Genomic DNA, 72089 nt, shown 5'->3' with positions numbered 1-72089 from the left:
AGTTTTTCTTTTCAGTGTTGTCGGTATTTCTTTCTAATAATTCCTGTACTTAGTTTTTGTAATAACTTTGTGAATTATTAGTGATTGCCCAACGAAAGCACTTAACAAATGCGGGTCTTGGAGTAGGAGTCAACCAAGGCTCTGAACCAAGTAAAATGGTTCGTGTTAGCATTGTGTTTTCTTATTTTCGCTGCGTACTCGCTTAAACATTTTTGATCGATGTTCACCACCCCCTCTATCAACTTTCATGATCCAACAATATCTTCGGCTTCATCCAAACTTTTATTCATAAGTGCCCCTCCAGCAGCAGAATCTAAGAACACCTTAGTATGATAATTGATACCATTATAAAATGTATGCAACACCAGTCATTTCTCCAATCCATGATGTGGGCATTGCCTGAGCATATTATTGTATCTATCCCATGCTTCAAATAAAGATTCTGAGTTTGACTATCTGAAACTTGCAATAAGATTTCTCATATGAGCAGTCTTGCTTGGAGGATAGAATTTATCAAGGAATTGTTGCTCACATTGTTCGCAAGTGGTAATGCTATTTGCTGGTAGTGAATTTAGCCATTGCTTATCTTTATCTCTTAAAGAAAACCCAAACAATAATAATCTCACGACTTCAGATGGAACACCATTCATCTTCATAGTTCCGCAGATTTCATAAAAAACTTCTAAGTGTTGATTAGGATCTTCATGTGGTCCACCCCCAAATTAATTTTGTTGGACCATACTGATTATCGCAGGCTTGATTTCAAAATTATTAGCTTCAATAGAGGGTCTTGTGATGCTAGAATGAAATCCTCTACCATAAGGTGTTGTGTAATCTTTAAGCGGTTTGTTTACCATATTTGAATGTACTTGTTCTTCTGAATGTCTTTGTGAGGTTTTCCTTTTATGAAAAGTTCTATCAATTTCAGGATCAAAAGGTAATAGATCACCTACAAAGTTAGACCTTCGCATACAAGAACAAGATTACAGAATTTGATTCACAAATAAAAAGAATAAAGAATGCAAAGAAAAATTACAGAATAGAATTACAAAACTAGTTACAAGTTAGATGTGAGAAAAACAAAGAAAAGTTTAGTCTAACTCAAATGATAATCTCTAATATTATAGACGCAGTCCTCAACAACGACGCCAAAAATTTGTTACATCACCGCAAGTGCACGGTTACGTCATCAGTAATATAAAAGATACTGTATCCATAGGGACTGGTTATAACCACTAAAGATATCTCAAAATGAATTAGTTAAACAATCAACTAGGAATTACATGTACTAAGAAGCAACTAGAAAATGGAAATAGAAAAGTAATGCAGAAACTAGGTTTTATGAAAGTTCTAGGAGATTTGGTTTCTTTGTGATACTTATCAATGTAATATGATTTTACCAATTATATCATCAATTGTCATACATTTGTAAGAAGTCATCGGTTATCTCCTGCAGAAAACACCGATAAGGGACTTATATCTACACCTTAAGCAACTAAACAATCATGATCCCTATGAAGTCCGTTGGCGGGGCAGCCCTGTCACGACTCCCCTCGGTCATACAACATAGAAACACATCACTAATCAATTCACATCAAGATATAGGGATCATCTCATCTATCTATCCCACTTCTTTATAGATTCTTGCTTCACCCTTCAAGGTGATCCCCAAGATGTCCGTTAACGGGATAGCCCTGTTACGACACCCCTCGGTCATACAATCTAGAGAATTCCTCTACAAGATCCACAAGTAATACAAACATCTAATCAAGAATGGTAATTAAATCCAAACACAACAATCCATACAAGATTGAATAGATACAAAATATAACAACATCATTGAAACAAGAAGTTGGCAAATCAATGAAATCTTACAAATTAATTTTTCTGTTGCGTTATGTGTTATTTTCTGCATAAGATCCCTACAAACCCAACCCATGTAAATTAATTGTATCACAAATCCATCACAGAATGTAATTGCTCCTTAATTAACCTAACATAGAGCACATCTTACCCAATTTGATCTACAACCGCTTGGTGAAGAACTCGGATGTAGCTGTGAGGAAATGGAACTCTCCTCTTCAAATTTGAAGAGGAGATGGCATCACTGAAGGTTGTCTTGGTCAATGAGGATGACTACTGAGTTGCTGGCAGTACCCCTCATCACTATGGTCGTAAGGGCTTAGAGCTGCATCGCAGGTTGGTGTCGATGATGAAGAGGTAGGCATTGAGAAGGTATCTCTTGCATTTGAGTCCAAGGCAGGTAGTTAGCCGGTTGTGGTGGCACGATATGGGGTGGGCGGTGGCTCAACCCTCACAACAACTGCAGAATCTTACAAATTAATTTTTCTACTACGTTATGTGTTATTTTTTGCATAAGATCCCTACAAACACAACCCATGTAAATTAATTGGATCACAAATCCATCATAGAATGTAATTGATCCTTAATTAACCTAACATAGAGCAAATCTTACCCAATTTGATCTACAGCTGCTTGGTGAAGAACTCGGATGTAGCTGTGAGGAAATGGAACTCTCCTCTTCAAATTTGAAGAGGAGATGGCATCACTGAGGGTTGTCTTGGTCAATAAGGATGACTACTGAGTTGCTGGCAGTACCCCTGATCACTATGGTCGTAAGGGCTTAGAGCTGCATCGCAGGTTGGTGTCGATGATGAAGAGGTAGGCATTGAGAAGGTATCTCTTTCATTTGAGTCCAAGGCAAGTAGTTAGCCTGTTGTGGTGGCACGGTATGGGGTGGGCGGTGGCTCAACCCTCACAACAACTGCGGAATCTTACAAATTAATTTTTCTACTGCGTTATGTGTTATTTTTTACATAAGATCCCTACAAACCCAACCCATGTAAATTAATTGGATCACAAATCCATCACAGGATTTAATTGATCCTTAATTAACCTAACATAGAGCACATCTTACCCAATTTGATCTACAACCAGTTGGTGAAGAACTCGGATGTAGCTGTGAGGAAATGGAACTCTCCTCTTCAAATTTGAAGAGGAGATGGCATCACTGAGGGTTGTCTTGGTCAATGAGGATGACTACTGAGTTGTTGGCAGTACTCCTGATCACTATGGTCGTAAGGGCTTAGAGCTGCATCGCAGGTTGGTGTCGATGATGAAGAGGTAGGCATTGAGAAGGTATCTCTTGTATTTGAGTCCAAGGCAGGTAGTTAGCCGGTTGTGGTGGCACGGTATGGGGTGGGCGGTGGCTCAACCCTCACAACAACTGCGGAATGGCCTTAGCGATGCTGTGTGGATGATGACGGTGAACCAATCGGTCGGGATCAACATAGCCGAAGGGGGCAAATGATGCTGTTAGTTAGAGCCCTAGAGCCAATCATTTGATGATTGTATGGACTCATGTATATCATATTCTTAATAAAGGCATTGGTTTTTGGTTATTATGCTTATTTGTATTAGTGTCAGATAAAATAAGTATAGTAACGTCCTTGAGTAGAACGTTCATACCTATATCAATCGATTAGTTGAATCGATAGTGAGATGATATAGGGAACACTACTCTAAATCATTCCTAGTTGAGTATTAACATTCAGGGACAATGTTAATACAATAAGACTAGCATGTAGGTCAGCTCGATGACTTGATCTCACAAGTCATGGATATAGAGATATCAAGCTGACACATGGGTATGCATTAGAGAATGTATACTGAATGACCCGCCATGAGAAAGTATCATGGATCGTTATATGAGTGTCATATACTTTCTCATGTGGCTATTAGTATGACTATTAGTCCTTAGACCTGAAGTCACCATGGATCCCTACATAAGGAGTTATGTACTTTAGTTTCGTCAAACGTCACCCGTAACTGGGTGGACTATAAAGGCGATTACTGGTTATGTAACGAATTATGCAGAGGGATGTGAGTGATGTAGATGGGATCTATCCCTCCCATATGACGGGAGCGACATCGCTATTCTTGATAGAGTGAGACCACTAAGCGCATGGCCATGCCTAAATGAGTCAACATTAGATGTTGAGCTCATTTGTTCGAGTGAGTCTACTTGGAGTTCAAGATTTAGATTGATTGGAGGATGACACGGTCTATGCCTCACATTGATCAATCTAGATGTCTAGGATAGAAGGACAATGTCACATATTGTGAGGAGTCACAATTAGTAGTCACAAGGTGATGTCGGATCTCGACATTCTTGTAACTTGGGTAGTAATGATGTGTTGCTAGATACCGCTCATTACTTATGCTCCTAAATGGGTTTAGGGGCATTGCCAACGTTACAAGAACCTATAGGGTCACACACTAAGGGTAAATAGATGGAGACTAGGTTCATTTGATGAACCTAAATGATTAGGTTCATATGATGAACCAAATTGGATTAAGAGTAATCCAAAGTAGGATAATTGAGATGAACTCAAGTTGGTTCATGTGTTAAGTGAGTCTAATTTGAACTTAGACTCATTTAATTAATTTAATTCAATGAATAGAGATTCATTAAATTAAAATTGGCTTGAACCAATGGTTAGATTAGATCAACCAAGGGATAGAAGTGGTCAAGTTTGACTTGACTTAAGTAGGAAGATGAAGAGTCATGTTTTTGACTTGACTTTGACTTGACCAAATGCCACCTCATGGGAGTTACCAAGAGTTGTGACTCTTGATATTCCATGGGGGTTACAAGGTTTAATGTGGCCGGCCACTTTGAGTGTAAAATGAATGTTTTATTTTTCATTCAAGGCTAATTGATTTCATCTTCTTCCTCTTGCTCACAATTCTTCTCTCCCTCTTCTCCTTCTTGCCGAGACCTTGCTTGAGTGCTAGCACACTCTAAGGTTTCTTCTCCATCTCTTGCTTGTGTGGATACAAATAGAGAAGTGTCTACTTTGACACTTTTGAGATCCGGCGAACCACGGACAAGCGGGATTGCGAAGGGCTTCGCTACAAAGGTATAAATGGTTTATCCTTATGTAGATCTACTGTAGATTAAAGTTTTCAAACTCGTACTCGTATTTTCGTTCGGTTTTACCTTGCACGAGATCCGTGGCTTGGGCGATTCGGGGTTTTCGCGGCCCGAAAAACCCAACAGTGGTATCAGAGCCACGTGCAAGGCTTGTACGAGTTTGTTTTTATTTTTATGAAAAATAAAACCTTCTGTGATTTTCTGTAAAAATTAGTTTTTTATGATTTTATGGGTAATTTTTCCGTAGAAGCGAAGCACAAGTGTCTCGGCACTTGTAGGCTTCGGCTACCGGAAAGATCTTTCAAAACCGGCTTCGTTTTGCCCCAAATCCATTTGGGACAGCGGGCTTGGGTGCCATTAGATCACAAAGGAGCAACTCACGATGGTTAGATCGTGGGTAGGGGTACTGCCCCTAACCCCGCAAGGGGATTTGCTCCGCGATCGAAATCGCTAAAAACGAACCCGCCGGGAAGATTTTTCCGAAACGGCAATGTCTCGACCCAAATTGTTTTGGGACAGCAGGTTTAGGCGCTGTTGGATCGCAAAGGAACCCTCGCGATGGTTAGATCGCGGGTAGGGGCGATGCCCCTGGGCCCCGCAAGGGGATCCGTTCCGCGATTGCGCCCGAAACCGCTAAACGGGACCGCCGGGAAATTTTATTCGTAAAAATTGTAAAAATTAATTTTAAAATTATAGAAAATTATGAAAAATATATAATTTTGAATTATATATTAATTTGTGATAGTCATGGCCCAAAGCCCAATATGATTGGTTGTGTTGTAATTCTTAATACGGCCTGCGTGCCGTTATGTGTTTGCGAGTGTTGTATTATATTCGCGACCTGCGCGTCGTGCCTTCTCTTATTTTCTTGTTGTAAATTAGATTTAGACTCGAATGTAACTCGAGTTTCAAATTGTAATGTACAAATTGGAGCGGTGGAGGGTCCACACGAGACGGAGTTCCGAGGCGGGCACGAGCAACACAAGGTGGTCAAAGGGAGGAGCTTGGAGAAGCTGTTGACCCTAGGTTGACCAATCGATCTTCTCATTGTCTTGAGAAGATCGTAGTAGGGCCATGACTAAATCACAAATAGATTAATTAATTGCTTGTGTATGTGATGCATATTTAATAAGTAGTTAATTAATTAGTGCCTTACGATTAGATTAGATCTAAGTCGTGCACATGATGCACCCTTGCGATTAGATTAGATCTAAGTCGTGCACAAGATGCATCCCTTCTCGATTAGATTAGATCTCAATCGACTCAACTCTAATGCCTAACCGTGCCGTGATACCTATCACTACCTCGATCACATGTATTGTTGAATCTGCCAAAACAGAGCAATACATATTATCTTGGTAGGGTACGGAGGGACAATCTTGGTCCCGTCTATCAACGCATGGGTGAATACAAACTCAATTAGATTGAGTATTCATAGTTACTCGGTTGGATCGAGTCAACTATAGGCATTCTTCCAATAGTTGGAAAGATAGGTCAATATCACATCTATATTAACTCTCGGGTGTATTAGCCAAAGCTAACTCGAGTTCTAATATAAATGCGGATATTGATTCTATAAACAAGAGTTGCATAGAGATGTAATTGGTAATCGTTACCTACCGATCATACTAAGCCTTGGGCGTATTAGCCAAAGCTAACTCAAGGGTTAGTATGATGTGGATCTTGTCCCACAAGAATTATAGAATTCAGTGGGAGCATCATTTAATTAAAGGCCTAATTAAAGGATTTTTAAAAGAATATGATATTTATTTCTGCAATTTTTGTTGTAGATAACCATGACGTCGACAGAATTCCTTCTCCTGCGATCATCCTTGAGAAGGACAAGCTCAACGAAGCGAATTTCTGGTATACAGAACTTGAGAATAGTTCTCACCCGGGAGCGTAATGTACGTTCTAGAGCAACACATTCGGAGGCTCCTCCCGCCAATGCCCCTGAGCCGACAAAGATGCTTACAAGAAGCATCAAGATGGCGCATTAGATGTGTCCTCTAATGCTCGCGACCATGAACTCGAGCTTGAAGCAACATGAGTTGATGGGTGCTTTTGATATGGTTGAGCATCTTAGCCAACTATATCAGGGACAAGCGAGCATGAGAGATTTGAGATCTCGAAGGCACTGTTTCATGCAAGATGTCGACGGGTCTCCTGTAGGTCCTTATGTACTCAAGATGATTGGGTACATAGAGAACCTACAAAGGCTGGGTTCCCACTTGGCCAAGAGCTGGCCACTTGATCTTGCAGTCCTTGCCGGATAGCTATAGTCAATTCGTTCTCAACTATAACATGAGCGAGATTGACAAGCCGAGCTACTTAGTATGTTACGAATTGCTGAGATTAACCTTAAGAAGGTTAAGCCCATTCGATGGTCCGGAAGAACAAGGGCAAGGGCAAGCCCAAAGGTAAGGAAAGTCTCAAACCAAGGGCAAAGGCAAGGCCTTTGAAGCCTAAAGGAGGGTCGCCAAGGATGCTACACCTTCCCTGCGGTTAGGCAAGCACTGGAAGAGGAACTGCAATATATACTTGGAGGATCTGAAGAAGAAGCAGTGAGACTTCCACTTCAGGTATATATGTTATAGAAGTCAATCTATCTATTTCTACATCATGGGTATTAGATCTTGGATGTGCTTCTCACATTTGTGTGCAGGCGCTGAGAAATAGCAGAGCATTGGCAAAGGGCGAGGTGGACCTACGAGTAGGCAATGGAGCACGGGTTGCTGCTGTTGCTGTAGGAACTTATCAGCTATCTCTGCCCTCTAGGCTTGTACTAGATTTAGATGATTGTTGTTATGTGCCTGCTCTTACTAAGAACATAGTTTCAGTTTCTTGTTTAGACAAGAAAGGATACTCTTTTATAATAAAAGACAAATGTTGTTTTGTTTATTTAAAAGATATGTTCTATTGTAGTGCACCACTAATAAACGGACTCTATATTCTAGACCTTGAGAGCCCTATCTATAACATTAGTACCAAGAAGTTCAAGTCAAATGACATGAACCAAACATACCTCTGGCACTGTCGCTTAGGTCATATAAATGATAAGCGCTTATCCCAGCTCCATAAGGATGGTTTGCTGGACTCATTTGATTTAGAATCATATGAGATATGCGAGTCATGCCTACGAGGCAAGATGACCAAGACGCCCTTTAGTGGGCATAGCGAGAGAGCAACTGATTTGTTAGGACTCATACATAGTGATGTATGTGGCCCTTTCAATGTTGCTGCTAGAGGCGGTTATAGGTACTTCATCACATTTACTGATGATTTCAGTAGATACGGTTATGTGTACTTGATGACACATAAGTCTGAATCCTTTGAAAAGTTCAAAGAATTCAAGAATGAAGTACAGAACCAGCTTGGCAAGAGTATTAAGGTACTTCGATCAGATCGAGGTGGTGAATACTTAAGCCATGAGTTTCGTGACTACTTAGCTGAGTGTGGGATTTTATCTCAACTCACTCCTCCTGGAACACCACAGTGGAATGGTGTATCCGAAAGGAGGAATCGTACCTTATTAGATATGGTACGATCTATGATGAGTCACACAGATCTTCCGACATATCTATGGGGATATGCTCTAGACACGGCAGCTTTCATACTCAACCGAGTTCCATCAAAGGCCGTGATAAAGACACCATATAGGATATGGATTGGGAGAGATGCCCAGGTGTCTTTCATGAGGATTTCGGGTTGTGAGGCTTACGTACGACGTCAAGTCTCAGAAAAATTAGGACCCAAATCCGACAAGTGCTATTTCATCGGATATCCCAAGGAAACTAAGGGATATTACTTCTACATTCCCAGTCAGCACAAGGTAGTTGTGGCAAAGACTGGGGTCTTTCTAGAAAGGGACTTTGTTTCTAGAAAGACTAGTGGGAGCGCGTTCGATCTTAAAGAAATTCAAGATGCGAACAATAGCACTAATGCCACGATGGAAATTGAACTTGAACCACAAAGTGTTGTGGATGATGTTATTCCACAAGGAGTTGAGGAACAACAACCGGTTCATGTAGACATACCTCTTCGCAGGTCTGATAGGGTACGTCGTCAGCCTGAGAGATACTCATTTCTCTTGTCTGACCATGATGACATTGTGCTCATAGAGGATGAGCCTACCACCTATCAAGAAGCTGTGATGAGACCAGATTATGAGCTAGAAGCCATGAGATCCGAGATAGAATCCATGTACACCAACCAAGTATGGACTTTGGTTGATCCACCTGAAGGGGTAAAACCCATTGGGTGCAAGTGGGTCTTTAAGAGAAAGACTGACATGGATGGACTTATCTATAAGGGTCACTTGGTAGCTAAAGGTTTCAAGCAGATTCATGGTATTGACTATGATGAAACCTTTTCTCCAGTGGCGATGTTTAAGTCCATTCGGATCATGCTTGCTATTGCAGCCTACCATGACTATGAGATATGGCAGATGGATGTCAAAACCGCGTTTCTGAATGGAAACCTACTCGAGGATGTGTACATGACACAACCTGAGGGTTTTGTAGATCCACAGCATACTAGTAGAGTATGCAAGCTGCATAGGTCCATATATGGACTAAAGCAAGCTTCTCGGAGTTGGAATCTTCGATTCGATGATGCGATCAAACAGTTTGGTTTCATCAAGAACGAAGATGAGCCTTGTGTCTACAAGAAGGTTGTAGGGGACATAGTTGTTTTCCTCATATTGTATGTGGATGACATACTACTCATTGGGAAGGACATCCCTATGCTTCAGTCTGTCAAGACCTGGCTAGGGAGTTGCTTCTCAATGAAGGACTTAGGTGAGACATCCCGCATTCTAGGGATACAGATCTATAGAGATAGATCTAAGAGATTGCTTGGCCTAAGTTAGAGTACATACATTGACAAGGTACTCCTTCGGTTTGCCATGCAGAATTCCAAGAAGGGATTTCTGCCGATGTCACATGGCGTGAGTCTTTCGAAGACTCAAGGTCCCTCTTCTAGAGAGGAGAGAGATCGCATGGATCAGATCCCTTATGCCTCAGCCATAGGATCGATCATGTACGCCATGCTATGTACTCGACCTGATGTCTCGTATGCTTTGAGCATGACGAGCAGATACCAGTCAGATCCAGGTGAAAGTCACTGGATAGCGGTCAAGAATATTCTTAAGTACTTACGAAGGACTAAAGAATATTTCTTGATATATGGAGGCAATGATGAGCTAACTGTAAAGGGTTACAGTGATGCTAGCTTCCAGACCGACCAGGATGACTATAGATCGCAGTCGGGGTTCGTATTTTGCATTAATGGTGGCGCTGTCAGCTGGAAGAGTTCGAAGCAGGATACAGTAGCTGATTCTACAACAGAAGTCGAATCAGAGGCAGCAAAGGAGGCAGTTTGGATCCGCAAGTTCATCACTGAACTTGGGGTGGTTCCCAGCATTGCTGACCCCATTGAGCTCTATTGTGACAACAATGGAGCTATAGCACAAGCGAAGGAACCTCGCTCACACCAGCGGACCAAGCATATACTACGGCGCTTCCATCTCATTAGAGAGATTATCGATAGAGGAGATGTGAAGATTTGCAGAGTACCTACAGAGGCTAACATCGCAGATCCCTTGACCAAAGCTTTGGCACAGAGGAAGTATGATGGTCACACTAGGTCTTTAGGCCTTAGAGCCTATACTAATTGGCACTAGTGCTAGTGGGAGATTGTTAGTTAGAGTCCTAGAGCCAATCATTTGATGATTGTATGGACTCATGTATATCATATTCTTAATAAAGGCATTGGTTTTTGGTTATTATGCTTATTTGTATTAGTGTCAGATAAAATAAGTATAGTAACGTCCTTGAGTAGAACGTTCATACCTATATCAATCGATTAGTTGAATCGATAGTGAGATGATATAGGGAACACTACTCTAAATCATTCCTAGTCGAGTATTAACATTCAGGGACAATGTTAATACAATAAGACTAGCATGTAGGTCAGCTCGATGACTTGATCTCACAAGTCATGGATATAGAGATATCAAGTTGACACATGGGTATGCATTAGAGAATGTATACTGAATGACCCGCCATGAGAAAGTATCATGGATCGTTATATGAGTGTCATATACTTTCTCATGTGGCTATTAGTATGACTATTCATCCTTAGACCTGAAGTCACCATGGATCCCTACATAAGGAGTTATGTACTTTAGTTTCGTCAAACGTCACCCGTAACTGGGTGGACTATAAAGGCGATTACTGGGTATGTAACGAATTATGCAGAGGGATGTGAGTGATGTAGATGGGATCTATCCCTCCCATATGACGGGAGCGACATCGCTATTCTTGATAGAGTGAGACCACTAAGCGCATGACCATGCCTAAATGAGTCAACATTAGATGTTGAGCTCATTTGTTCGAGTGAGTCTACTTAGAGTTCAAGATTTAGATTGATTGGAGGATGACACGGTCTATGCCTCACATTGATCAATCTAGATGTCTAGGATAGAAGGACAATGTCACATATTGTGAGGAGTCACAATTAGTAGTCACAAGGTGATGTCGGATCTCGACATTCTTGTAACTTGGGTAGTAATGATGTGTTGCTAGATACCGCTCATTACTTATGCTCCTAAATGGGTTTAGGGGCATTGCCAACGTTATAAGAACCTATAGGGTCACACACTAAGGGTAAATAGATGGAGACTAGGTTCATTTGATGAACCTAAATGATTAGGTTCATATGATGAACCAAATTGGATTAAGAGTAATCCAAAGTAGGATAATTGAGTTGAACTCAAGTTGGTTCATGTGTTAAGTGTGTCTAATTTGAACTTAGACTCATTTAATTAATTTAATTCAATGAATAGAGATTCATTAAATTAAAATTGGCTTGAACCAATGGTTAGATTAGATCAACCAAGGGATAGAAGTGGTCAAGTTTGACTTGACTTAAGTAGGAAGATGAAGAGTCATGTTTTTGACTTGACTTTGACTTGACCAAATGCCACCTCATGGGAGTTACCAAGAGTTGTGACTCTTGATATTCCATGGGGGTTACAAGGTTTAATGTGGCCGGCCACTTTGAGTGTAAAATGAATGTTTTATTTTTCATTCAAGGCTAATTGATTTCATCTTCTTCCTCTTGCTCACAATTCTTCTCTCCCTCTTCTCCTTCTTGCCGAGACCTTGCTTGAGTGCTAGCACACTCTAAGGTTTCTTCTCCATCTCTTGCTTGTGTGGATACAAATAGAGAAGTGTCTACTTTGACACTTTTGAGATCCGGCGAACCAAGGACAAGGGGGATTGCGAAGGGCTTCGCTACAAAGGTATAAATGGTTTATCCTTATGTAGATCTACTGTAGATTAAAGTTTTCAAACTCGTACTCGTATTTTCGTTCGGTTTTACCTTGCACGAGATCCGTGGCTTGGGCGATTCGGGGTTTCCGCGACGCGAAAAGCGGTTTTCGCGGCCCGAAATAACCAACAGATGCACCAAGAGATTGACGCTATCGCTCGTGGCTGGAGAAGGGACAACGATGACGATGGGGTGGTGACAATTGCAGCATCGTCGATCTAGCTCTCGCGAATAGGGCGGCAAAGGATGAGTATGGCTTGGGAGGAATAAATGGGAATGAAGAGTGAAACCTTGCTTTATATACCAACTTAGGTCAATTAATCCTAATCTTAAGTTAATTAAATCAATCAACTCCTAGCATAATTAATATTCCAAAGAGGTTTTCTCTAAGCCTAATATATTTATCCCCTTAAATATGTCAAAAAGACTCCATTTAAATCCTAAAAATTCTCAAAAAATTTTAGAAGGTTATTTCTTCAATAACACTTATTATTTATTTGTCATATCTTATACAACAATTCACATATCTTTTAAAAAAACCTTAATTTTTTGTTAATGGGGCACTCTTATATATCACCTAATTTATTAAAAAATGATATTAAAAATTTATAAATTTAAAAATAAGAAATACAACAGTAAATATAAATTATTACAAATAATTTATAAAAAATAACCTTTTACTGATCGCACTCGTAGCGTGTCCAAATATGTACAACCAAGTTGGTTGGAAGCTGATGATATACTTGATTATCACGTAGCTCATAGTTTCTTTAAAGGTATTTTCCAAACTCTTAGGTAGAGCCCTAAAATATCTATGTCGGATGATCTTCTTTATCATTAGACCAATTGCTTATTGCACCCCCCTCATCCTCAATAATCATTTTGTGCAATATAATACACGTATATATGATATCTTTCAGTTATTCTTATACCAAAATCGTCTGGACCTCTGATCATTGCCCAGTTGGTGCACTCCAAATGCTCTCTCGATGTCTTTTCTCGTAGCTTCTTGTCTTTATTTTAAAATTTTCTCTTGGAATCTTGGGGGCACAAAAAGCTCTTAACGAAAGTAGCTCATTCTAGATAAATCTCATCAGTTAAATAGTACCATTTTATATAATATATGTCATTTATTGTAAAATTAATCTCTAGTGCATTTACTTATAGAACTTTATTGAATAAAGGTGATTCGTTAAGCACATTGATATCATTACATGATCCTATGATTCTAAAAAAAGTGTCATATCCATAAGTTTGTAGATGCAACCATTTCAAGTACAATTGTTGGAACCCCATGATCGCCTCGAGTAAATTGACCTTTCCAAGCAATGGGCCAACTTCTCCATTCCAAATGCATATAATTAAGGCTACCCAACATATTAGGGAAGTCATGTCTCTATTCATGCATTTTAAGCAAATATTCGATGTTGAAAATATTAAGCCTTCTTAAGTATTGTGGCCCAAATACTTCAATCATACACTAACAAAAGTTGACCAAGAAATCTAGATCAGTTGTTTCACCCATGCATAGGTATTCATCACAAATGTTGGCAGGAGATCCATACACCAATTGACAGATAGTGGTTGTGCATTTTTGATGGGGTAACAAACCACGTATTCTCACTACATCAACCCTCCATTTAAAATATTCTGAATGATGTCGCAAGACATTGACTATGCTAAGGAATAACTCTCTTTGCATACAAAATCACCGTCGAAATACCTTTTTAGGATATTTTGGTTGATCAGAGAAGTAATCATTGAAGAGGCAATCATGTCCGTCTTCACGATCTTGATTTAAATACCTTCTATGCCAGAAGAACTTTGAGCTGTTAGAACTTTCATTTCTTCATGCTCTAGTAGCATCAGCATCATTTGATCCAAGTCATCATCTGAATCTGCCAAAAATTTCTCGGAGAATAGAATGCTTAGAGCGATTGAGATCGTGAGACATTTGAAATAAATGAATACTATCAATGTGCTTTGAGAAGACAATATTAGTATAATGGAAAATTCTAGTTTCTATATTTCTATACATGAATATATAGAGGCATTTGTAACAACTAATTTTATAATGGCTAGTTTGTAAGGATTACTTTTATATCGACTAATTTGTAATGACTATTTTTAAACCAACTAGTTTTATAATGACTAATTTTATAACGGTCTCATTTCAATACAAATACATTAATATAGATAAAAATGAATTACATGGATAAAATAAAAATTAACAAATTTTATAAAGATAATCATTAAAACATTAACTTCATACCATATTTCTTTTTAATATTTTCATAAAATTTAGAATGTAACTTAAGCTGATCTTCAGTCATTCCACTAGTATCTTTCATAAAGATTTCATACTCCTTCATTCTTATCTTGTACTTTTGCATCTCAATTCGCTCTCTTTGTAATTCTTCCATTTTTGTCATTTATTGAATTTCATGTCATAAATGTCTCTAGTTTTGAATTTGCCCTTCCTTTTCGCTACGTTTTGCCCCATTGGACGAGTATAAACTTCACAATCATCTACGTAAATTGGAGAATCTGGATTGGATGAGGATGTGTGCTCTCTTGATTCTGAGGTTTTAGATTGTTTATTAGCACGATGACCAACTCTCTGTGGAACATATTTTCTCATAATCTTTGATAACTCGTCAAACTTGTTCATAGTTGAAGGACTTGTTGCAATGATTTTCCTACCACATTTTTTGTGCTCTTATGAGCACATCCTCATTGCTCCGTCCGTTTTCACGATATGTATAAAAGTTGTTGTATATTATTGTAAATTCATTCACCATTGGATGTAGCCTATAGAAATATGATTTTACCTTCACCCAAGGTCTCTTCACAAATCCATCAGGGCGATACTTGTTGTAGAAATTCACAATTCATTTCTAGAAAGTGTATTTCTTTTAATCATTACCGATGATTAGATCAGTGCTAATATTGATTCATGTCTTTGCAAGGTGTATCTCTTCATCCATTGACCACTTGCCTCGTTTGGTGTTACACACACCCAAACTCCCTTCATTGCTCAACTATGGAACCTCGTATGGTGTTACTGATTCTTTGTCGATCCCGGATATATCTATGCTAGTCCTTCTTGATTTGTTTGAGAGCATGAATGAGGGTTGTGGAGAAGAAATTCTATAAGAAGAGGGTGACATTATGAATTGGCATACTATAGACTGTCAATATTCGGGAAGATACATATAAAATGGAGGTTGAGGAGCATTATTTGTAAGAGCCAAAAAGTTTTGAGAACCTTAAAAATTTGGAGGAAATTATGGAATATATGAAACATTTTGAAACTTTTGATGATAGTGAGTGAAAGTAGAAAATTGATAATATTAAATATCAGGATGATTGCATGAACTCTGTGAAGTTGTATTTCAGAATTGAAAAAAATTCTAAAACCTCCATTATAATTTGGATATATTTCAAAAGAATAAAGGATAAAATGGATTATAAAAATTAAGAATGGAATGACTTTTAGTTGTAGGATGAATGAGAAAATTTTAAAAGAAATGATAGATATATATAATTTAAAATGGGTGACTTTTAGAAAAAAATTATTAAAAAATTGATAGAAAAAATAAAATTTGAAAACATGATTTGAAATGACATAAAGCACAGTTAAAAAAAATAAAAAAAACAACGTTTGAAACAAAACAGTGTTTGTAAAAAACAACCATTAGAAAATCAACATTGGCAAAAAAAAACAGTTGTAAAATTAATTAAATCATATTAAAAATTATTAATTATTTTTTACTATGATCCACTAATTCTTAAAATCCTGGGTTCGATTTATCGAACAAGATAAAAGTTTACAAAATAAAAAATCTAGCCATAATGATGATCAGATTTTTGACACGACTTCAAAAAAACAGCTCTAACAAAGTATGACAATTTACCATAAGGTGTACATGGTATATTATATTTACTAAAAGGTGCATCATCGTTTGGTATTTACCAAATGCGCAGGTAAGTAATGTGTAATACTGAATATAACCCTCCCGCCAATCTCCTCTATTCAGTCGTCATTTCCCAGGCATCCAAACCACATTTTTGAATAACTTTGATTTTTAAAAAATATATTTGATCATTAGTGTACCTCCCTTCTTCGTGACATGCAAGTGCAGCTCCCTCTTGTGAAACCCTAGTTTAGTGACCTCGAGTGTTTCTCAAGCGGCATCAAGCATTTCAGTTCAATTAAAAACCAGGACTGTTGACGAGCCACCAGTGAAGGTTTCTAGGGTTTACGTCAATCATCTAGTATTATAATGGCGCAAAGACGTTGATCGGGTGTATCATCATCCTCTCCACATCAATTAGCTGTAAAGGTTATCATTTTACAAACTCTGTGATCTTGAGAAGCAGAACTAGTATGATTTAATTTTTTTTTTTTATAAAGTATAGGGTTCAGTTGATGTTGGACAGAAACTGCATTGGAATAGTGTCCCCGGTCACTTTAAAAGTTTTTTCAACCATCCACGAAAAAGAAACGCATGAAGGGTCTGTTATTTAACATGACTGACACATAGTGCTGATCAAACAGTCACCCTTTCGTATTTTTTTGGACATAGAAGATATGCAACACATCTATGGAATTTTGATAAATATATTTCAAAACTGGGATTCAAGTAGTCAAACCTTTAGATTCACAGGTACAATTTATAATTTCGTATTTTAATCACAAAGTAGGTGTATGGTAAAATTTAATCTTTTGCTAATCCTTGGCCTGATACGGCATCGTATCAGGCCCAACATGTTAGGAAGTATACTAAAAGCCTAGCTTTTGGTATAAGCATTTATCTAGAAATAAGAATCATATTGGTAAAATATCTACATTTATGATAAATATAGTTGTTCAATTAATTTATATTGTAGATAACATGGTGTGTGATGTCACACACAGAAGATCATGTTATCGGTTCTTTATAAATTATAAACAGTTGCTCACGACTAAGATGGAAAGGAACAAACCATTGGAATAGTCGTAGTGTAATTAGGTATTAGTTTATCTTGACTAATAAATTACACTAGTACACTCTAAGTGTATTGAGTAGGATCATTTTAGGTAAGTTCTTTTTATACTGACTTGATAAAAGAACTAGACCTTAGTTATTATAGAAGTGTGTGCTCTTAATCCTAATATAATAACAAGCACATATATTTGATATTTATTTCTTTAATTTATTAATGGGTGAGATTTAGTTCGATAAATCAATAAGCCCGATAAGTTGGGAAATGATATCACTTATAGTGTGTGTTGTTGATTATAGAAGGAAACTGTGTCCTAGTGATCTAGGTTGATAATGTCCCCAAGAGGAGCTGTAACGACCCGCCTCCTACTGACTAGGCTGTGAGGCCGATCGTTACATTATGATGTGCTAAATTACTATTGCGGAAATCTGGATTGATTAAAATTTTACTAAACTGATTACTGTAAAATTTTAACTTAATATTCTAGGTGTACCTAGGAGTTGTACACATGCTAGGGAAGGTAATCTATGCCTCTCGGATGTCCTGCTAGTTGTAATCAGGCATTTCAATCGATCCATGAATCGATTGGGCTGTCGGATCGATCTAGTGATCGATCCAGCTTGATACTGGCACGGAGAAAGACCCTGGATCGGTCGGCTGACCGATCCACAAGCTTCATCGCTTCTGTATGTGGCTGGATCGGTCTACCGACCGATCCAGGAGTACACTGATCGGTCGGTAGACCGATCCAGTGGCTCACTGATCGGTCAGCTGACCGATCAGTGAGCTTTGTACTTCTCTGTTCGCATCTGGATCGGTCGGCTGACCGATCCATAAACCCTCTGTTCGCGATAGGATCGATTGGGACCCCCCAATCGATCAACCGATCGATCGGAGTTTCTGATTTGCAGAAACTCTGATTTCAGCACTGTTTCGTGCCTCAATCCTATTATCAGTTCTAAAATGACTAGGAATCACTCTACCACTAACAAATAACATTCTAACATCATAATAGAAGTGTTCTAAGCATAATCAAGTGCATGGTTAACTAATTCATGGCAATTAACTTACTAAAGTGCAAAATACTAAAACACTGAAAAGTTCTAATGTTTAAACAACTTGCTAGAGTTTCCTAAGATCTTCTTTCCAAGTTCCTGCCCACACACATCTTCGTAGCAATGACCTCCAGCTTCCTCTGCTAGTCCATCTTCCCTTTACCTTTATCTGCAGTATAAGGGAAAGTAGTATCTGCAAGCTTTAAACTTAGTAAGAAACCATCTAACTCACAAAACATGCATACGATGCAAATTATGTTTTTAAAACATGCTAATGGAAATACATACTGAATATGCTAAGCATGGCATGGCATACAACACATAGAAGTAAACTGATCATGACAATAAAACTAATGATAAACTATCATTTGTATCAACAGAAAACTAAACTGATCTGAACATAAACTGAGCTAGACTGGAGCTGAATTCAAACTCAACTAACATAACTAATCTTTGTGAGTTTTGAAAAACTAATAATGTAATAGATTAAAGTACATAATCATACTGCTAGTGGGCCCAGCAACTGTACATGCTATGCGCGCATCCTTAACTAGACCCGGGGTTACAAATCCCGAATTTAGTAAGGTTTACTAGGTTATCTAAACCTAGGGACCGACTATGGGAGCCCAGCCCAGTGGATATCTAATCCTGTACAGTGCCACTGAAAATAAAATACTGAACATAACTACTAATTGCTTATTTTGTTGTTTCTAGGTTATCTGAACCTAGAGCTAGGTTATCTAAACCTAGAGGCGACTGTGGGAGCCCACCCATTGGACCGTAGTCCCATGTAAGCTGTAGTAAGGCTAACTAAGCTATTTTAAATGCTTCTATTGCATTTACTGAGCTATTAAAAATACCTAAGTTGCATTTTACTGAGCTAATCATTTAATCGAACATCTAGTGTGCTTAAACTCTCCCCTCTATTAGGGAGACTACCTCTAGGCACCCGACAACATCTAAAACCTCCAACTGAAGGGGGAAAGACGTGTCCAGCCCATCCAAAGGTACTCACTAAATCCCTAAACCTGCGAGGAGGGTTAAATACACCCTATGTGTCCGAAAAATCTGCATATAACTAAACTAATGCATGGAAAACCAAACGGAAGCTACTTATACTGCAGGTGAGGGGTTTCTTACCTCGTACGCTAATTTCCTTACAATTCTATTCGCTAGAATTCCGGTGGAGACGACCCCTTCGACAATCTTCTCGCGTCTATGCGTTCCTCTCGCGAAGAAGAGCGTCCTCGTGCCGGAGTTGTCGCCGGAAGATGACCTTGGGGCCCTAGGGAAGGAACCCTAGGTTTCTTCTTGTGGTTGGCGCCGAGAGAAGGAGAGGGAAGGGGGCGGCGTGGCTAGGGTGAGGGGAAGGAAAAGTCACGTTAAAAAAAATAACTCTTCACCTATTAAATTCCCTATTTATATTAAGTGGGTAATTTCAGCCCAATTCTAATAAAAATTTAATTGCCTCCCTTTCCTTTCAGCACGGCCCTGTTGGGTTCAACTGGTTATTAGAATTATCTGTAAACCATAGGTTTCGGGTTTAATTCCCGCCTAAGCTATTTTGCGGTTCTAATTATTTTTGCTACTTCTGCTATTCTAAAAATTCCGGAAAAATATCTAAAAATTCCAGAAAAATCATAGAATATTTCTAAAATAAGTTTGAGAATTTTCGGGCGTTACAATCCCCCATACCTTATAACAAGTTCATCCTCGAACTTAGAATAACTCTGGGTACTTCTATCTCATGCTGGCCTCTGTCTCCCAAGTTGCCTCTTCTGCTGTGTGACTGTGCCAAATAACCTTGACTAATGGTACTTCCTTGTTCCGCAATTTCTTTACTGCTCGGTCTATTATCTGAATAGGCCGACTGTCATAGCTGAGGTCTTCGCGGATCTGTACCGACTGGGTGGCATCTGGGGTATGCTTCTTCAGCATAGAGACATGAAATACATTGTGGACAGCTGACATTTCCTGGGGTAGCTCTAACTCATATGCTACCTTGCCCACTCTTCTGCTGATAAGGTATGGTCCCACATATCTGGGACTTAGATTGCCCTTCTTCCCAAAACGCATTACTCCCTTCATGGGAGCTACTCTGAGGAACACTGAATCCCCAACTGAAAACTCTGAGGGTCTGCGCCGTGTATCAGCATAGCTTTTCTGGCGGCTCTGAGCTATCTCGTCTGAAGTTCTAGCTCTTTCTTTTCACCACTCTCATACCAGCAGATTGGAGATCTACACCTCCGCCCATAGAGAGCCTCATAAGGTGCCATACTGATAGTGGCTGTTGTTGTATGCAAATTCCGCTAAACTCAGATATTTGCACCAACTTCCCTTGAAATCTAGGGCACATGGTCGGAGCATATCCTCGAGTACCTGATTTACTTGTGCTAAACTTTAACTTCGTGCCCAAAGCTGTCTGTACACACTCCCAGAAGTGTGACGTGAACCTGCTGTCTCTGTCTGAAATAATGGTTCGGGGGACTCCATGTAATCTAACGATCTCCTTGAGATACAACTGAGCTAGCTGTTCCATGGGGTAGGATATCCTGATAGCTAAGAAGTGGGCTGATTTAGTCAATCTGTCGACTATTACCCAGATGGTATCAAAACCATTCGTGGTTCTGGGTAATCCCACTATAAAATCCATAGAAATGTCTTCCCACTTCCATTCTGGTATCTATATGGGCTGCAAAACTCCCCCTGGTCTCTGATGTTCTGCCTTAACCCTCTGACAGGTTAGGCAGGTGCTGACATATCGAGCGATGTCTCTCTTAATCCCGGGCCACCAAAAATGCTTCCTAAGTCATGGTATATTTTGGTGGAGCCTGGATGCATCGCATAGGGAGTCTTATGAGCCTCATCTAAAATCTTCCTTCTGAGTTCCTCCTGATCTGGAACGCACAATCTGTCGCCAAAATACAACACCCCGCTATCTGATATTCTGAACTCTCCACCTTCTGTTTCTGCTAAACCTTGCTTGATTCTCTGAATTTCAAGATCCTTCTCCTGAGCTGTCTGGATGTCACCGAGCAAGGTAGACTCTAATGTCATAGCAGAGAGCTGTCCGACTATGAGCTCGAGACCGAAGTCTGAGATCTCCTTCTGTAGGGGCGGTGACATGGCTGCTAGAGATAATAGGGTAGCGCTGGACTTCCTGCTGAGGGCGTCTACTATCCTATTCACTTTTCCTGGATGGTAGAGGATATCTATGTCGTAGTCTTTGACCAGTTACTCACAGCTTCTATCTTACTGGGGTCTACCATGATACCATCCTTTGAGATGATGTGACCCAGGAAGGACACCTGATCTAACCAAAATTCACATTTTGTGAACTTGGCATATAACTGGTTCTGCTGAAGGGTCTGCAATACTGTTCTCAGGTGCTCTGCGTGTTCTTCCTGAGTTCCTGAATAGATAAGGATGTCATCGATGAACACGATAACGAACCTATCTAAATATTCTCTGAATACCTTGTTTGGTGCTAGGCCTGGTAACTCTTCAGGGAAGGCTGTTGGGTAGTCACATACGACTCGGACCTCTGCTAGCCGTTGGTCCTTGTCCTGACTGGTGCTGACTACGTGTGCTAAGAACCCCGTACATCTTGAATCCATTAACCTCTGTGCCTTCATAGCTGAGAGAAACTTCTTGGCCTTTCTCTTGGGTTCTCCGATGAACTCGAACCGTGCTTCTGCTTCGGGTTGGAATATGACTTTCTGTTTAACACCGTATTTGATCAAGAAGTCCATCCCGAGATGACGTCGTAGTCGGTCATATTAATCACTATCGGATCGCAAAGAGCTCTCATGCGCTATAGTGACCAAAGACCGCTCGAGCGGTGCATAGGCCATGATTTCTCGAGGGTAGCGTCGTAAGGCGGCTCTTGAGTACCTCGGAGGTCTTGCTAACTTATCGAAATGCCATGGATATGTATGAATGGGTTGCCCAGTAGACAGTTGTACTTTGCTGTAAAATACTAATCTGACCTGTAACAACTGTCGAGGCATTTGTTGCGTCCTCTCTGGTGAGTGAGTAGATCCTTGCATTGGTTGTAGCTGGAGGGGCTTCTAATCTGCCCTGGCTGATATGTGGACCATCTAAAGCGACCTGCATCTGATGTAACTGAGCTGGCTGGCCTCCATACTGAATCGGCTGTGGCTGAGGAAGACTGGTCTTGTTTGGACATTGCTTGGCCATATGTCCTTCCTGTCCGCATTCATAGCATCCTCGTGTGCCCTTACGACAAACTCCAGGATGGAATTTCCCACAAGTAGCACACTTTGGATAACTGGGTTGCTTGCTGGCTGGACCTCCTTTTGGGTAACTCCCTGGTTTGCGCTTGTTGCTGGAGTTCCCTTTCCAGTTAGAGCCATGGGAGCTGTGGCCCTGCTGTTTCTGAGTGCCTGATCCTCCTTGACCTTTAGCTTCTGAGAGGACTTGCTTCTGCTGCTTGATGCTATTCTGGTAATGCTTAGTGATTAGAGCACTGCTCACTAATTCTTCTGTAGTTTGTGGCCTATGAACGCCACCAGCCACGTTCATTGCTATTTCCGGCCTCAGCATCTTGAGCATCAACCGGATTCGTTCCCTTTCTATGCTGACTAATTCAGGGCATAGACGAGCCAACCTGTTGAATTTCTTCACGGCTTCCTCAACTGATAGGTTGCCCTGACGAAACTCAGTGAACTCGTCGTAGTGACGGTTGGTGACCCACACGTGAAAGAACTCCTCAAAGAATTCCTTCTCGAAGTCTGCCCATGTCATCTGGTTCACTTGGCGCTTCGCTCTGATTCTCTCCCACCACATACGTGCATCTCCTGTCAGACAGAAGGAGACGCACTTCACCTTCTCATGTTCGGTCCGTAAGCTCCATCGTGCTTTCGGTGTTTTGAACCATGCAGGCATCCCATGGTTCACCTTCCAGTTCTCCGCTTAACTCTCGCCACCTGGATCGGATACTCTCTCTGTGCCGTCGTGGAACCTCTAAGACCCTTGGTGTCGCTAAGTTAGGCTCCGGGGTGACGGTGTTCTGTCGACTAGCCTTTAAGGTGGCTATTTCTGTCGGCTAGTAATCGAGCCACTAGTGTTGTGTGGGGAGGCACCGCCTCATCTTTGGGGCTCGAGTGGTGCCCTTCTAGTGGGCGTCTCGTGCCATTTCTAAAGACATAGAGGATAGGAAATGCATAACTAATACAATCATAATTGTATAACTATTGCTATCATGTTATATACTATCACATACTAACATGCATCAGTTATCTATAAACATGAGCTATAACAAGAAAGCAAGAAACATAAATAAAGTAGAGGTATTCTTACTTGGAAGGCGGCAATCTGATGTGTGTGTAGGAAGTATGGAACCGCTCCGATACCACTCTGTAACGACCGCCTCCTACGCCGATCGTTACATTATCATGTGCTAAATTACTATTGCGAAAATCTAGATTGATTAAAATTTTACTAAACCGATTCGTAAAATTTTAACTTAATATTCTAGGTGTACCTAGGAGTTGTACACATGCTAGGGAAGGTAATTTATGCCTCTCGGATGTCCTGCTAGCAGTAATCAGGCATTTCAATCGATCCATGAATCGATTGGCTGGATCGATCCGTGATCGATCCAAAGCTTCCCCGAGAAAGACCTGGATCGGTCGGTGACCGATCCGAGCTTCATCGCATGTATGTTGGATCGGTCTGCAACCCGATCGAGTACCGATCGGTCGGTAGATCGATAACTCAGCGATCGGTCGGCTAAGCGATCGGTGAGCTTTGTACTTTGCATTCGGATCGGGGCCGACCGATCCATAAACCTCCGGTTGGATCGGTCGGTGCCGATCGTTGGCAACTCAACTCTGATCGATCCGTAGATCGATCGGAGTTTCTGATTTCGCACTGAAACTCTGATTTCAGCACTGTTTCGTGCCTCAATCCTATTATCAGTTCTAAAATGACTAGGAATCACTCTACCACTAACAAATAACATTCTAACATCATAATAGAAGTGTTCTAAGCATAATCAAGTGCATGGTTAACTAATTCATGGCAATTAACTTACTAAAGTGCAAAATACTAAAACACTAAAAAGTTTTAATGTTTAAACAACTTGCTAGAGTTTCCTAAGATCTTCTTTCAATGTTCCTGCCCACACACATCTTCGTAGCATTGACCTCCAGCTTCCTCTGCTAGTCCATCTTCCCTTTACCTTTATCTGCAGTATAAGGGAAAGTAGTATCTGTAAGCTTTAAGCTTAGTAAGAAACCATCTAACTCACAAACATGCATATGATGCAAATTATGTTTTTAAAACATGCTAATGGAAATACATACTGAATATGCTAAGCATGGCATGACATATAACACATAGAAGTAAACTGATCATGACAATAAAACTAATGATAAACTATCATTTGTATCAACAGAAAACTAAACTGATCTGAACATAAACTGAGCTAGACTGGAGCTGAATTCAAACTCAACTAACATAACTAATCTTTGTGAGTTTTGAAAAACTAATAATGTAATAGATTAAAGTACATAATCATACTACTAGTGGGCCCGGCAACTGTACATGCTATGCGCGCATCCTTAACTAGACCCGGGGTTACAAATCCCGAATTTAGTAAGGTTTACTAGGTTATCTAAACCTAGGGACCGACTATGGGAGCACAGCCCAGTGGATATCTAATCCTGTACAGTGCCACTGAAAATAAAATACTGAACATAACTACTAATTGCTTATTTTGCTGTTTCTAGGTTATCTGAACCTAGAGCTAGGTTATCTAAACCTAGAGGCGACTGTGGGAGCCCACCCATTGGACCGTAGTCCCATGTAAGCTATAGTAAGGCTAACTAAGCTATTTTAAATGCTTCTATTGCATTTACTGAGCTTTTAAAAATACCTAAGTTGCATTTTACTGAGCTAATTATTTAATCGAACATCTAGTGTGCTTAAACTCTCCCCTCTATTAGGGAGACTACCTCTAGGCACCCGACAACATCTAAAACCTCCAACTGAAGGGGGAAAGACGTGTTCGACCCATCCAAAGGTACTCACTAAATCCCTAAACCTGCGAGGAGGGTTAAATACACCCTATGTGTCCGAAAAATCTGCATATAACTAAACTAATGCATGGAAAACCAAACGGAAGCTACTTATACTGCAGGTGAGGGGTTTCTTACCTCGTACGCTAATTTCCTTACAATTCTATTCGCTAGAATTCCGGTGGAGACGACCCCTTCGACAATCTTCTCGCGTCTATGCGTTCCTCTCACGAAGAAGAGCGTCCTCGTGCCGGAGTTGTCGTCGGAAGATGACCTTGGGGCCCTAGGGAGGGAACCCTAGGTTTCTTCTTGTGGTTGGCGCCGAGAGAAGGAGAGGGAAGGGGGCAGCGTGGCTAGGGTGAGGGGAAGGAAAAGTCACGTTAAAAAAAATAACTCTTCACCTATTAAATTCCCTATTTATATTAAGTGGGCAATTTCAGCCAAACTCTAATACAAATTTAATTGCCTCCCTTTCCTTTCAGCACGGCCCTGCTGGGTTCAACTGGTTACTAGAATTATCCGTAAACCATAGGTCTCGGGTTCAATTCCCGCCTAAGCTATTTTGCGGTTCTAATTATTTTTGCTACTTCCGTTATTCTAAAAATTCCGGAAAAATATCTAAAAATTCCAGAAAAATCATAGAATATTTCTAAAATAAGTTTGAGAATTTTCGGGCGTTACAGAAACTCATAAGGATTGTCATGTTAAACCCTGCAGGTGGACTTAGTCCGACATGACGATAAGGTTGAGTGGTACTACTCTTGGACTAAGATATTAATTAAGTGAGTTGTCTGTAACTCATTTAATTAGTGGATATTCGATATCTTAAACACAGGGAGACTAACACACTCATAATAAGAAGGAGCCCAAAATGTAATTTGGGATTGGTACGGTAGTTCAATAATAATTCTTTAGTGGAATAAATTATTATTGATGAAATTAAGTTGTGTTCGGGGTGAACACGGAAAGCTTAATTTCATCAGGAGACCATAACCAATTCCTCCTCTCGGTCCCTATCGTCGCCTATTGTATATAGAGATTTATACCCACCATATACTCACCTTCTTACCCACTCTTTGGTGGCCGGCCAAGCTAGCTTGGAACCCAAGCTAGGGCCGGCCAAGACCCAAAGGTTGAGCCAAGTTGGTGGTCGTCCAATGCTTGGAGTCCAAGCATGATGTGCCCGGCCACATCATATTAAAAAGGATTTTATTTATAAATTTTTCTTATGTGGATTCCATGGTTTTAAAAGAGAGTTTAAAATTTAAATCTTTCCTTTTATAGCTTTCTACAAAAGATTTAGAAAAGATTTGAAATCTTTCCTTATTTGTAGATTGAAAGGTAGATTTTAATTTTGAGAAAACTTTTCTTTTTTAACCATGTTCATGATTTAAAAGAGAGTTTAAAAATTAAATATTCTCTTTTATAAGTTTTTAAGAAAAGATTTGATATCTTTCCTTATTTGTAGATTGAAAGATGATTTTAATTTTTAGAGATAACTTTTATTTTTGGAAATCATAAACATGTTTAAAAGAAAGATTTTAATTTATAAAATTTCCTTTTTTATAATCCACCATGAAGGGAAAAATTATTGGAGAAATTTCCGGAGACAAATTAGGAAGTTTTAATTCTTGTGTTAATTAAAACTCTCCTTGTTTTGGAGATTAAGGTGACCGGCCATAATGTTTAATGAGAAGAAAATTATTTTTAATTAAATAAATTTTCCTTTTCATGGAAAAAGAATTAAGGAAGTTTTTTACTTAAATTTCCTTATTTGTCAAGACCAAGGATTATAAAAGAGGGGTAGAGGTACCTTCATGGCTAACGACTCTATTATTTTTCTCCTCTCTTTTTCTCCTTGGGTGTGGCTGGCCCCTCCTCTTTCTCTCTTCTCCATCTTGTGGCCGAACATCATCTCATCCTTGGAGTCCTTTTGGTGGCCAGATCTTGCTTGGAGAAGGAGAGAAAAGGAGGCAATATTTCTAGCATCCCTTGGAGCTTGGTGGTGGCCGAACCTCTTCATCTTTGGAGGAGCTTTTGGTGGCCGAAACCTAGAAAGAAGAATAAGATGCTTGGTGATTCTCATCTCGGAAGATCGTTGCCCACACAACGTCCGAGGTAAGAAGAGGAATACGGTAGAAGATCAAGAGGTTATTTTTGCTTACAAAGAAAGGTATAACTAGTAATTATTTTCCGCATCATACTAGTTTTCTTTGTATAGTTATTTTTGGAAATACCAAACACAAGAGGCATTAGATCTAGTTTTTCGAATTAGTTTTTCAAGTTTGTGTTTTCTTCTTTTTCGAATTTGTGATTCGATTGTTCTTTTTGGTTAACGTAGAGTTATTTAAGGAAATTAAATATTAGCTTTTCTTAAAAGGCTTTGTCTTGGCGGTGGTGGTTGCTCCCATATCTAAGAAGGCCATGTGCCTTGCCATGCAGTTCTGGAAACCAATTTTGGAAATTAATATTTAATGGAATTAATAACATAGGTGGATTTGGATCAATAGTGTTAAAGTTCCGCTTGCGATCCAAATCTAAACCTTCAAGAACAGATAAGTTAAATTTGGAGTCAATGATGTTAAGTTCTGTCTGCGATTCCTAATTTAACTTCTAAAAAACACGATAGGTTATTTAAGGAAAGGTTCGACACTTGTACAAAATTTTTACATAGTGGAACCGGTACGTTTTTCCTAGGACTAACCAACAATTGGTATCAGAGCCCAGGTTTGCTTCTGTGTGTTTGGTTTTCAAATAGATTATCCACATGTCATACATAATTTAGGCAGGATAATAGTAGGATGTGCTAACTTTGTGGTTGCAGGCTCCAACTATTATGACATATAGATATTGTGTGTGATTGGACCCTTGGACATGTCAAGGGCATTTTATTGTGTGTGCATGATTGTAATATTAAATATAGCAGGAGCTGTATTAGTTATTAGGGTTTTACATTTTTGTTCGATCTAGAATATATGTACATTCCTTTATGGAATATAGGATCGATGTATGTAAAATTCTATATTTGTCGCGAATCGTATCCTTGCGAGGCGTGGTGCTATCGGAGGACCAGAGGCGCAGCGGAATAAGAAGCAAGATAGATGCGACAACTCGACCCGATGGCGGTGGCTAAAGATGGCAGAAGGTAGGGTTGGAGCACATGGAGGACAGTGATGAAAATGCCATAATAGTTGGAAAATTAATTTCTAAATTTATTATTGTTATTTACTGTGTGTGTGCATATGTTATATGCTAGCATAGGTTAAAATTCCTCATTTTTAAATAACTAAGTGGGAGAGGGATTAGTATATAAATCCCACGGTCTCCATTACTAGTTTGTAAGTGATGCAACAAGCTTGCGTGTTGGCTCTGAGTGCCTCCCTCCATAACGGATGAGTTTGTTTGCGGATCACTAGATCAAACTTCCTTAATGGATGGTTATAGGAAATTATTTAGGATGTGTTTGATCTTCTTCAACTGAAGGGGCACAATTCTATTTAATGGACTTAGTATCAAAGTAATGGTATACACTTAGATGCATCTAATAGTATCCTCCCCAACGGAGTCACTACTATTACTTGTGTGACCAAAAAGGAAACCAACTATTAATTTGTCATAAAACTAGGTTGACAAGATAATAAAATTAATGGGTTAAAACCCCTCTTACAAATGATTGATTTTGTATACGTCCACACTAACGTGGCATACAAAATTAACGGCGTTTGAGATAATTTTATTTGTCATAATGTTATGTTGACAAGATAGTTAATGGGTAAAACCCTCCTCTTACAAATGTTGATTTTGTATACGTCCACACTAACGTGGCATGCAAAATTCACGGTGTTTTGAGGTGTTGGTAAATTTAAATAATATTGTTAGAGGAATCAATATTATTTTAAATTTAAAGTCTTGACCAAATATTTGATTAAATATAGACCAACTATTAATTTTATTTGTCATAAGTTGACAAGATAATAAAATTAATGGATAAAATCTCCTTTTAGAATTTGTATACATCCACACTATCGTGGCATGTAAAATTCACGGGGATTTTGAAATGTTGGTCTTGACCAAATATTTTTGTGATTCTTAGGATATTAAATGTTAATCAATCCCCTAGTTGTTATACTATAGAATAGACTTAGTAGTCTCAATTGTAATGATTGGAAAACTTGGACATTAAGGTAGACTGTCCTCTCAGAACTGAGAACAATAACGGTGTATTTTATTAGTTGTCAATGTTGGAGTGTATACTGAATGCCTAAGCTTTGTAAACATTCATTATGAATAAAGAATCACATTTGGTCAAATTGTCTATATTTGTTTGTAGTTGTTCATTTAATTTATATTGTAGATAACATAGTATGTGGTGTCACATACAGAAGATGATGTTATCAGTACCTTATAAATTATAAACAGTAGCTCACGACCAGAATGGAAAGGAACAAACCATTAGAAGGTCGTAGTGTAATTAGGTATTAGTTTATCTTGACTATATAATTACACTAGTACACTCAGAGTGTATTGAGTAGGACCATTTGAGGTCGTTTCTTTTATACTGACTTTATAAAGGAACAAAGGCCTCGGTTATTATGGAAGTGTGTGCTCTTAATCCTAATATAATAACAAACACATATATTTGATATTTATTTCTTTAATTTATCAATGGATGAGATTTAGTTCGATGAATCAATAAGCCCGATAAATTGGGAAATGATATCACTTATAGTGTGTGTTGTTGATTATAGAAGAACGTGTCCTAGAGATACTAGGTTGATAATGTCCCCAAGAGGAGCTCATAAGGATTGTCATGTTAAACCCTGCGGTGGACTTAGTCCGACATGACGATAAGGTTGAGTGGTACTACTCTTGGACTTAGACATTAATTAAATGAGTTGTCGAGTAACTCACTTAATTAGTGGACATTCGATATCTTAAACACGGGAGACTAACACACTCATAATAAGAAGGAGCCCAAAATATAATTTGGGATTGGTGCGGTAGTTCAATAATAGTTCTCTAGTGGAATGAATTATTATTGATAAAATTAAGTTGTGTGTTCGGGGCGGATGCTTAATTTTATCGGAGACCAAAACCAATTCCTCCTCTGGTCCCTATCATAGCCTCTTATTTATAAGTACTATACCCACCTATACCCACCTTCTATACCCACCAATTGGGGTCAAGCTAGCTTGGGAACCAAGCTAGGGCCGCCTAGGTAAAAATTGGGGTGGCCGAACCAAGCTAGTGGGGGCCGGACAAATTAAATTAAAAAGGAATTTTAATTTTAATTTTTATTATGTGGAAGAAATAATTTATTAAAGAGAATTTAAATTAAAATATCTCTCTTATAAAAGATCGACAAAAGATTAAAGAAAGAGATTAGATCTCTTTCCTTATTTGTAGATTGGTGAGATATTTTATTTTCTCTTTAAAATTATTCACATGTTGATAAAATTAAAATTATAGAAATTTCCTTTTATCAACCATGAAGAGATTTTTAAAGAGAAATTTTAATTTTTTAAAATTTCCATAAACAAATTAGGAAGTTTTAATTGTTGATTAAAACTTGTCCAATTTGTTTTCCAATGATGTGGCCGGCCAATGTAGATTTAATTGGGAAATTTTGTTTTATTTTTCTCAATTAAATCATGTCAAGGAAATTAAGGAAATTTTATTATAATTAAATTTCCTAATTTGCCTAGGCCAAGGAATATAAAAGAAGGGGTGAGGGTGCCTTCATGAGACACAACCTCTATTATTTTCTCTCCCTCTTTTCCTTGGTGTTGTGGCCGGCCATCATCTATTCTCCTCTTCCTCTTTGTGGTGGCCGAAACTCTCTATTGCTTGGAGCTCTTGTGGAGGCCGGATACTACTTGGAGAAGAAGAAGAAGAAGGAGAGGAAGCTTGCATCTCTTGGAGCTTGGTTGGTGTTTTTCTTCTTCCTTGGTGAAGCTTTCTTTTTTGGCCGAACCTAGCTAGGAGGAGAAGAAGGTGCTTGGTCGTTTCTCATCTCGGAAGATCGTTGCCCACACAACGTCCGAGGTTAGAAGAGGAATACGGTAGAAGATCAAGAGGTTTTTCTACAAGGTATAACTAGTAATTTTTCTTTCCGCATCTTGCTAGTTATTTATGGAAATAATACCAAATACAAGAGGCTTACGTTCTAGAATTTCGAATATGTTTTTCGATGTTGTGTTCTTTTGTTTTTTCTTTTCCTTGTGATTTGATTGTTCTCTTTGGTTAACCTAAAGTTATTTTAGGAAATTAAATATTAGCTTTCTATAAAAGGTTTTGTCTAGTCGGTGGTGGTTGCTCCCATATCCAAGAAGGTCATGTGCCTCGCCACGTCAGTACTGGGAACCAATTATGGAAATTAATATTTAATGGAATTAATAACTTAAGGAGACTCGGGTCGAACGTGTTAAGTTCCGCAGGAAATCCAAGTCAAAACCTAAAAGAACAAATAGATTAAGTTTTGGATCAAACGTGTTAAGTTCCGCAGGCGATCTAAAATTTAATTTAAAAGAACACATGGTAGCTAGGAAAAGGTTCAGACCTTTGTACAAAATTTTTGTACAGTGGAACCTATAGGTTTTCCGAGTAGCAACCAACAATTGGTATCAGAGCTAGGGTTTTGCCTCTGTGTATTTGGTATTTAGTTTAATTATGCACATGTCATACATAATTTAGGCAGGATAATAGTATGATGTGCTAACTTTGTGGATGCAGGATCCAACTATTATGACTTTTAGTTATTATGTGTGTGATTGGACCCTTGGACATGTCAAGGGCATTTATATGTGTGTGCATGATTGTATTAAAATACAGCAGGAGCTGTATTTAGTTTTTATTAGGATTTTATTTTTGATCTAGATACATGTACATTCCTTTTATGGAATATAGGATCAAAAATGTAAAATTCTATTTATGTCGCGGATCGAATCTTGCAAAGCGTGGAACCTTCTAAGGACCAGAGGCGCAGCGAAACTAGGAGCAAGATGGATGCGATAGCTAGACCCGGTGGCGGTGGCCAAATATGGCAGCAGCTTGGGATGACAACACACGGAGGACAATTAGAGATAAAAGCCATAATAGTTGAAAATTTAATTTTCTATTTATTGCTTTTATATTGTGTTGTGTGTGCGTGTTAGTTTACAAGTTTAGTAGGCTAGCATAGTTAAAATTCCTCATTTATAAATAACTAAGTGGGAGAGGGATTTTTAAATAAATCTCATGGTCTCCATTACTGGTTTGTAAGTGATGCAAACAAGCTTGCGCGTTGGCTCTGAGTGCCTTCCTCCATAACGGATGAGCTTGTTTGTGGATCACTAGAACAGACTTCCATTTTTGGATGACTATAGGAAATTAATTAAGAGCGTGTGATCTTCCCCAACGGAAGGGGCATAATCTTATTAATGGACTTAGTGTCAAGTAATGGTATACACTTAGACACATCTAATAGTATCCTCCCCAACGGATTCACTACTATTATTTGTGTAATCAAATAATACCAACTATTAATTTTATTTGTCAAAAAGTTAGGTTGACAAGTTAATAAAATTAATGGGTTAAAACCCTCCTTTTACAAATGTTGAATTTGTATACGTCCACACTAACGTGGCATACAAAATTCACGGTGTTATGAGGTGTTGGTTAATTTAAAATAGTATTGTTTGAGGAATCAATATTATTCTAAATTTAGAGTTCTGACCAAAAGTTATTTGTGATTCTTAGGATGACTTTCAACCCACTGTCCATCATACTTCAACAAAATAGACTTACTGGACCTAATTACATAGATTGGAAAAGAAACCTGGACATTGTTCTGACTGCTGAAAGCTATAAATTTGTACTGACTGAACCTTGTCCTGATGCACCCACTGGTGAATCTACCCAAGAGGAGATTGAATATCATAAGAGATGGGTAAAGGCAGATGAGATGGCGCGGTGTTACATTTTGGCTTCAATGTCAAATGTATTGCAACATCAGCATCAAGATTTACCAACAGCTTATGATATTATGAACAATCTCAAGGAGCTCTTTGGTCATCAGGATAGGGCTTCTAGACAAGAAGCTATGAGAAAGATAATGACAGCCACCATGCAAGAGGGTACTCTTGTAAGGGATCATATCCTAAAGATGATGGCTTATCTGAACGAGATACAGATCCTTGGAGGAGAAATTGATGGGGAAACCCAGATCGATATGATCCTCCAAACGCTACCTAGAAGTTTTGAGCAGTTCCGCCTGAACTATAATATGAATAAAAGGATTTATTCATTAGGGGAACTACTGACAGAACTTCAAGCAGCAGAAGGATTATTTCGTCACAATTCTCAAATTCACTTTGCTGAAAATGGTTCTACTTCTAAACCGAAAGGAAAGAAGAAGAAGAAACAAGCTGGCTCAGCAAAGAAAGTGAATAAATCTCAGAGTACGGGATTTAAAGCTGGAGTGAAGAAGCCCAAGGGCAAGTGCTTCATCTGCAAGCAGGCAGGACATTGGAAGGCGGACTGTCCTCGTAGGAACCAAAACAAAGGTATATCTCATGCTCTAGTTGTTGAAACATGTTTAGCGGTGTTATCTACCAGCACCTGGTGTGTAGATACGGGAGCCACTGATCATGTCTGCAATTCCTTGCAGGGGTTCCAGGAAACCCGACGACTATCTGAAGGAGAAATTACCGTCTACATGGGCAATGCTACTAAGGTGGCAGCTGTTGCAGTGGGAGACGTCTACTTATCTTTTAGTAGAAATAGAAATTTGGTTTTAAGAAATTGTCTTTATGTACCCAGTTTTAGAAAGAATTTAATTTCAGTTTCTAAACTGTTTTTAGATGGATATTCAGTTTCTTTCAGTAACGATGTAGTTATTAAAAGAAATAAAGTGATTATCTGTTCTGGTGCATTGGTTGGCAATTTGTATACTTTAAATCCAAATTCTTGCACAAAGCAAAACATGGAAATTTATAACTCATCTTCTAATTCTAATAAGAGAAAAGAACCTTCGGAAATGAATCAAGCATATCTTTGGCATCTAAGGCTTGGTCATATTAACTTAAGTAGGATTCAGAGGCTTATAGCCGATGGACTTGTAAGTTCATTAGAGTTGGAAAATTTTCCAACTTGTGAATCTTGCTTAGAAGGTAAAATGACCAAGAGGCCGTTCAAGGCCAAGGGGTATAGAGCCAAAGAAGTGTTAGAATTGGTTCACTCTGATTTGTGTGGTCCTATGTCTGTCCAGGCAAGAGGAGGTTTTGAATATTTTGTCTCTTTCATAGATGATTATTCAAGATATGGATACATTTACCTAATGCGCCGCAAGTCCGAGTGCTTTGATAAGTTCAAAGAATACAAGGCTGATGTGGAAAAACGATTAGGTAAAAGTATCAAGACACTACGATCTGATCGTGGTGGCGAATACCTCTTAGGAGAGTTTAGGAATTACTTATCAGAGGCTGGGATTCAATCCCAATTGTCTGCACCTGGAACACCCCAACAGAATGGTGTAGCAGAACGAAGGAATATGACTCTTATGGAGATGGTTAGATCGATGATGAGTTATTCAGAATTACCAAATTCATTTTGGGGATATGCTTTGGAAACAGCAGTATACGTTCTGAACTTAGTACCTTCTAAATCAGTTTCTTCTACTCCCATAGAATTGTGGAATGGGCGAAAACCCAGTCTAAGACATATTAGGATTTGGGATAGTCCAGCACATGTGCTGAAACCAGATGCTGATAAGTTTGAATCTCGTACAGAAGTTCGCGTGTTTGTAGGATATCCCAAAGGAACGAAAGGTGGTTTATTTTATAGTCCTAAAGACCAGAAGGTCATTGTTAGCACCAATGCCCAGTTTTTAGAAGAAGACTATATAATGGATCACAAGCCCAGTAGCAAAGTTGTTTTAGAAGAACTCCGAGAGGATACGTCTACTTCAGTACCAACAGTACAAGATGAAGTATCACATGAGACTGCAACACGTGTCACACATGATACACAACCACAGACAGTACCTCGTCGTAGTGGGAGGGTTGTGAGGCAACCTGAAAGATTCATGTTTTTGGGAGAGTCTTCGGACTTGATCCCGGGTAAACATGAACCTGATCCACGAACATATGACGAAGCACTCCAAGATATAGATGCAACATCTTGGCAGAAGACAATGAATTCTGAAATAGAGTATATGTACTCTAATAAGGTCTGGGAGCTTGTAGAACCACCTGATGGTGTAAAAGCAGTTGGATGCAAGTGGATCTACAAAAGGAAAAGAGGGACAGACGGGAAGGTAGAAACCTTCAAAGCTAGGCTTGTTGCGAAAGGGTACACTCAGAAAGAGGGAATCGATTATGAGGAGACCTTTTCACCGGTGGCCATGCTTAAGTCTATCCGGATACTCTTATCCATTGCTGCTCATATGGATTATGAGATTTGGCAAATGGATGTCAAGACAGCTTTCCTTAATGGAAGTCTTGAAGAGAACATCCATATGAAGCAACCAGAAGGGTTCATTGAAAAAGGCAAAGTGCATCTAGTGTGCAAGCTCAATCGGTCCATTTATGGACTAAAGCAAGCTTCAAGATCTTGGAACATCCGGTTTAATGAAGTAATCTAGTCATATGGATTTATTCAAAGTCCGGATGAGTCTTGTGTATATAAGAAGTGTAACGGAAACGTGGTGGTATTTCTTGTACTATACGTAGATGATATTTTGTTAATTGGCAACAATGTCAAGGTATTATCAGACGTAAGGGTATGATTGTCCAAACAATTTGATATGAATGACTTAGGAGATTGTGCACACATTTTTGGGATCAAAGTAATAAGGGATCGTAAGAAAAGAATGTTGTGTCTGTCCCAAGCTTCATATATAGATACAATCCTTGCTCGTTTTAGCATGCAGAATTCCAAGAAAGGTTTTTTACCTTTTAGACATGGAGTAGCTCTATCTAAAGAGATGTCTCCGAAGACGTCGAAAGAGATAGAGGGCATGAAAGCAGTTCCTTATGCTTCGGCTGTAGGAAGCTTAATGTATGCAATGCTATGTACGAGACCTGATATCTGTTTTGCCGTTGGCATGGTTAGCAGATATCAGAGTAATCCTGGACAAGGACATTGGACTGCGGTAAAGCATATATTAAAGTACCTGAGAAGGACTAGAGATTATATGCTAGTTTACCAAGCAGACGATCTGCTCCCTGTGGGTTACACAGATTTAGATTTCCAATCAGATAGGGATAACAGTAAGTCTACATCAGGCTATGTGTTTACTTTAGGAGGTGGAGCCATTTCATGGAGGAGTGTTAAGCAGAAATGTGTTTCGGACTCAACCATGGAAGCTGAGTATGTAGCAGCCTCTGAGGCAGCTAAAGAAGCAGTATGGCTCAGGAACTTTCTAATGGACTTAGATGTGATTCCTGGTTTGCCCAAAATCATCACAATTTATTGTGATAATAGCGGTGCAGTTGCAAACTCGAAGGAACCACGAGCCCATAAAGCAAGTAAACATATAGAGCGCAAGTACCACCTAATACGAGATATTGTGAAGCAAGGAGAAGTTGTTATCGCCAAGATTGCATCAGCGGATAACCTGGCAGATCCTTTCACTAAGGCCCTTCCCGCGAAAGCTTTCGATCGGCATGTGGAGGGAATGGGAATCAGATGTATGGTAGAAGATATGGCAGCTTAGTCATTAGTATAAGTGGGAGATTGTTAGAGTATATACTGAATGCCTAAGCTTTGTAAACATTCATTATGAATAAAGAATCACATTTGGTCAAATTGTCTACATTTGTTTGTAGTTGTTCATTTAATTTATATTGTAGATAACATAGTATGTGGTGTCACATACAGAAGATGATGTTATCAGTACCTTATAAATTATAAACAGTAGCTCACGACCAGAATGGAAAGGAACAAACCATTAGAAGGTCGTAGTGTAATTAGGTATTAGTTTATCTTGACTATATAATTACACTAGTACACTCAGAGTGTATTGAGTAGGACCATTTGAGGTCGTTTCTTTTATACTGACTTTATAAAGGAACAAAGACCTCGATTATTATGGAAGTGTGTGCTCTTAATCTTAATATAATAACAAACACATATATTTGATATTTATTTCTTTAATTTATCAATGGGTGAGATTTAGTTCGATGAATCAATAAGCCCGATAAATTGGGAAATGATATCACTTATAGTGTGTGTTGTTGATTATAGAAGGAAACTGTGTCCTAGAGATACTAGGTTGATAATGTCCCCAAGAGGAGCTCATAAGGATTGTCATGTTAAACCCTGCAGGTGGACTTAGTCCGACATGACGATAAGGTTGAGTGGTACTACTCTTGGACTTAGACATTAATTAAATGAGTTGTCAGTAACTCACTTAATTAGTGGACATTCGATATCTTAAACACAGGGAGACTAACACACTCATAATAAGAAGGAGCCCAAAAAATGTAATTTGGGATTGGTGCGGTAGTTCAATAATAGTTCTCTAGTGGAATGAATTATTATTGATAAAATTAAGTTGTGTGTTCGGGGCGAACACGGGATGCTTAATTTTATCGGGAGACCAAAACCAATTCCTCCTCTCGGTCCCTATCGTAGCCTCTTATTTATAGAGTACTATACCCACCTATACCCACCTTCTATACCCACCAATTGGGGGCCGGCCAAGCTAGCTTGGGAACCAAGCTAGGGCCGGCCTAGGTAAGAAATTGGGTGGCCGGCCCTAGCTTGAACCCAAGCTAGTGGGGGCCGGCCAAATTAAATTAAAAAGGAATTTTAATTTTAATTTTTATTATGTGGAAGAAATAATTTATTAAAGAGAATTTAAATTAAAATATCTCTCTTATAAAAGATCTACAAAAGATTAAAGAAAGAGATTAGATCTCTTTCCTTATTTGTAGATTGGTGAGATATTTTATTCTCTCTTTAAAATTATTCACATGTTGATAAAATTAAAATTATAGAAATTTCCTTTTATCAACCATGAAGAGATTTTTAAAGAGAAATTTTATTTTTTAAAATTTCCGGAAACAAATTAGGAAGTTTTAATTGTTGATTAAAACTTGTCCAATTTGTTCTCCAATGATGTGGCCGGCCAATGTAGATTTAATTGGGAAATTTTGTTTTATTTTTCTCAATTAAATCATGTCAAGGAAATTAAGGAAATTTTATTGTAATTAAATTTCCTAATTTGCCTAGGCCAAGGAATATAAAAGAAGGGGTGAGGGTGCCTTCATGAGACACAACCTCTATTATTTTCTCTCCCTCTTTTCCTTGGTGTTGTGGCCGGCCATCATCTATTCTCCTCTTCCTCTTTGTGGTGGCCGAAACTCTCTATTGCTTGGAGCTCTTGTGGAGGCCGGATACTACTTGGAGAAGAAGAAGAAGAAGGAGAGGAAGCTTGCATCTCTTGGAGCTTGGTTGGTGTTTTTCTTCTTCCTTGGTGAAGCTTTCTTGTTTTGGCCGAACCTAGCTAGGAGGAGAAGAAGGTGCTTGGTGGTTTCTCATCTCGGAAGATCGTTGCCCACACAACGTCCGAGGTTAGAAGAGGAATACGGTAGAAGATCAAGAGGTTTTTCTACAAGGTATAACTAGTAATTTTTCTTTCCGCATCATGCTAGTTATTTATGGAAATAATACCAAATACAAGAGGCTTACGTTCTAGAATTTCAAATATGTTTTTCGATGTTGTGTTCTTTTGTTTTTTCTTTTCCTTGTGATTTGATTGTTCTCTTTGGTTAACCTAAAGTTATTTTAGGAAATTAAATATTAGCTTTCTATAAAAGGTTTTGTCTAGTCGGTGGTGGTTGCTCCCATATCCAAGAAGGTCATGTGCCTCGCCACGTCAGTACTGGGAACCAATTATGGAAATTAATTTTAATGGAATTAATAACTTAAGGAGACTTGGGTCGAACGTGTTAAGTTCCGCAGGAAATCCAAGTCAAAACCTAAAAGAACAAATAGATTAAGTTTTGGATCAAACGTGTTAAGTTCCGCAGGCGATCCAAAATTTAATTTAAAAGAACACATGGTAGCTAGGAAAAGGTTCAGACCTTTGTACAAAATTTTTGTACAGTGGAACCTATAGGTTTTTCGAGTAGCAACCAACAGTCAAAACATATTCAGTGGTGTTATCTACCGGTATCTAGTGTGTAGATACATGAACCACTGATCATGTCTGCAATTCATTGCAGGGGTTCCAGGAAACCCGACAACTATATAAATCACTGTCCATATGGGCACTACTGTAAAAGTAGCAGCTGTTGTAGTGGAAGATGTTTATCCTGTGATCGGAATAAAATATGGATTTTCAGAAATTGTCTTTACGTACTAAGTTTGGAAAGAACTTGATTTCAGTTTCTAAACTATTAAAGAATAGATATTGTGTCTATTTTGATAACAAAGTTGTTATCAAGAAAATAGGAAAGATATCTGTTCTGGTACGTTGGTTAGCAATTTATAAATCCAATAACTCCCATGATGTAATAAATGGAAATTAATAACACATCTTCTAACTTTAAGAGAAAGCAACCTTCGGAAATGAACCAATCATATTTTTGGCATCTAAGGCTAGGTTATATTAACTTGAGTAGGATTCAAAGGATAATAACAAATGAACTCTTGGGTTTATTGGTAGTGGAAATCTTTTCCAACTTGCGAATCTTACTTGGAAGGAAAAATAACCAAGAAGCTTTTAAGTCTAAGGGGTATGGAGCCAAAAATATGTTGGAATTGGTTCATTCTGATTTGTGTGAATCTATGACTATTCAGGAAAGAGGTAGTTTTGAATATTTCGTTAATTTTATAAACAACTATTCAAAATACGGGTACATTTACTTGATGCGCTGCAAGTCTAAGTGCTTTGATAAGTTCAAAGAGTATTAAGCTAATGTGGAGTAACATCAAGGTAAAAGTATCAAGTCACTACGCTGAGATCGTAGTGGCAAGAACCTCTTGGGAGAGTTTAGGAGTCACCTATCAGAAGACGGGATTCAATCCCAACTAACTGCACCTGGTACACCCCAACAGAATGGTGTAGTAGAACGAAGGTATAGGACTCTTATGGAAATAGTTAGATCAATGATAAGTTATTCAGAATTACCAAAATTCATTTTGAGGATATACACTGGAAATGGAAGTGAACATAGTACCTTCTAAGTCAGAACTCTCTACTCCCATAGAATTACAGAATGGGCGTAAGCCTAGTCTGAAGCATATTCAGGTGGTCTAGCACATGGGAGACACTGATAAGTTGGACAGGAGTCACTTGTTTGTAAGTTATCCTAGATAAATGAAAAGAGGTTTATAGTCCTTAAAATCGGAAGGTCATTGTTGGCACCAATGCCCGATTTTAGAAAAGGACTATACTATGAACCACAAGCCCATGAGTAAAAAAAAAAATTGTTCTTAAGGAAATTAAAGGACACGTCTAATCTAGTACCAACTGTACAAGATGAAATATCACAAGAAACTGCAACACGTATCACAAATGATACACAATTTCAGAAAGTGCCTCGTCGTAGTGGGAGGGTTGTTAGGCAACCTAAAAGATTCATGTTTTCGGAGAGTCTTTGGACTTGATCCCTAGTGGACATGAACCTGATCCCCGAACATATGACGAAGCACTCCAAGATAAAGATGCAGCAAAGAGCAATAAATACAGTATTAGAATATATGTATTCTAATAGAGTCTGGGAGCTTATAAAATCACTAAATGGTGTAAAAGCCATTAAGTGAAAACAGGTCTACAATAGGAAAAGAGGATAGACGGGAAGGTGGAGACTTTCAAAGCAAGGTTTGTTGAAAAAGGAAACTTTTTCGCCGGTAGCTATGCTTAAGTCTATCCAGATTCTTTTATCTATATGGACTATGAGATTTGGTAAGTGGATGTCAAGATAGCTTTCCTTAATGGAAGTCTTGAAGAAAACATCCATACATAGCAACCAGAAGGGTTCATTGCAAAGAGCAAAGAGCATCTAGTATGTAAGCTCAATCGGTCTATGGACTGAAGAAAAGCTTCAAGGTCTTAGTTCATCCGGTTTAATGAAGTAATCTAGTTATATGGATTTATTCAGTGACCTGATAAGTCTTGTGTAATACAAGAAGTGTGATGGAAACGTGGTGGTATTTCTTGTACTATACGTAGATAACATTTTTGGTAGTTGGAAACAATATCAAAGTGTTGTCAGAAGTAAGGGTATGGTTGTCCAAACAATTTGATATGAAGGACTTGGGAGAATGCATATATTCTTGGGATCAAAGGGATCGCAAGAAAAGAATACATTTTACTTATCCCAAGCTTCATACATCGAAACAATCTTAGTTCATTTTAGCATGCAAAACTCCAAGAAAGGTTTCTTACCTTTTCAGCATGGAGTAGCTTTATCTAAAGAGATGTCTCCAAAGACATCAAAGGAGATAGAGGAAATGAAGGAAGTTCCTTATGCTTTGGCTATCGGAAGCCTAATGTATGCTATGCACGAGATCATAAATCTATTTTGCCAAGGGCATAGTTAGCAGATATCAAAGTAACCTTGGACAAGGACATTGGATTGTGGTAAAACATATATTGAAGTACCTTAGAGGCACTAGAGATTATATGCTAGCTTACAAGGCAGATAATTTGTTCCTTGTGGGTTGCATGGATTTTGACATCTAATCGGAAAGGGACAATAGTAAGTCAACCTCAGGGTTTTTGTGTTTACTTTAGGTAAAGTCATAACTATGGAAGAGTGATAAGCAGAGGTGCTTTTTCGGACTCCACCATAGAAGCTGAGTATATGGCAGCCTCTGAGGTAGCCATAGAAGCTGTATGGCTCAGATACTTCAAGATAGACTTAGATATGATTTCTGGTTTGACCAAAATAATTTTGGTGCAGTAGCAAACTCGAAGAAACCATAAGTCCATAAGACAAGTAAACACAATAGAGTGCAAGTACTACCCAATACGAGAAATCGTATAATGAGGAGAAGTTGTTGCTGCTTAGATTTCATCAAGTGATAAACTGGAAGATATTTTCACTAAGGCCCTTAAGGCAAGAGCTTTTGATGGGCATGTTGAAGGGTTGGGAATCATATGTATGGCAGCAGATATGGCAGCTTAGTCTTTTAGTATAAGTGGGAGATTGTTAGGAAGTATACTAAAAGCCTAGCTTTTGGTATAAACATTTATCTAGAAATAAGAATCACATTGGTCAAATTTCTACATTTATGATAAATGTAGTTGTTCAATTAATTTATATTGTAGATGACATGGTGTGTGGTGTCACACACAGAAGATCATGTTATCGGTTCTTTATAAATTATAAACAGTTGCTCACGACTAAGATGGAAAGAAACAAACCATTGGAATAGTCGTAGTGTAATTAGGTATTAGTTTATCTTGACTAATAAATTACACTAGTACACTCTAAGTGTATTGAGTAGGACCATTTTAGGTAAGTTCTTTTTATACTAACTTGATAAAAGAACTAGACCTTAGTTATTATGGAAGTGTGTGCTCTTAATCCTAATATAATAACAAGCACATATATTTGATATTTATTTCTTTAACTTATCAATGGGTAAGATTTAGTTCGATAAATCAATAAGGCCGATAAGTTGAGAAATGATATCACTTATAGTGTGTGTTGTTGATTATAGAAGGAAACTGTGTCCTAGTGATCTAGGTTGATAATGTCCCCAAGAGGAGCTCATAAGGATTGTCATGTTAAACCCTGCAGGTGGACTTAGTCCGACATGAGGATAAGGTTGAGTGGTACTACTCTTGGACTAAGATATTAATTAAGTGAGTTGTCAGTAACTCATTTAATTAGTGGATATTCGATATCTTAAACACAGAGAGACTAACACACTCATAATAATAAGGAGCCCAAAATGTAATTTGGGATTGGTGCGGTAGTTCAATAATAATTCTTTAGTGGAATGAATTATTATTGATGAAATTAAGTTGTGTGTTTGGGGCGAACACGGGAAGCTTAATTTCATCGGGAGATCATAACCAATTCCTCCTCTCGGTCCCTATCGTAGCCTTTTGTATATAGAGATTTATACCCACCACATACCCACCTTCTTACCCACTCTTTGGTGGCCGGCCAAGCTAGCTTGGAACCCAAGCTAGGGTCGGCCAAGACCCAAAGGTTGAGCCAAGTTGGTGGCCAGCCAATGCTTGGAGTCCAAGCATGATGTGCCCGGCCACATCATATTAAAAAGGATTTTATTTATAAATTTTTCTTATATGGATTCCATGGATTTAAAAGAGAGTTTAAAATTTAAATCTTTCCTTTTATAGCTTTCTACAAAAGATTAAAAAAAGATTTGAAATCTTTCCTTATTTGTAGATTGAAAGGTAGATTTTAATTTTGAGAAAACTTTCCTTTTTTAACCATGTTCATGATTTAAAAGAGAGTTTAAAAATTAAATATTCTCTTTTATAAGTTTCTACAAAAGATTAAGAAAGATTTGATATCTTTCCTTATTTGTAGATTGAAAGGAGATTTTAATTTTTAGAGATAACTTTTCTTTTTGAAAATCATACACATGTTTAAAAGAAATATTTTAATTTATAAAATTTCCTTTTTTATAATCCACCATGAAGGGAAAAATTATTGGAGAAATTTTCGGAGACAAATTAGGAAGTTTTAATTCTTGTGTTAATTAAAACTCACCTTGTTTTGGAGATTAAGGTGGCCGGCCATAATGTTTAATGAGAAGAAAATTATTTTTAATTAAATAAATTTTCCTTTTCATGGTAAAAGAATTAAGGAAGTTTTTTACTTAAATTTCCTTATTTGTCAAAACCAAGGATTATAAAAGAGGGGGTAGAGGTGCCTTCATGGCTAACGACTCTATTATTTTTCTCCTCTCTTTTTCTCCTTGGGTGTGGTCGGCCCCTCCTCTTTCTCTCTTCTCCATCTTGTGGCCGAACATCATCTCATCCTTGGAGTCCTTATGGTGGGCGGATCTTGCTTGGAGAAGGAGAGAAAAGGAGGCGATATTTCTAGCATCCCTTGGAGCTTGGTGGTGGCCGAACCTCTTCATCTTTGGAGGAGCTTTTGGTGGCCGAAACCTAGAAGGAAGAAGAAGGTGCTTGATGGTTCTCATCTCGGAAGATCATTGGTCACACAACGTCCGAGGTAAGAAGAGGAATACGGTAGAAGATCAAGAGGTTATTTTTGCTTACAAAGAGAGGTATAACTAGTAATTGTTTTCTGCATCATACTAGTTTTCTTTGTATAGTTATTTTTGGAAATACCAAACACAAGAGGCATTAGATCTAGTTTTTTGAATTAGTTTTTCGAGTTTGTATTTTCTTCTTTTTCGAATTTGTGATTCGATTGTTCTTTTTGGTTAACCTAGAGTTATTTAAGGAAATTAAATATTAGCTTTCCTTAAAAAGCTTTGTCTAGGCGATGGTGGTTGCTCCCATATCCAAGAAGGCCATGTGCCTCGCCATGCAGTTCTGGAAGCCAATTTTAGAAATTAATATTTAATGAAATTAATAACATAGGTGGATTTGGATCAATAGTGTTAAGTTCCGCTTGCGATCCAAATCTAAACCATCAAGAACAGATAAGTTAAATTTGGAATCAATGATGTTAAGTTCCATCTGTGATTCCTAATTTAACTTCTAAAGAACACAATAGGTTATTTAAGGAAAGGTTCGACACTTGTACAAAATTTTGTACAGTGGAACCGGTACGTTTTTCCTAGGACTAACCAACACAACGTTGGGCCTGATATGATGTCGTATCAGGCCTAACGTGTGCTTGATATGGCATCGTATCATGTCCATGGTGTTCCTAATACTTTTGTATGTGTTGGTAGAAGTCTAATAATAATTTAACTTGGTCAGGTGTTCCGTTTGGCTTCACAAGAGGAGACATTTCATTGCTGCTTGGTATTGCAAACCGAGGAGCTTCAATTCCAATGAATTCAGCTAAAGCATCTAGTGACATCTTTCTAACTTACTTCTCAAACAAAAAAGAAGATACTAGATCAAGAATTGAGAAGTTGCTTAAATTTTATGGCAATCGCGTTGAAGGGGAAGACGATGTTTTATTATTTTGCAAATTCTATATTTTGTATATATTTGTTTGTGTCTTATTTTCTTCTAGTACATATAAGGTCCTGTTATATCTTATAGATATAGTAGATGATTTTGAGAATCTTGATAGATTCAACTGGGTGGAAGCAATCCATGAATTTATGGCTCCACAATTATCTAAGATTGGGGGCATATTTTCATCAACTGAGACAAAACAGTCTAACACCAACCTCCCTTACCTAAAGGGATTTGCTGGTCTTTTGGCAGTAAGTATATAATTTATGTGAAATTTATTAATATTTTACGAACATTTTTAAATAGTTAACCCTTGTGATGGTGAATCAGGCATGGTTTTTGGAGCATGTTCCAATCTAAAAACCATACAAAATAAAAGGAGCAAGAATAAATAAGTGGAGGAATATTCCTTCACATATTAGTAAGGTGAGGGAATTGATTGGCCAAGTCTCATCTGAAGAGGTAAATTTTGAATACTTTGACTATAGTTTGGTTAAAAAGTTTTGTTTCAACATGTATTTAATATTCTTACAGGTTGTGATTGACCTAATCCCTAACCAAGATGAAAAATCATTGGTTGAGAACCTTGCTGGCGTTGAAGACAGTCCACATGCAATGGAGGCATCACAAATTGAAGTCACTGAAGGAGGAAGGCAGATTAATAAGGAGTGTTGTAATTGCATTATTCAAGCAAACAGAATTAAAGAGCTAACAATGGAGAACATGCAATTGAAGGAGAGGGTGGAAGAATTACTTAAAATAGTTGAAAATAAAGGCATGGAATCTCAATATAGTGAGCCTATAGACGATCCTCAAATTGAACCTGTAGGTGTTACAACAAGAAGTAGGAGAGGATGTGACAGAAGTCGCTATGATTACAGGGATACTACAATTGATAGTCCATTGTGGCTCAAAACTTTACCTAAGAGGCAGCGTAGAAATATACAAATAAGTGAGCCTGCGGAGAAAGTTACAAGTCTAGGAGAAGGAAAAAAAGTTGTCAAAGAATCTGATAATGTGGGCAAGGGGAAAGGAAAAATTGATTTGGATGAAATGGAAGAAGAAATTAATATTGTACAATTGATGGAAGACAAATCTGATGAAGAGGCAGAGAAGGATGTAGATATGTTTGCCAAATATGACAAAATGAGGAAACAAGCCATTGCTGTAAGACGATATCTGCAAATTTCATTGTAATTTGTTAGATTTATGGATTATCTAATTGCCTTTTTTGTTTGTGTGCATAGTATGTGAAGAAGCAATTTAAGTCTTCCAAGAAAAAAAACAAGACGAAGAGGTGACGTACTTGTTAAAAGCCTTAGAGAAAATAAAATATGTAAATTACATAGTTGATTAGTCAAGACTATTATATGCTTCTCTAATTACATAGTTTAGCTAAGGTTATCAAAATTAAATTTGTAAAAATAATATCTGATTTGTTTACTTTGTAGGTTTACAAATGATATAATTTGGGAGGAACCACCCTTTTGTTTAAATTTTTATTTCCTTTTATCTGGTGTGAATGGAGAGATGTTGACAAGAGAGAATGTAATCGACACGTATTTTAAAATTCTATTTAGGGGGGCATTCCCGTCTGGAAGCACATACAACAAGTCAATATATTTCTCAACATTCTTCACAGTAAGGAATTGAGTTGAGTATAGTAAAAATTAGAATTCTTTTTATTATTTGGTTATGTATGTATGACTTTGCATATTTGTAGTCATTAATGAAATCATCAAGTAAGTTTGCCTTCCAACACCTGATAAAGACAGATAGAGGAGATGAAGAGGTAAGGTATATTTTTATACCTTTGTGCAGTGATAATGCACACTTCCACATGTTGCTGGTGGACACCAAATCAATGACGTTCAATCAGTACAATTCTCTAGCAAGTGAAAGTAAATACAAATATGAATTTGAAGCAGCGGTGAGCATCTAATAATAATGTGTATAGTTGTATTCTAATATAAATGCTAGTTGATGGAAAATGGAAATTTCCTCTTCAATCTTCAGGTATCAGATTTTAAACTATATAGTCTTGAGCACGTTGCTGCTATTGATCCAAACTTGGAAAGGCATTATCCGTTCGATAAATGGGTCTCTCGCACAATAGAATGTCCACAACAACAAGCAAGGTAAATCGAGCACAGAGTGTGAATATAAATTATTGATAAAAAAATATTGACCATAAAAATGTTGTTATTATTTACAGTGTTGACTGTGGCTTCTTTGTTATGCAATACATTCGATGTCTCCTATATGATATGAAGATGGACTTCAAACAAGGAGATATGAAAAAGATTAGAATTGATGTAATGGTATCAATTTTGAAGGATAAGTATTTTAAAACATTGGATTAAATATCCATAGTCTTGTAAGGCAAAAACTTGTATAGAATGTAAATAAAGTTATTACGTAGTGTAGGTAGTTTAATATCTTTGTATGTAGTCTTTGTTGTATAATACAGTGGTATGTAGAATATGAGAAGATTATAAACTGTCACTGAAATATTAATAATATTACATAGTGATTAGTCAAATATAAGTCACAATATACAAAATGTGATGCTGGTGCTTATCAGTGGAAAGAGACATAATGTATATAAGTTATACTGCACACCATTTCTATCTTCTCAAAACTAAAAACATGGTAACGATTGAGATTGTTTAAAAAATCAAATAGGCTCGGCCCAACACTCGGTTTCAAGAGCACAAGGTCACTAGGTTCCGTGCCAACTGGCACGGAGTAATACCTTCATAGACAGGGGCTATAAATACTTTTTGACACCAGATATATCTTCTCCCCAGTCAGACCTTCACAGAGAACGTGATTTCAGGTAAATCCAAGTAGGGGAGGGCCATCAGTGGGTTTTGGTCAAAACCCACTTATAGACCTAGACACATCCGATTGGACCCATTTCAGTTTGACTGGGATTCTGGAGTTGCAAGGACTCCAACTGTGTTGGCAAATCATTATTTAAAGCTCTATAGGTGTTGAGAAAAAAATAAAATATAATCTGCCTCCATTGGGCCTCATATGCTTGAATATCAGGCCCAACGTGGGGCTGATATCGTATCGTTTCATAAAGCTTGATTCTATCTCCCCCTAATATAAACTCCAAACATTCTAACAGGGGCCTGATCAAAAAAATAAAATAAGATCAATTTTAAAAGGTGCTTCCATAGGGTTGAAAAGAAAAGTTGTGCACTGTTTCGTGCCAACTGGCACGGAGAAATACCTTCTTAGATATGGGGTATAAATACGTTTTGATACCAGAAATACCTTATCCCCAGTCAGACCTTCACAGGGAACGTGATTTCAGGTAAATCCAAGTAGGGGAGGGTCATCAGTGGGTTTTGGTCAAAACCCACTAATTGACCTAGACACATCTGATTGGACCCATTTCAGTTCGAAGGGGATTCTGGAGTTGCAAGGAATCCAACTCTATTGGAAAATTATTATTTAAAGCTCTATAGGTGTGTGGAAAAAAATAAAATATAATCAGCCTCCGTTGGGCCTGATATGCTTGAATATAAGGCCCAACGTGGGCCTGATATGAGTGCATATCAGGCCCAACGTGGGCCTGGTGTCGTATTGTTTCATAAATCTTGATTCTATCTCCCCCTAATATAAACTCCAAACATTCTAACAGGGGCCTGATCAAAAAAATAAAATAAGATCAATTTTAAAAGGTGCTTCCGTAGGGTTGAAAAGAAAAGTTGTGCACTGTTCCGTGCCAACTAGCACGGAGCTATACCTTCTTAGACAGGGTGTATAAATATGTTTTTCCACCATATATGCCATCTCCCCACCAAGATCTTCACAGGGAACGTGATTTCAGGTAAATCTAAGTAGAGGAGGGCCATCAGTGGGTTTTGGGCAAAACTCACTGATGGACCTAGACACATTTGATTAGACCTATTTCAGTTCGATTGGGATTCTGGAGTTGTAAGGACTCCAACTCTGCTGGCAAATCATTATTTAAAGCTCTATAGGTGTTTAGAAAAAAATAAAATATAATCAGCATCCGTTGGGCCTGATATAAGTGCATATCAGGCCCAACGTGGGCCTGGTATCGTATCGTTTCATAAAGCTTAATTCTATCTCCCCATAATATAAATTCCAAACATTCTAATAGGGGCCTGATCAAAAAAATAAAATAAGATCAATTTTAAAAGGTGCTTCCATAGGGTTGAAAAGAAAAGCTGTGCACTGTTCCGTGCCAACTAGCACGGAGCAATACCTTCTTAGACAGGGGGTATAAATACGTTTTGACACCATATATACCATCTCCCCACCAAGATCTTCACAGGGAACGTGATTTCAAGTAAATCCAAGTAGGGGAGGGCCATCACTGGGTTTTGGTCAAAACCCACTGATGGACCTAGACATCTCTGATTCGACCCATTTCAGTTTGAGTCGTATTCTAGAGATGCAAGTACTCCAACTATGCTGGCAAATCCTTATTTAAAGCTCTATAGGTGTTTGGAAAAAAATATAATATAATCAGCCTCTGTTGGGCCTGATATGCTTGAATATTAGGCCCAACGTGGGCCTGATATGAGTGCATATCAGGCCCAACGTGGGCCTGGTATCGTATCGTTTCATAAAACATTAAATATCCATAGTCTTGTAAGGTTAAAACTTGTGACATCTTGTGACACTGGAATATTAATTATATTGCATAGTGATTAGTCAAATATAAGTCACAATATCCTGTGACATCCAAATTGCGATGCTGGTGCTTATCAGTGAAAAGAGAGATAATGTATATAAGTTGTACTGCACACCATATCTTTCTTCTCAAAACTAAAAACATGGTAACGGTTGGCATTGTTTAGAAAATCAAATAGGCTCAGACCAACACTCGGTTTCAAGAGCACAAGGTAGGCTTTGAAATTTGAATTAGGCATGTAAATATGGGACACCAAAGTAACTAAGTTACGAGAAAAAAAAAATTGGTTCATAGTACTGAAACTGCAAGAAACACATGATCACTACAAGAAAAAAGCTAAACAACAACGCTTTTTTGGCGTTGTCGTATGTACTTAAAAAGTGATGTTGTAGATGGTGTTGTAGAAAGTCATATCAAAGACAACGCTTTAAAAGCGTTGTGGTTGGTCACAAAGACAACGCTTTTTAAGCGTTGTCTTTTCGTTCTTAAAAAGCGTTGTTATAGATGTTGTTGTAAAAATGCACATATCAAAGACAACGCTTTAAAAGCGTTGTGGTTGGTCTCAAAGACATTGTTTTTTAAGCGTTGTCTTTTATTACTTAAAAACGTTGTCTTTTTAAATTTATAAAAAATAGTGTTTTTCTTAATTAAATAGCAAAAATTATAAAAAATACTCAAAATTTACATATAATTGAATATCCACAACCACAATCATTTTTATAATAAGACTATTTAACAAATAAATAAAACTTTATATTATACAAACAAAATGTATACATATTGATCCACTAATTAATTTTGTATCATACAAGTTATCCTTAACTTCATGACAATAATTTTTCAAACACACAAGTTTTACAAAACCTCATCATTGACTCTTCTTTAAGATTGCTGGACTTAATCTTAAAGGATCCATATCCAGTAGAGAGCAACCTATACATCACATTGAAACAAAATGATCAAAAGTTACAAGCTAATAGTGTGAAGTGCTACATAATAGAACAAGTTTCTATGCTTCCTCAAAATGGAGAGAAATCAATTGTGTGCTTTCCTTAAAGAAGAGAAGAACCATTCCTGTCTTATTGAAACAGAAAGATAAAGCATGATTAATAGTCTTGCTGCTATTATTCGAGAAGGATGGTCGCTTGATTAGAAGAATTATACATAGGGAATGGCAATCATAAGCTCTTCTACAATATTTAATGCCAAGATCAGCACAGCAGTTCAATAAATCGTAACTGCTTTATCAGCTGATACTGATTTTTCTGGCAATTGCCAGAGATGAAAGAAGGCTATTTCAGTATTGGGTGTTAATGAAATTGGGAGGCTGCAATTTTCACGTTTACTCACCTTCCAATGTGTGCTTCCACGGTGCAGATCGACCCTAACACAATAAGCAAAGGATGAATCATAAGTAAATCGTCAAAAAAAAAAATCCAATTCTATATTTTGCAGTAATCACTAAAGGGATCTATGAATATCACCTCTGGCACAATCCGATTCAGAAATGTTTCAGTGTCGCTCTGAACATCAGAGTCATAATTCTCATTTATGGTGAGAGAAGCACTTGTATGCTGCACTGAACAAGTATTTAACCTTCTGATCAGAAGAACAGCAGCAAAATGCAACGGACAATTTGTTTTTAATAAAATTGTAATCGCAGTCAACGAAAACTCACGGAAAAGATGAGCAAGGCCGCATTTGAAGCCCGACAAATCTTGTTGTATCTCTTCAACAATCTGGCACAACACCAGAAGCATACGAGTTATGTTTCATCACATTTTCCTATACATCGAGCGTCCATCAGTAAGAAATATAAGAGATCAAGTACAACCAAACGCATCTATCGATTGACCAGTGGATCATTTTCCAAACACAACAGGAAAAAAATTGCTTTTTACTGATTAATAAGGGAGATAAAATCAAGAAATGATCGGAAGAAAAAGAGACAGATTTGGGGGCGATTGAACCTTGGGGGTGATGAGATGGCATCCGCGCCTCTGAGCAGGGACGACGACGGTCTTCTGTGCCCACTTGGCGGCCATGGCCTCAGAGACAGCACTAGAAATGCCGGCGGCGGCCACGACAAGTGTACGAGGGCCCTTCTGGGATCTCAAACGGGGGATCGCATGGAATTGCTTCTTTAAGTCCAGCAATCTCTTCTTCTGAAAGGCTTTCAGCTATCACTCTTAGAGCCATCTTCTTCAACTTGTCATCAGCACACCTGGGGTTGTAGGCAATCAAGAAATTTTGTATGAAAACTTTCATACATGTAAATCTCGTACTAAATAATATGTCAATGTTATATATACATGTAATTCATACCGTAAGTGTGTTTATATCGTAACTGACAAGTTTTCTTTAGGGCCAACTTCTACTCAAGCTCTTTAAACACTGCATCAAAATAAAAAAATTGGCATTAGTTCTGTGCTAAATGAAAATCATATTTAGAGGAAAAAGCGGGAGTGCTGTAGATGGATATATTAACCAAGCATATTAATGTTTGACCTGTCTTTACAAGTTCTAAGCATATATATTAACCAAGCATATAACCTAAGAGGAATAAGTTACAAAATGCTACTTGATGTTTGACCTGTCTTTATTGGATTTTGCGGCCCCGGTCTTCTTGTAGCCAGGTACAATGTAATACTTGATGTTGACTCTACCTTTGCAGTTGTTTCGGCTTGAGGAGTGGCAAAGAATGGTGGAGTAGAGGATGGATTTCAGGTATTCATCCGTGCCATCGAGGAAATGACTCCAGTAGGTGACTAGCATGTTGACCAGGGCATGCTTGGAGAAGATGACTTGTTTCAGAAGCTTTTTAGATCAAAGATACGAAGTGCATTGTTATAAAACTAGATGCACGAACACTTGCTTATACGGTTCTTGAAATAAAATACATTCGTAACCGTCACTAGCCCAAGCTCAATAAGGAAAATTCACGGTAAATGTGCATAGTATACCTCAGATACTGCAGATGATAGGGAAGGCCAAAAGACAGTTTGACGCAAATATTGAGATTGCCCAAGCCAATCCATGGTACTAATCCTGACAGCTCCTCCAAATCAAGGGATTCACTTCAACTTTCCTAAACCAAAGAAGAAACAGATGGATTACAAAAGAAAACAATTTGCACCATCAAACTGAAACTTATAATAAGCCTTAATAAATTAATGAAAAAAGAATTGTTTAGAAGTTCACTGAGAAACATATGAAAATACAACAAATGCAACTGAAAAAAAAAAATAAAAAACTAGTATCCAATTAACTTTTTTTTATACTTTCAGATCAAAAGGTCAAATTTATATACTTTGGTTCATGTTCAAGCAAGAGGATAACAATCTCATCGACAGTTAGTATTTCCTTTTAATATAGAACACTAAAAAGAAGGAATATCAATGATGAAACAAACCTGAAAATGCGAGCTACTGAGGCAGCGAGCAATCTGCTTGAACAAGGTAATCATGCAGCGTTGGAACTCTGTCGTGAGCATCAAAGACCAAATATTACCAAATATTAAGATCATTGAATTGTCTGGACCACCACATAATTGAAGCTAATTGTCTGGAGTTGCAGGAAAGAATAATCAAAAGTAAAGTTGTTCCCAACCTCTCAAGTTCCGATTCATGAATCTTATGCTTTAATTCAAACTAAAACAGCACAAAGAGAATGCTCAAGGAGACAAGGAGCTTTATTTGTCACCAATCAAGTGGGAAAACATAATAGAAGCTTCAGAGCAGTGGTCTGGGGAACAACTTTACTGGCCCTTGGGTTACTGAAGCTTACAAATTGCTTACTGCCAAGAACGTTTCAAACCTGGTTGATTTATCTGCATCTGTTCTATAGAAACTCTAGCTATCACCTCTAAGTTCTCAATGCATTCACCATTAATTGATTGCAGCAAAAGGAAACCACTGCATGTAATAGACTTTTCGACTTGATCTCTTCTCCAAGTAAGAACATTTCAAACCTAGATACCTAGTAAATCCACATCTGTTCTATATAAACCCGTCACCTCTAAGCTCTCAATGCATTCATTCACCATTTACTTCCTCAATACATGCTCTAGTACTGAGAATTCAAGCTATGCAAGGAATGGTTATTAAACTCCTCATTGCACTGCTTGCCTTGGCTTCCTCACGCAAAGGGTATGCATGCATGCAACTTTACTCTCGAAAACTAGAAGATATATTGAAGTCATTATCAGAAGAACATGAAAATTTACTTACAATCTTGTGTACTGTGTTCACCAAATCTTCACCTTCAAACTCTCCTCCTTTGTTGGCGCGTCCTTTCTTCCACATAATAGCTCTATTGATGTCATTATCATCACATAATTCAGTCCCCTACAACAAAGAAAAATCAAATAACAAATGTGAAATAATTTAATGTGAATCAATTAGAGGGTTCTTAGAGGAAATATATTTTAAAAATACTTACAGGAGGAAAGAAGGCACTACAAATTAGCTTAAGGGGATCACACTCTGGTTTAAATTAGCTCCTTATTTTATCATGTTAGAAGCAAGCTTATTAACTGAGCTTGATTAATGAGTATACCTATGCCCCTGACCCTGAATGAGGGGAATATTACAATATAGAGAAAGGATAGGCATGGAGTATGACAGGTTGTGTGGCTAGATTGATGCTTATTGAGCATGTGCATGCTTTAAATGTTTGTGCCACTAGCTAAAAGAGTAAATTTTATTGCTTAAAAGAATAACAAAATGTAAAATTGAATAGTAAAAATTCCTAGTACCAACCAAGAATAAAGGTATATATGAAGCATTAAATATAATCCTAAGTTAGGTTCAAATGCGCAAGAAATCACAAAGATTATGCTGAAAAACAGATCATTTTTAAGCAGGACATAATTTTGGAAGTCTAATTAAATCCGATATGTAATTATACACTAAAGCATTATATTTGCCCATGTAGAAAATCGCATGCAAAAATTGTAATCTGCAAACTAAATTGATAAGATTTTAACAACAAGATAAAACTTCATTATTGGAAAAAAGAAAGAAAGAAAGAAAGTTCGTTCTTTTGTTGTTAATTCCAACAAAGGAAAAATGAAATGAAAGGCAACGATGAGAACAGCACTTGTTAGATGTTACCCCCAACCAGAACCAGCTAGCCAACCAGATGAGATCGTTGGAACATTAAAACTCTGGTCAACTCCAAGATCCAGCAGCTCTATTCTCTCTACAATGAAAGCAGGACCCTTTGCCGACCTAATATAACAACGAACAGAGGTAAGTAACTACTGCTTTCTAACATTACTTTCTGTCAAAAATTGACCAACCAGATCAGCAAGAAGGGTGTTGAAGAGAAGGAAATGGTTGAGAGGTTTACCTTGGCTTAGTTTACGAATTGGGATGGAAGTCTCTGCCCTGTGCAAAACCCTAGCAGGAAGGCCTGCACGGTACAAAATTATTTATGATAGATAGGTTACAAAATCGAAAATGGGGCCAGCACAAAAAGGTAGACCACGCTCGTCCCCCCGTGCGATCCCTTTACTACACCATAACTGATCCCATCTCTCTCGACTTGGAGGAGTTGGGCCGGCGTGAGGAGTTTTGCGTGAGGAGTTTGGGTTGAGATTAGGGTTCAGAGGAGATCACGCGGCAAGGAGAGGAGAAGGCGCTCGTGGAGAGGAGAAGGCGCTCGTGGAGAGGAGTGGAGAGGAGAAGGCGCTCGTGGAGAGGAGAAGGAGAGGAGAAGGCACTCGTGGAGAGGAGAACTCGTGGAGAGGAGTGGTGAGGAGAAGGCGTGCGCGCGTTGAGGGTTTAGAGTTTAGCAAAGCGAGGGCTGCGAATTTATTTTAAGTGAGTTTAGGGGAAACATACACAACACTTTAAAAAACGTTTTTTAAAAAAATGTTGTCTTTGACCATAAACAACAACACTAAAGACAACACTTCATTAAAAACCGTTGTCTTTAGTAAAAAGTAAATACCATAGACAACGCTTTTCACTAAAAGCGTTGTAAAACAAAGAACGACAACGTTTTTATTAAAAAGCGTTGTCTATTGGGTGTTGTTGAATGCAAAAATTCTTGTAGTGGATGTTCCAAATGATACAGACAAAGAACTTCTTAGTCCTGAAACTGCAAGAGGCACTGTTTTGTTCCAACTAGCACAGAGCCATACCTTCTAATCCATAGTGTATAAATTCTGTTTGACACCATATATACCATCTCCCCACCAAGACCTTCACAGGGGACTTGATTTCAGGTAAATCCAAGTAGGGGAGGGCCATCAGTGGGTTTTGGTCAAAACCCACTGATGGACCTAGACACCTCTGATTGTACCCATTTCAGTTCGATTGGGATTCTGGAATTCCAAAGACTACATCGGTGCTAGCAAATAATGGTTTAAAGCTCCATAGGTGTGGTGGCAAGTGATGGAAAAAAAATGAGGCACCGTTGGGCCTGATATGCTTGAATATCAGGCCCTACGTGGGCCTGATATGCTACCATATCAGGTCCAAAGTGGGCCTGATATGCTACCATATCAGGCCCAACGTGGGCCTGATATGGGAGCATATCAGGCCCAAAGTGGGTCTGGTATGGTATCCTTTCTTATAAATTTATACTATCTCGCCCTTTCTATAAACTCAAAATGTGCTACCATGCTCCTTATAAAAAAAATAACAATAAAATTAGAAGGTGCTACCATAGGGTTTAAGTCTATAGCATGGCCATAAGTGGAATATGTGCCAACTGGCACGGAGTCATACCTTCTAATCCATGGTGTATAAATTCTGTTTGACACCATATATACCATCTCACAACCAAGACCTTCACAGGGGACTTGAATTCTGATAAATCCAAGTAGGGGAGGGTCATCAGTGGGTTTTGGTCAAAATCCACAGATGGACCTAGACACCTCTGATTGTACCCATTTTAGTTTGAGTGGGATTCTTGAATTCCAAGGACTCCATCTGTGCTAGAAAATCATGGTTTAAAGCTCCATAGGTGTGGTGGCAAGTGATGGAAAAAAAATCAGGCACCGTTGGGCCTGATATGCTTGAATATCAGGCCCAACGTGGGCCTGATATGCTTGAATATCAGGCCCAACGTGGGCCTGATATGCTTGAATATCAGGCCCAACGTAGGCCTGATATGCTTGAATATCAGGCCCAACGTGGAGCCTGATATTAAAGAGTATTATTTCAAAATAATAATAATTAATCTTACACATAAATCGAGTCGATTAAATTTAAAATAAAATAATGAGATATCAGACTCAAGTTTCAATCTGCAAAAGTGCACACTCTCCTGCTTGGGTCGTCATCTTCTTCTCGAAGCCATTCTACGCAACTCCGTTTGAGGCGTGACTCTACCTTCACCGGCGTTTGAGAATCAGTTTCGTACGTAGATCGGTTGCTCATTTAGTTATGCTTTCTATAACTGTTTAACCTAGGGTTTGTGTTACTGTTATGGGCATGTTAGAATAAGAGCGTAGTCGTTATTACGGGATCTAAGAGTTGTTTTTCTGGGTGTGGTTATATAGTAGCTAGGTTCGCAATGGCAACAAAAGAAGCATCGACAAGTGTGAGTACTGATTGACCAAATTATCCAAGTTATGTCAACAGAGGAAGATCTAAAAGAATGAACTGGAAAAGTACCATTTGCCACTTCAGAAAGTTTATCTCTTCTGTTAACCCGACTACAGAACAAGAACAGAAGATTCGAGGCACACCTTTTTTGTGGATCCTCGACCTCCCTGATAGTTCTTTTGTAAGAGCTCAGGTACAAAATATGTTTGATAATTGGGGTCATGAGGAAAAAAACTTTATCTTCCATGGGAAGAAGCTCAAATTTACAAAGGTAGATGTGGGACTGATTCTTGGCCTACCCGACAATGGAGAGATAGTTCGTCTCGATTTAAATGAGGCTTCAAGCGCACTATACATGGAGTTTTTCTGAGATTCGGATTGTTCTGCCAGACATTTGGAGAAACTGATTAGGAAGTTGAGATCAAATGACAAGCTGTACTGTCAGCTGTATATCCTGTATTTTTTTGCAACTGTTCTGTTTTGTGGGAGTAGCAATGTTCTCAGAATACCTGTGCTCTCCCTAATTAACTGTGTAGATGGTTTTGACAACTTAGCTAGGTTTAACTGGTGCAATGCGGTATACAGTTTCATGGCTCAATAATTAGACTCTATTAGATTGGAGCTTACATTAAGACCAAAACCACAAGTTGCTGATGCAACGCCCAAGGCCCCCTTGCTCAAGGGATTTCCAAATATATTGGCTGTAAGTCCGATTACATATATATCACGATATTTGTAAAGATTATGAATTATTTTTATAATCATATTGTAGGTATGGGTGTGTGAGCACATCAGCATTATTGATCCAGACCATCCAGAAAAATTGCCAAGAATACTATGGTGGAGGTGGCCTAACTATCATGTTGACACAGTCAAAAAAATGATAGACCGTGTAACTGTATATAAAATTTTAGTAGATTTAATTCTGGATGAATCAAAGTTGGATTTACTACCAAACCGGCCTCAGCCAACTGAGTCTCTTAAGTTGGTTGGGCAAGGATCTTTACAGCAAGCCGAAGAAGGTCTACTGCAGTGTGACAATATGGTAGATTGTATTTTGTGCAAGGAAAAGGATAACAAAATTGATAGTTTAAAGCAAGAATTACATAAAGCTACTCAAAGTTTGGAGGAAGCTAATAAAAACCTGGCAACGATGATAGAAGAAAATGATAGTCTAGTAGCAGCAAAGGTTATTGTGATTGCTGATATGGAATCATGCTTAAAGAAAAGGATCAACAAATAAGTGAACTGCGTAAGGAACGGGATACGAGTGGGACCAAGGCTGACACTATAAATTCTGACGTGGATAACAGAATTTTAAATGTAAAAGATAAAATCATCGTCGATGCCAAAAATAAGATTAAAGAGCTCCAACAAGTCATACAAAGCATATCAGGGGAGCCAAGAGCATCAGAAGGCATAGACCCTAATCTGCCTATAATTCCAACTAATTTTCTAGTAGGCCCCAAAAGAAAGAGAACTCAGAGAAGTTTGATATCCGAATGCACCAAAAAAAAAGGCAAACAACATGTTGTTACTATCGAACCAGATGCTCCTGCACCATCAAAGACCAAAGATACAAGTTCATCATAGCTAGAAACAAAATGTCATGAACTTAACAAGGTCAAAACCAAAATATTGAAGGTACGATCGAGAGTAGGTAAGTTGTTATTTTATAAACCTTAATGACATAGAAGTATTTTAATTATCTCAGCTAGCGAAGACATTTTTTAAAAAGAGTAAAGATGGTGTGATAGCCGATGCATTATTGAAGCTCAGTCAGTTAAGGTAACGTAGTTGCCAGCCTAAATACTTAAACCACAAGTCAACGAAGGATTATTATTGGAGTTTAATGATATTTTTTATACTTTTAATTTATTAAATACCATTGACTGTATCCTTGTGTGTAGGGTGACGGTGCAACCAATATGGACAAATGATAATTTCTCTTTAGATATGCAATCTTTTATGACAATATTTGATTGGACACAATACACCAATGGGGATTGCATAAATGTTTATTGGAATATTCTTGCTAATGAAGCCAAAAACTCTAACTCACCGTACCACCCATCCATATTTTGTGGGGTTGGATTCCGAGTATGTCCCTTATCTCATTGTAAATTGTTTATAATATATATTGGATGTAGTCACCTAAATAGGTCTATTATTTGCATAGGACTTGTTTGGAATGATGCACGTGGATGCATTGAAACAAACTGCAAAAACTGATGAGGACAAGGACATTAGATATATTTTCTGTCCTCTAAATAACCAAGATGATCATTGGCATCTAATGGTCATGGACCTGGAGGAAGGTCAAATAATTCATTATAACTCTCTTAGCACCACAGAAAATTACACTTCTGTTTTTAATCAAACTGTAAGTAACAAATTTCTTATATCCTATAATCATTGGTTATGTATTAATTACTATGGTTTGATATTTGTAGGTGTTGATTTTAAGGAGCTAAACTGGTCATACTATCACAGATGGCATAAAGGTTAGCATCTTTCTCCGGGAAAGAGTATAAAACAATTCAAGTTAATGGTGTAATGACCCAATTTTCCCTATTTCGAGTTCTAAATGTCTTCAAAAACATTTAAAAATACTTTTAAAATATTCTAGAGATTTTTAGGAATTTTTAAAGTATTTTTACGTAATTTTTGGAGGTCGTTTAGTATGTTACAAAAAGAAAGAAGTTTTGACCAAAAATGTTGAAGGTGAGACTCGAACCCAAGACCTCCGGCCGAACCCGACCTAACCAAACACAGCCAACCAACTGGGCGGCGCGTGATTTGTTAACCAAGTATGTAGCGAGATGTATTTAAGTTATAGTAAAGGGCAGAAATAAAACCTAGGTTATAAAGAGTTAATTTCTTTCCTGAACCCTAATTCCTTTCTCTTCTCCTCACGCATGCGTCGGCACTTCTGGACTCGGGCGAAAAAGCAGTAAAGCTAGGGCTTTGTTCTCCGGCGCCTGCGAAGCCCTTTTCCAGCCAATCTTCACCAGTGGGTGGTCATCTGGACGAAGGGAGCTCGGAAGCACAAAGGAGCCGCCGAGTTTCAAGCTCCACCTGGAACCCTAGCCGCCTCTCCCTCTCAGTTGTAAGTCCAAGCAATCAAGGAGTAAGTACTACTCACCTGTGGTAGGAGTTGCTTCAAACTTTCGGTTTCGTTTCCTTGTTTCCTAAGTTTCTTGAATCCGAAGCATGCCATAAGATTGGGGATTTTGATGTTACTGCCGTGAGGTTGTTCTGTGCCATGTAGTGCTATTTAGTTTAGATTCTTCCTTGCTGGAATGAATAAGAACAGCCTTTGAGGTTTGCTATGTATTAGAATTGGTACAGTTTCTGTCCATTCCTGTAGCTAGGCAGTTTTAAATCCTTTGTGGCCGAGTAAATAGCAATGAACAGCTAGGGATGCTTGTTGGATAAGTATAATTGCTTGGTTTCAGTTTGGTTTGATGCATGCTTTAGTATACCACGTGTAGATGTTGTTAGCAGCAGTAATCTTTCTTATTGCATTGCATATTTGAATTCTTTTGTGGTTTAACAAGCATGCACAGCCTTGTAGTTAGAAATTCCGCTATGAGTTCTTTTGTAGCTTAACAGGCATGAGTAGCCGGCCCCTTTTAGCATCCCAGTATCTAATTCTTTACTGATTTACCAACTATGAACAGCCTCTTATAACTAGCATCTTAGATTTTATTTCCTTGTTTAATGGGCATGAACGGATTTATCTATAGTAGCATGCAGATTAGTTTTCCTTTCCTTGCTACCTTATTTAGCATGAACAGAACATATATATATATATATATATATATATATGTGTCTGTGTGTGTGTGTGTGTGTGTGTGTGTGTGTGGTGCATTTTCCTTACTTGAACAAGCACGAATGACCTTTATTTTTAGCCCCTTTGTGTAGATTCCAGCCCTAGCATTAAGCCTTCAGTTTTAGTTTAGCTTTTAGTGCTACTCTAACATTTGTTCCAGATTCCTGGATTTAGCATTTCAGTTTTCGCCTTTAGTTTAATTGTTTTTTTAGATCTTTTCGTTGGAAGTTTTAAGCAGGCAGATTTAGTTTTTAGCCTTTAGTTATTTACAGTTTCAGATTTCAGCCTTTTTCTTAAGCATGCAGTTCTAGAATTTTTGTTATTTTAGCGAGCACGAACAACATGTATTTTAGCATTTCAGTTTAGTTTTCTTACACTTACTGTTAGATTTCTTTGAGTACTCAGTTGGGATTTCTTATAGCTATGATAGCATTTAGTTTTGGTTCCTCACTGTCATGTCTGAACATGAATAGTTTTTCCTCATCGTGAAGGGTTAGATCTCTTTTGTTACCCTATAAGTATAAGCTAAGAAAGGCCAAGGCTTTAATTTAATCCTAAATTTTAGAAGTTGAGGATCAAAAGCACATTAAGCATTTGAAAAATGCCAAGGCATTTTATATTAGAATTATTTAAAGAGATAACAAGTAATTTAAAGTAAGAGGCTAGTACCCAACTTTCGAGGTTATTGTTAAACAAATCCAGGTGACCAATTCTGATGTCTTGGCCCTGGTAAGACCGAGGTCTTTATCCTCATAGGACTGGAGGCTCGCTACCTCAGTCACTATTAGAGAGCGAGCATAAGATGGTACTAAGCCTGGGCCCAAAGAAAAAGAAAAAGAAAAAGAAAAAGAAGAAAGAAAAAGAAAAAGAAGAAGAAAGAAAAGTAAAAGTAAAATAAATTAAAAGATTAATTTCAAGTATAAAGCCATAAGTAGATGAAACAGTTACCACCTATGTTTAGAATCAACAGAAGTTTAGTTCCTTTAATTCTAAGCATACAGCGTGAGTTTCATTACTTTTCTTATCAGTTTAGTGAGCATGTTTAGTTTTATTTCCAGTATTCAGCTTTATTCTGGTTTATCATGAGTATGCAGTTTATTTGAGTACTTTGCTATTAGATGAGTACATGTAGCTTTTCTTTTAGTATTTCAGTTTCAGTATCGTTTGGATTTTTATGCACTTCGAGTTTTTGTGAGATAGATTAGTACTTACTAAGCGTTTCGCTTATAGATTTATTTTTCCTCCTACTGCAGATAAAGGAAAAGCTAAAATATGAAAGGAAGGCGGCAAGGTGGTGGTGATGGAGGTGTGTGATGACTGAACTATGGAGAGATCCAGAGTTTGCTAGCGAATTTTCAGGACCTACCTGTTTAGAGTTTCAGTTTATGTTTAGTTTTTCCTTAAATATTATTATGAAGTTGGGAATGTAATTAAGTTTATTCCGTACTTGTAGCTTGATATGTCCTATTGTTGGAGTAGATATTTGTTTACTATTGTTAGAATAGTTTTTTTTTACTTACTATGTTATTATCACTGCGTGGGTGTGGAAAAAATATGTTCCAGCCGCCTGTGGCTGTGTATATAGTGTTTGTATTGTTGATTTGGTCACCGGTACAGGAGAGGCTCTGCCGAAATTTTTCGGTAGGAATTCCTCTAGGGTCGTAATAAATCTAAGTGTCGCTAATAATAGCATAAGTGACACTAGTGAGTAGAGTAGTAGTTAGGTAACGGTCACCCTTAGAGAGTAGTAGTAAAAAGGGTGGTCATTACAGTTGGTATCAGAGCAGTTCCCATTCTCCAGCATCACACACACATCAGCATCAGCCTTGCCGTCTTCAAGTAAGAAAGTATTTAAGTTCTTTCTTTATTGCTTTCCTTTATTACTATTTACAGTATAAAGTAATTGCTTATAAGTGCTTAAGTCAGATAAGAGTTTCTGCTATTTTCCTTATTCCTGTACAAATGTGTATGTTAGAAATGATAGAGAAAATATCAAGTCTTTTTCCTTGCATAACTAGATGGCAAGAAGAGGACGTCCCCGTACCGTTCGTGCTGAGGACCAAGTTCAAGAGAACGAAGTTCCCAGAGCAACTGAGCCCAATCTTTCTGAAGTTGTAGCTCAACTCCAAAAGCAAGTAGCAGAGCAGCAGCAAGTAATTGCCAATCTGATGGCAAATCAGCAACCAGTTCCTCCCCCTCCCCCAGCAGTCACTACGGAGACTCCAGCGGTAACTGAGGTTCCACCAGCTGCCCAGGGAGTCACCACAGCACCTCAGAGGCAAGAAGCTTACCTCATACAGTGGCTGAAATTGAAACCAGAGAGCTTCTCAGGCACGACTGAGCCCTGGGATGCCCAGGCTTGGTTCAAGACACTGGAGAGCACAATGGATCTTCTTGACTAGCCAGAGGTCGAGAAGGTCAAGTGCGCCTCTTTCTGCCTGTTAGGAGATGCTCGTATGTGGTGGGAGAGGATAAAGACCAAGAAAGCAGCCGATCAGATGAGCTGGGCTGATTTTCAGTCAGAGTTTTATGAAGAGTTCTTCCACCTACAGATCACCAATAAGCACTATGAGGAATTTATAGAGTTTAAACAGGGTGACCTGTCAGTGGAAGAAGCAGCCAAGAAGTTCAATAGACTAGTTCGTCTCTGCCCAGAGCTAGTAAGTACAGAGAAGGAGCGAGTCAGACTGATGCTCAGAATGCTGAGACCACAGATTGGTGAAGAGTTGGTCAGCAGGGTATTAGTGAGCACTATCAAAACAGCATCAAGGCACAACAAACGCAACACAAGTCAGTCAAGATCGAAGACAAGACAGTGGGGAAACAAAGACCCCAGTCAAGTAATCAGAACTGGAAGGACAAAGATAGCAAGAAAGACCCAAGCAGGAAGACGTTCGGGTAGTCTGTGAATATCCAGAGGTATTTCCAGAAGGGCTACCTGGACTACCTCCCAACAGAGAAGCGAAGTTTGAGATTGAATTGGTTCCTGGTACCGGTCCAATTTCAAAAGCTCCATATCGTATGTCTCCAGCAGAGCTGAGAGAGTTACAAGAGCAACTCCAGGAGCTACTTGACAAAGGCTTCATCCACCCTAGTCACTCACCTTGGGGAGCTCCTGTGTTGTTTGTCAAGAAGGAGGACGGATATATGCGGATGTGCATAGATTACCGAGCTCTGAATCAAGTGACCATCAAGAACAAGTACCCCCTTTCCAGGATCGATGACTTATTTGATCAGCTGAGAGGGGCAACAGTATTCTCGAAGATAGACCTGCGCTCTGGGTACCATCAGCTGAAGGTGAAAGAAAGAGACATACCCAGAACAGCTTTTAGAACCAGATACGGACATTACGAGTTTGTAGTCATGCCTTTTGGTGTGACTAATACACCAGCGGTCTTCATGGACTTAATGAACAGAGTGTTCAGAGAATACCTTGACAAATTTGTCATCGTATTCATCGACGACATTCTAGTCTATTCAAGGACCCAGAGGAGCATGACACGCGCTTGAGAATAGTATTGCAGACCCTTTAGCAAAAGTAGCTAGATGCTAAATTCTCAAAGTGTGAGTTCTAGTTAGAGCAGATGGCGTTTCTAGGTCACATAATTTCTAAAGAAGGTATTCAAGTAGATCCAGCCAAGATAGAAGCGGTCAACGACTGGAGTAGACCCAAGAACGCCAGGGAGATCAGAAGCTTCCTTGGTTTAGCTGGGTACTACAGGAAATTCGTGGAGGACTTTACCAGGATAGCTTCTCCACTAACGGCCTTAACTAGGAAGAATAAGAAGTTTGAATGGTCAGACAAATGTGAGCAAAGTTTCCAAGCATTGAAGAAGAGATTGACCAGTGCTCCTATTCTGACTGTTCCAGAGAGTGACAAGAGTTTTGACATCTACAGTGATGCCTCCAAGATGGGTCTAGAAGTTGTTCTCATACAAGAAGGAAAAGTGATAGCTTATGCTTCCAGACAACTCAAAGATTATGAGAAGAATTACCCCACTCATGATCTTGAGCTGGCAGCTGTGGTCTTTGCACTGAAACTCTGGCGACATCATTTGTATGGAGTTCTGTGTAGAATCTTCACTGACCATCAGAGTCTTAAGTACTTCTTCACTCAGAAGGATTTAAACATGAGACAGCGTAGGTGGCTAGAGTTGGTCAAAGACTATGACTGTGAAATCCTTTAACACCCAGGCAAAGCTAACAAAGTGGCAGATGCACTAAGCAGAAAATCCAATGCATCCCTGATGTCTTTGTCATCATTAGCCCTGCCACTACAGAAGCAGTTCTCAGATTTCGGACTTGAAGTTATTGAAGGGCAACCCTCTGCATTGACCTTAGAGTCTACCTTGCTTGAGGATATAAAGAGAAAACAAAGCGAAGATCCAGATATCCAGAAGATCAAGCAAGGGATACAAAAAGAAGATACAGAGTTTTGAGTATCAGATAGTGGAGTTCTTTATCAGGGGAACCGCCTTTGGGTCCCCAATGAGGAGGAATTAAGAAGGAAGATTTTAGAGGAAGCTCATAGTACATCATAATCCATGCATCCTGGTTCTACCAAGATGCACCAAGACGTGAAACAGAGGTTCTGGTGGTCTGGACTCAAAAGAGATGTTGCTAAATATGCCAGTACTTGCCTGACATGCTAGAGAGTCAAAGCAGAACACCAGAGACCAGGAGGAGTTCATCAGCCTCTTCCAATACCAGAGTGGAAATGGGAAGACATATCCATGGACTTCATAACAGGTCTCCCAAGAACCACAAATGGATATGATGCGATATGGGTAATAGTAGACCGATTGACCAAGTCTGCTCATTTCCTAGCCATCAAGGTGTTCCACTCTATAGAGCAGTTGTCCCAGCAATATGTTAAAGAGGTAGTCAGACTTCACGGAGTTCCCAAATCTATCATTTCTGATAGGGATGGGCGCTTCACCTCACACTTTTGGGAGTGCGTTCAGAATACACTAGGCACCAAACTCAAGTTCAGCACAGCCTTCCATCCTCAGACTGATGGACAGACAGAGCGAGTAAACCAGATTCTAGAAGATATGCTCAGAGCTTGTGCCCTGGATTTCAAGGGAAGTTGGTGCAAGTATCTATGCTTAGCGGAGTTTGCGTACAACAATAGTTATCAGGATACCATCAAGATGGCACCTTATGAGGCGTTGTATGGTAGGAAGTGTAGATCACCCATTTGCTGACAAGAAGCAGGTGAAAGAAGAGAAATGGAAGTAGAGCTGGGCATTCAGACAGAGCTGATAGATGAGACTGCCCAGAGTAGACAGAAGAGTTATGCTGACACACGTCGTAGGCCACTTGAATTCCAAGTAGGGGATTCAGTCTTTCTCAAAGTTGCCCCGATGAAGGGAGTGATGAGATTTGGCAAGAAGGGTAAGTTAAGTCCTCGTTATATAAGACCTTACCTGATTATAGAGAGGATTGGGAAAGTAGCTTACAAGCTGGATTTACCACAGGACATGTCAGCAATACATAATGTATTTCATGTCTCCATGCTAAAGAAGTGTCTCCACGACCCTAGCCAAGTGATCGAGCCTCAGTCAGTGCAGATTCAGGAGGATCTTACCTATGAGAGCAGACCTACACAGATAATGGACAGAGCAGTCAAGAGACTAAGAAATAAAGAAGTACCACTAGTGAAGGTCATCTGGCAGAGCCAGAAGCACGAGGAAGTCACTTGGGAGCGTGAGGACAGTATGAGACAGAAGTATCCAGAACTATTCTAAGTTCGAGGACGGACTTTTTATAAGGTATGGGGGATTGTAACGACCCAATTTTCCCTATTTCGAGTTATAAATGTCTTCAAAAACATTTAGAAATACTTTTAAAATATTCTAGATATTTTTAGAAATTTTTAGAGTATTTTTACGTAATTTTTGGAGGTCGTTTAGTATGTTACAAAAAGAAAGAAGTTTTGACCAAAAATGTTGAAGGTGAGACTCGAACCCAAGACCTCCGGCCGAACCCGACCTAACCAAACACAACCAACCAACTGGGATACGCGTGATTTGTTAACCAAGTATGTAGCGAGATGTATTTAAGTTATAGTAAAGGGCAGAAATAAAACCTAGGTTATAAAGGGTTAATTTCTTTCCCAAACCCAAATTCCTTTCTCTTCTCCTCACGCGTGCGTCAGCACTTCTGGACTCGGGCGGAAAAGCAGCAAAGCTAGGGCTTTGTTCTCCGGCGTCGACGAAGCCCTTTTCCGGCCAATCTTTACCCGTGAGTGGTCATCCCAACGAAGGGAGCTCGGAAGCACAAAGGAGCCGCCGAGTTTCAAGCTCCACCCGGAACCCTAGCCGCCTCTCCCTCTCGGTTGTAAGTCCAAGCAATCAAGGAGTAAGTACTACTCACCTGTGGTAGGAGTTGCTTCAAACTTTCGGTTTCGTTTCCTTGTTTCCTGAGTTTCTTGAATCCGAAGCATGCCATAAGATTGGGGGTTTTGATGTTACTGTCGTGAGGTTGTTCTATGCCATGTAGTGTTATTTAGTTTAGATTCTTCCTTGCTGGAACGAATAAGAACAACCTTTGAGGTTTGCTATGTATTAGAATTGGTACAGTTTCTTTCCATTCCTGTAGATAGGCAGTTTTAAATCCTTTGTGGCCGAGTAAACAGCAATGAACAGCTAGGGATGCTTGTTGGATAAGTATAATTGCTTGGTTTCAGTTTGGTTTGATGCATGCTTTAGTATACCACGTGTGGATGTTGTTAGCAGCAGTAATCTTTCTTATTGCATTGCAGATTTGAATTCTTTTGTGGTTTAACAAGCATGCACAGCCCTGTAGTTAGAAATTCCGCTATGAGTTCTTTTGTAGCTTAACAGGCATGAGTAGCCGGCCCCTTTTAGCATCCCAGTATCTAATTCTTTACTGATTTACCAACTATGAACAGCCTCTTATAACTAGCATCTTAGATTTTATTTCCTTGTTTAATGGGCATGAACGGATTTATCTATAGTAGCATGCAGATTAGTTTTCCTTTCCTTGCTACCTTATTTAGCATGAACAGAGCATATATATATATGTGTGTGTGTGTGTGTGTGTGTGTGTGTGTGTGTGTGTGTGTGTGTGTGTGGTGCATTTTCCTTACTTGAACAAGCACGAACGACCTTTATTTTTAGCCCCTTTGTGTAGATTCCAGCCCTAGCATTAAGCCTTCATATTTAGTTTAGCTTTTAGTGCTACTCTAACATTTGTTCCAGATTCCTGGATTTAGCATTTCAGTTTTCGCCTTTAGTTTAATTGTTGTTTTAGATCTTTCCGTTGGAAGTTTTAAGCAGGCAGATTTAGTTTTCAGCCTTTAGTTATTTACAGTTTCAGATTTCAGCCTTTTTCTTAAGCATGCAGTTCTGGAATTTTTGTTATTTCAGCGAGCACGAACAGCATGTATTTTAGCATTTCAGTTCAGTTTTCTTACACTTACTGTTAGATGTCTTTGAGTACTCAGTTGGGATTTCTTGTTGCTATGATAGCATTCAGTTTTGGTTCCTCACTGTCATGTCTGAACATGAATAGTTTTTCCTCATCGTGAAGGGTTAGATCTCTTTTGTTACCCTATAAGTATAAGCTAAGAAAGACCAAGGCTTTAATATAATCCTAAATTTTAGAAGTTGAGGATCAAAAGCACATTAAGCGTTTGAAAAATGCCAAGGCATTTTATATTAGAATTATTTAAAGAGATAACAAGTAATTTAAAGTAAGAGGCTAGTACCCGACTTCCGAGGTTGTCGTTAAACAAATCCAGGTGACCAATTCCGAGGTCTTGGCCCTGGTAAGACTGGGGTCTTTATCCTCATAGTACTGGAGGCTCGCTACCTCAGTCACTATTAGAGAGCGCGCATAAGATGGTACTAAGCCTAGGCCCAAAGAAAAAGAAAAAGAAGAAGAAAAAGAAGAAAGAAAAAGAAAAAGAAGAAGAAAAAGAAGAAAGAAAAAGAAAAAGAAGAAGAAAGAAAAGTAAAAGTAAAAGAAATTAAAAGATTAATTTCAAGTATAAAGCTATAAGTAAATGAAACAGTTACCACCTATGTTTAGAATCAACAGAAGTTTAGTTCCTTTAATTCTAAGCATACAATATGAGTTTCATTACTTTTCTTATCTGTTTAGTGAGCATGTTTAGTTTTATTTCCAGTATTCAGCTTTATTCTGGTTTATCATGAGTATGCAGTTTATTTTAGTACTATGCTATTAGATGAGTACATGTAGCTTTTCTTTTAGCTTTTCAGTTTTAGTATCATATGCATTTTTATGCCCTTCGAGTTTTTGTTAGATAGATTAGTACTTACTAAGCATTTCACTTATAGATTTATTTTTCCTCCTACTGCAGATAAAGGAAAAGCTAAAATATAAAAGGAAGGTGACAAGGTGGTGGTGATGGAGGTGTGTGATGACTGAACTATGGAGAGATCTAGAGTTTGCTAGCGAATTTTCAGGACCTACCTGTTTAGAGTTTCAGTTTATGTTTCTTTTAGTTTTTCCTTAAATACTATTATGAAGTTGGGAATGTAATTAAGTTTATTCCGTACTTGTAGCTTGATATGTCCTATTGTTGGAGTAGACATTTGTTTACTATTGTTAGAATAGTTTTTTTTACTTACTGTGTTATTATCACTGCGTGGGTGTTGAAAAAATATGTTTCAACCGCCTGTGGCAGTGTATATAGTGTTTGTATTGTTGATTTGGTCACCGGTACAGGGGAGGCTCTGCCGAAATTTTTCGATAGGAATTCCTCTAGGGCCGTGATAAATCTAAGTGTCGCTAATAATAGAATAAGTGACACTAGTGAGTAGAGTAGTAGTTTGGTAACGGTCACCCTTAGAGAGTAGTAGTAAGAAGGGTGGTCGTTACAAATGGCCCCACACAAAGCAAATCATAAGTATTTGTGTATGTTCCATAATAATTGGATTTGGCTTTTTTATGATGGATTGTGCTTTTGTTTTGTAGGTTGGATTGTACTTTTTTTATAATGCGCTATGCAGAGAGTTTGATGTTCCAGAGATCTGCAGACTTTGTACAAGCTGATATGAGAGCTTATAGATTTAGACTTAGACATAAAATCAAGTCTGACATAAACTTTAAACTGTAGATACTGAACAATTGTAATATACTATTTTTGTAATGATTTATTGTTTGTGTAAATTAAAATATGGTGAATCAATTTATTTTATTTTAATTTATTTTTTGATAAGGAGCATGGTAGCACATTTTGAGTTTATAGAAAGGGGGAGATAGTATCAATTTTTAAGAAAGGATATCATACCAGGCCCATTTTGGGCCTGATATTCAAGCATATCAGGTCTAACGGAGGCTGATTATATTTTATTTTTTTCCAAACACCTATAGAGCTTTAAATAAGGATTTGTCAGCAGAGTTGGAGTCCTTACATCTCTAGAATACCAGTCGAACTGAAATGAGTCAAATCAGAGGTGTCTAGGTTCATCAGTGGGTTTTGACCAAAACCCACTAATGGCCCTCCCGTACTTGGATTTACCTGAAATCACGTTCCCTGTGAAGGTCTGACTGGGAGAAGGTATATCTGGTGTCAAAAAGTATTTATACCCCCTGTCTAAGAAGGTATTGCTCCGTGCCAGTTGGCACGGAACAGTGCACAGCTTTTCTTTTCAACCCTATGGAAGCACCTTTTAAAATTGATCTAATTTTATTTTTTTGATCAGGGCCCTGTTAGAATGTTTGGAGTTTATATTAGGGGGAAATAGAACCAAGCTTTATGAAACGATACGATACCAGGCCCACGTTGGGCCTAATATGCACTCATATCAGGCCCACGTTGGGCCTGATATTAGAGCATAGTAGGCCCAACAGAGGCTGATTATATTTTATTTTTTCCACACACCTATAGAACTTTAAATAATGATCTGCCAGTAGAGTTGGAGTCCTTGCATCTCCAGAATCCCAGTCGAAATGAAATGGGTCGAATCAGAGGTGTCTAGGTCCATCAGTGGGTTTTGACCAAAACCCACTGATGGCCCTCCCCTACTTAGATTTACCTGAAATCACGTTCCCTATGAAGGTCTGACTGGGGATAAGGTATTTCTGGTGTCAAAACGTATTTATACCGCATGTCTAAGAAGGTATTGCTCCGTGCCAGTCGGCACGGAACAGTGCACAGCTTTTCTTTTCAACCCTATGGAAGCACCTTTTAAAATTAATCTTATTTTATTTTTTTTATCAGGCCCCTGTTAGAATATTTGGAGTTTATATTAGAGGGAGATAGAATCAAACTTTATGAAATGATACGATACTAGGCCCACGTTGGGCCTGATATGCACTCATATCAGGCCCACGTTGGGCCTGATATTTAAGCATATCAGGCCCAATGGAGGCTGATTATATTTTATTTTTTCCAAACACCTATAGAGCTTTAAATAATGATTTGCCAGCAGAGTTGGAGTCCTTTCAACTCCAGAATCCTAGTCGAAATGAAATGGGTCCAATCAGATGTGTCTAGGTCCATCAGTGGGTTTGACCACAACCCACTGGTGGCCCTCCCCTACTTGGATTTACTTGAAATCATGTT

The 72089-nt window shown here is 38.4% G+C and overlaps 1 protein-coding gene and 1 non-coding gene across 2 annotated transcripts; one reads left to right on the top strand and one right to left on the bottom strand.

Annotated features, from left to right (window-relative positions):
* The first annotated feature begins 378 nt into the window (after positions 1-378).
* Positions 379-485, top strand: LOC121993903. The gene has a single exon (XR_006115473.1). It is a non-coding gene; the product is annotated as a small nucleolar RNA R71 (small nucleolar RNA).
* Positions 486-51366: 50881 nt separating this feature from the next.
* LOC122051042 (UPF0047 protein YjbQ-like) lies at positions 51367-52271 on the bottom strand. Its single transcript, XM_042611997.1, has 4 exons — positions 52105-52271; positions 51813-51873; positions 51619-51713; positions 51367-51518 (listed from the first exon to the last, which is right to left on the bottom strand). The coding sequence occupies exons 1-4, from the start codon at positions 52177-52179 to the stop codon at positions 51477-51479; spliced, it is 273 nt and encodes a 90-aa protein (XP_042467931.1). The 5' UTR covers positions 52180-52271; the 3' UTR covers positions 51367-51476.
* Positions 52272-72089: the final 19818 nt, after the last annotated feature.

The sequence above is a fragment of the Zingiber officinale genome, chromosome 1B (genome assembly GCF_018446385.1).
Source record: "Zingiber officinale cultivar Zhangliang chromosome 1B, Zo_v1.1, whole genome shotgun sequence".
Classification (NCBI taxonomy): Eukaryota; Viridiplantae; Streptophyta; class Magnoliopsida; order Zingiberales; family Zingiberaceae; genus Zingiber; species Zingiber officinale.
The sequence above is the reverse complement of the archived record's forward strand: the minus strand, read 5'-3'. Positions and strand labels throughout refer to the sequence as shown.

Excerpts from the sequence above, each read along its gene's own strand:
- LOC122051042 (XM_042611997.1), bottom strand. The coding sequence starts at position 52,179 with ATGGCCGCCAAGTGGGCACAGAAGACCGTCGTCGTCCCTGCTCAGAGG. Across the intron at positions 51,714-51,812 it reads CGGCCTTGCTCATCTTTTCC|TGCAGCATACAAGTGCTTCT; the intron begins GTGAGTTTTCGT and ends ATACTTGTTCAG. Across the intron at positions 51,519-51,618 it reads TGAATCGGATTGTGCCAGAG|GGTCGATCTGCACCGTGGAA; the intron begins GTGATATTCATA and ends TTATTGTGTTAG.